Source organism: Akebia trifoliata, chromosome 3 (genome assembly GCF_017979445.1).
Source record: "Akebia trifoliata isolate Shusen 1 chromosome 3, ASM1797944v1, whole genome shotgun sequence".
Classification (NCBI taxonomy): domain Eukaryota; kingdom Viridiplantae; phylum Streptophyta; class Magnoliopsida; order Ranunculales; family Lardizabalaceae; genus Akebia; species Akebia trifoliata.
The window spans coordinates 20,374,447-20,446,535 of NC_141377.1; the positions used below are offsets into that span (position 1 = coordinate 20,374,447).

General features: G+C 37.0%; 2 protein-coding genes across 2 annotated transcripts; both read left to right on the forward strand.

The window, feature by feature from the left end:
• Nucleotides 1-29,156: 29,156 nt before the first annotated feature.
• LOC147406125 (L10-interacting MYB domain-containing protein-like) lies at nucleotides 29,157-30,473 on the forward strand. The gene is made up of 2 exons (XM_086432497.1): nucleotides 29,157-29,751; nucleotides 29,835-30,473. Exons 1-2 carry the CDS (start codon nucleotides 29,428-29,430, stop codon nucleotides 30,471-30,473), a joined length of 963 nt encoding a protein of 320 aa, XP_086288623.1. The 5' UTR covers nucleotides 29,157-29,427.
• Nucleotides 30,474-30,687: 214 nt separating this feature from the next.
• On the forward strand, nucleotides 30,688-32,097 carry LOC147406126 (uncharacterized). The gene is made up of 3 exons (XM_086432498.1): nucleotides 30,688-31,152; nucleotides 31,332-31,560; nucleotides 31,655-32,097. The coding sequence occupies exons 1-3, from the start codon at nucleotides 30,688-30,690 to the stop codon at nucleotides 32,095-32,097; spliced, it is 1,137 nt and encodes a 378-aa protein (XP_086288624.1).
• The last annotated feature ends 39,992 nt before the right edge of the window (nucleotides 32,098-72,089 follow it).

Below are 72,089 nucleotides of genomic sequence, written 5' to 3' on the forward strand. Positions count from 1 at the left end.
TTTATTTTTTCTAGGTTTTAAGCAATGTGATATATTTGGGAAGTTAGTAGAGACCGGCTTTGGCCGGGCGGGGTTAGTGCCTAACACCTTCCAACCCCGTAACATGATCCCCGAATCAGATTTTTTGTGGTAGATTAGTTCTTTTTATCCATGTTAGAGTCAGTTTGGTTCCTAGACCACAATAACTAGGTGGCGACTCCCAAACCTCAAGAGTCAAAAGCGGATCCGCGCACCCCGCGGATCGAGGGCCCTTTCAGTGGCGACTCCGCTGGGGACTATTGAGGATCAAACTTTAAAAACCCCAAGTATGGGAGCATTGCCAAGATGACCTAGATTTTTTTATTATTTAGTTGGATTTATTTTATTTATTTTTTCTGTTTATTTATTTTTTGTCTTGATTGTAGATGATTTTGGGTATGCATTTTTTTTCAATTAAGGATCACTTTTTGATGACCCCTAAATAATGAAATATTCAAATTGACCTATGAAAATGATGGAATGATGAAGGTTGGACAGAAATATTAAAATATTTTTAGAGAATATTCTAGTGAGAATTAAGTCTGGGAGCCTCTTAATAAAACATAGATCTCGTCGAGTAGATTAATTTAGAATCTGAGTTCACTCAATTTCGTTATCGAAAACCTTAGATATCATCGATGCAAGTTCAATTTGTAAATCTGGAATTATTTCTGGATGAAAGTTGGGACAGCAATGTTAAAACTTTTTTAGAGAATATTCTAATGAGAATTAAGTCTGGGGGCCTCTTAATAAAACATAGATCTCGTTGAGTAGATTAATTTAGAATCTGAGTTCACTCAATTACGTTATCGAAAGCCTTAGATATCATCGATGCAAGTTCAATCTGTAAATCTGGAATTATTTCTGAATGAAAGTTGGGACAACAACGTTAAAACGTTTTTACAGAACATTCTGGTGAGAACTAAGTCTGTACACCTATTAATAAAATGTAGATCTCATCGAGTAGATTAATTTAGAACTTGAGTTCACTCGATTTCGTTATCGGGAGCCTTAGATATCATCGATGCAAGTTCAGATTGTATTTTCCTAATTCACAGAAAATCTGAATTTATCTAATGTTGGCACAATTAATGTTCTTGAGAGTGAGCTCATCTCAACCATTGTCATTCTATCATCAATGTAACCTATTGGATCTCGATTTATTTTGATCATCCAAAAGTGATCATTGATTGGACCTTAAAAATTATAAAAATTATGCCTATTGCAATGTCTGTTTGATCATTATCATATGCCATATTTATTGATTAATTTACCATGATCTTGCTTGAAATACATGATTGATGTTGATCGTAATGTTAATGTGCTTATGTGATAGGAATAATGTGATCTTAATTGAATATTTATATGATTTGAATGATTTTGGTTTTGATTAAATGTATGATTGGTTTGATTGGATCCATGGGCCCATTTGTTTGAAAAAGGTCCCGGGCACACCCCACCCTGTTTTGCACACACCACATGCACGTTTATTGTTTTACTCACTTACACGTCCCATTTAGCCAACGTGGCACTAGTGCGTGGCCCGGTCTCTTCGGAGATGCGACGTCATTCATGAAACCCACAACTCCAGTCACGTACCTTAGGGTATATCAAACTGGGGGCATCAATACCATCTGATCAGGTGATTCTGAGAAGTATGTTGATGCACCCAGGCTGGAGCGACCTGAGCCTTTGACCTATTGTAAACCACACAGTCACATGTCTCGATTGCCAACGTAGTACTAGTACGTGGTCGGTCCCCTCGTGGGATGCCAAACCATTTATGAAAGCTACAACTCTTGACTTGTATCCGTAGGTATAAAAGATAGTCTAAGTATATCAATTGCACTTCTTGGTCAAAATCGGTGCCTAAGCAAGATCTTGCCCCGTTGTACCCTACTGTACGAGGGGGATAGACTACGTTTATTCTAGACGAGAGGTATTTAAGTGGGCCCTTGCTCAGCATTGTGCGCCACCTCTCAACTGGAGATCAAACTAGCTGTTTTTAGCTTCAGAGAAGTGAATTGAGGTTTTAGATTATCACCTATACGGTATATCAAACCAAGTCACCACGTATCGAAAGGTATATAGGTGTGCTTGGACAAGGGTGGCCAGATAAAAATGCATTGCACGTAGTAAGCTTAGAGTCTAGAAACCTTCCAAGTAGGTCACGACTCGAACTTATCGTGGGTGTTCCCGGGTTGTTTATTGAATGAATGCATGTGATTGATGAATGTATGTGAGTGATGTGAATGATGAGATCAAGAATGTATGGTTGTCCTCAAGGATAAAAAATTTTCTTTTTGAAAATTAAAATGGGTGCACCGACCCAATAAAGAATCCATTTTTTGCAATAATTTATAATGACCCAGTCCATCTCGATCCAATAATCATGATGGGTCGGGCCATTTAGATCAAAATGAAAATCAAATTCTTTTCTAAATTCGGGTTTCAACCCATTTTTAAAGAAGAGAAATGGTTTACAAAAGGAAAGTATTTTCTAGAAGAAATGTTCTCTAAAAAATATATATATATTTTTCAGAAAAAGTGTTTTCCATAAGAACAAGATTTAAAAAAAAAAATGTTTTCTAGAAGAAAAGAGAATGAAGGAAAAATGATTTAGAAATGATATATTCAATAAAATCTCAGGATTCTTAAAAATATTATCAAGGGGTTAATACCGAAATTGACTAAATCTACCTTTGATGGGGTCATATAGGATTATCATTGCGCCCAAACTCGAGCGTCCACCTCCTAGTTGGAGTCGTAAGTCCAATCGATTAGAAAGAACCACAGTACCAAGTCAACAAGCGGAGATGGCTTCAGAATCTGAGCTCACAGAGATCCGTAAGATTTTGGCAGTCTTTGCCAATGATATCAGCAATATAAAAGGCAAAGTGGAAATGTTAGAACAGACCTCGGAATCAACGGGAATTCTCCTAATGACCTAAAGGGGAAAAAGGTTGAAGAGAAACGTACGTCCACGTGAAGTCTTCGAGCTCGACGGAGATGAAGAGTATGTTGATGAGAATCCGGCATTATCTAATAAAATGTCTCAATTGGAGTCAGCGATGAAAAGTATAAAGGGTATTGATGAAATTGCAGCAGGCATTGAAGCTTTAAATCGCATCCCTAGAATCCATTTGCCAGAGAAGTTTGTGATGCCTGAAATGGACAAGTTCAGTGGGACAGGGTGTGCAAAAACACATCTTAAGGTGTATGTTACCAACATGCGCACTATAGGGCTCAGCGACGAACAAATGACATTGTTGTTCCAAAGAACTCTATCGGGATCAGCACTACATTGGTTAATGTCTCAAGATCCAGTTACTGTGGGTACATGGGAAAACATGTCAAAGGCCTTCTGGCATCAGTATAAATACAGTACTGAGATTGAGACATCAAAAAGGGATTTGGAAGCAACTAAACAGAAAAATGGGGAGACATTCACTGATTTCATTGGTCGCTGGAGGGCCAAGGCTGCACAAATGTGGGATAGACCTTCAGAGAAAGAACAAGTGACTATTATCTTAAAAAACCTCTCGCAAGGGTATGCCCGACATCTAGTTTCCCAATACTTTCCTACATTCGAGTCTCTATTGCAAGCTGGTAGCCAATTGGAAGATGCTTTCGCTTCCGGAATCCTTTCCAATCCTTCTGATAATAAGTTCAAAATGCATTTTACCAATTCTAAGTCTAGTACTGATCACGCCTATGTAGCCAATACGTCTACTACACCCGTCCAATCTACTATCTTGCCTAGTAACCAAGTTAACCATAATCAACCTCGACCGCGTAGGAAATTCACCAATCTTGGGATGCCTTTGAGCATTGTCCTTCAAAAACTATTAAGTAAAGGGCTCATTGCACCTCTCCAACCTCAACCTTTACCAAATCCACTCCCCACTTCTCACAATCCCAACCTATTTTGTGAGTTTCACCAAAATCCCGGTCATCTTACAGATCGTTGTGTCGCTCTTCGTCATGCAGTTTAAGACCTCATCGACGCCAAAAAAATTACTGTCCCTGCCCCTGAGCAACCGAATGTTACTACCAACCCTCTACCCAGTTACCAACCTCCTCAGACTTTGAACATGGTATCCAATACTCAACTCTTGTTTGACCCAATCCTTTTCATCCGATCAGTCAATCATAAACCTCCTAGCCCTCCTTTTACCAAAGTGACGGTCCCTAATGAGGTTTTCCCCACCAAATGCAGTCTTGGCCAAGAGAGAAGAAGTAAGTCTGAAGAATGCAAAGAATCTGAAGAAGAAAACTCAGTCTAACCGCTTGGAAATAGTTTCTCGAATTCTCAGTCTGTAATCAAGCCCGTTGTGGTAATTGTCTTTAGTTGTTTATGAGTCTTGAGTCCGGTTCTTTCTATCAAGTTAGTAATCAAATCTGTCTTTTTATTTCTTATTTTGTTCTAGTCAAGTTAGTTTGTTGAGTCTGCAATGGTGTCAGTTGCCCCATCTAAATTTAATTGAATAAAGAAAATTTTTGAATACCTTGAGCGCATTAATGAGTTAACTAATAACTGGCTTCAAAGAGAAATTCCTCTAATAAGGAACCTCCTTTTGAATGAGAAGATAAATGTCTTGCTCAAGGAACTAAAGGTCATTGACCTCGGAACAAAAATAATTCCCAAGAAATTCATATTGGAACTAACTTATCCCTAGAGGATCACAAAGAGATGATGAATTTATTCAGAAAATTCAAAATACTTGCTTACATGGTCCTATGAGGATATGTCAGTTAAATTTGGAGTGTTGTTCAACATGAAATATATACCCATCCTATGAGAACACCACATATACAAACCAGAATTGACTAACATAGTCGGAGGAGGGATTATAAAATGTATCAGTGCTGGAATTTTAAAATCGATGGAATAGTTGAAGCAGCCAGTAAAAATCTCAAGAAAATCATCGTGAAAATGTGTCAATCACATATCACACCGGGATTGGCCAGAAAAGTTACCATTCGCATTATGGACATATTACACTTCAATACAGTCTTCTACTAGAGTCACTCTAGTATGATATGGAAGCAATCTTACCGGTTAAAAGGGAAAATCCTGTATCTCAAGGTCTTGATAGAAGTTAATTGTTAGAAACAGATTGGGTCTGTCAATGGAGAGGAGTCACTTGCATGTTTGACAAGAAAGTCAAAGTTCATCACTTATAAGTCAAAGATCTAAGCATCAGACTATCCAAAAAAAATTTTAGTATTCTTCTCGATCATAGAAAGTTTGAACTCAATTGGAGAGATTCAATCATCAAGGAAATATTATCTGGAAAAACTGTTAGACTTCAAGATCATGATGGAATCGAATTACCAGAATCAACCAACCTTGACCAAATCAAACGGTACTACATTTAAGGAGGCCATCTTTGGCCGAATCAATTCTTTTATTACCCAGTTCAATATATCCTTTCTCAACCCTTTCGCAGTCTTTTCAAAAATAAAAAAATTATGCCTTCTTCTTTCTTAGCCCGATCACCTAACCTAAGGGAGGGAAAAATATTCGAACTACATTTTGGTCTGATCCCAAAATTTTGGGGTACGTAGGCAACCTGAGAAGTTACTTTAGGCCCGACCATATCAAAAAAATAAAAATAGATTCCCTAAGAAAGAAAAAATCTATAAAAAAAAAATTCAAAAGAAAAAAATTGTCAAAGTGGGGAAGAAAATAATTTAAAAGGAAATGTCACACAAGGAGCATTTGGGTTTTTGAGCCTCAAAATCCCTTTCTTTTTATACCTAGTCCTAAGCTTACCAATGAAAGTCCTCCTAAGTACCGTGCGAGAAGTCAAGGAAGATAGCAAAGCATGATCAGACAGCAACTCCAGAAGTTCAGAAGGGAAGAAGAAGAAAAAAATCTGCTAAGTTGAAAACCCAAAAAGGGCGGCTTAGGCAAAAATTAAGGTAAGCTCGCAAGGTTGAAGATCTGAAAGGATGACCTTGGCAACAATCAAAGCAAGGAAAAAAGAAAAAATTGTAAGCTTGCTAGAGCATGCTCGCTAGATTGAAAACCTGGATAGGCAATCTAGGCAAAACTTAGAGCTATCAAAAAATAAAAGAAAATCTCCGTTTAGTTAAGAAGCTGAAAAGGTAGCCCGAGCCGAAATATCAGAAGTCCGAATGATCAAGTTTCAATACCCAGTTTGAACCAAATATAGACTCAGTGGATACAAGTATCTCGTCTATGATTGATCTGAAGAGTTTCATGTCCCTAAGCGAACCGACGGGGAGAAAGAACAAATTCTATGATGAATTTCAGAAAGAAATATTTTGTTCCAATTTCTTTGAGCCTGACTCAAAATCTTCAATATAAAAAGTCAAAATTAAAAGTTAAACCTTTATTGCGCTTGCGGTAATCAAGGATTTCAAACTTTCATAACAAGGGCACTTCCTTTTTTCTAAAGAGTACAGTTTCCCCCCTTACACTAGGGGCATTTATTTTCAAATTATATTCAATTATCCCTAGTGCAATGTTCCTTGTCAAACTAGGGGTATTTTTGTTCTGATGCCTGGTCAATTTCAACCCCAAAGGATAAGGTTAACTTTGCATTAAAGGTTACCCTCTTGATAGCAATTTTGAAAACTCCTCAGATTCAAAGAGAGTTAAAATATTTACCAGACCTTCATAAAATCCAACTTTTTATTAAAAAAAAAAGTCAAATGCGAGGTTAATCCCCCGTTTGTTCCCTCAAAGCTTAGTTCATTATTCTTGCACCCTAGGCAGGTAGAATAGAAGTTCCTAAAAAAGAAAAAAATTAGTTCATTACTCTTTCACTCCGAGTAGGTAGAATAGAACTTCCTAGAAAAAATTAGTTCATTACTCTTTCACTTCGAGTAGGTAGAGTAGAACTTCCAAAAAGAAAATTAGTTCATTACTCTTTCACTCCGAGTAGGTAGAGTAGAACTTCCAAAAAAAAATTAGTTCATTACTCTTTCACCCTGGGCAGGTAGAGTAGGACTCCCAAAATAATTAGTTCATTACTCTTTCATTCCGAGTAGGTAGAGTAGAACTTCCCAAAACAATTAATTCATTACTCCTTCACCCTGGGCAGGCAGAGTAGGATTCCCAAAACAATTAGTTCATTACTCTTTCACTCCGAGTAGGTAGAGTAGAATTTCCCAAAATAATTAGTTCATTACTCTTTCACCCTGGGCAGGTAGAGTAGGACTCTCAAAAAGCTTGGTTCATTACTCTTTCACTCCGAGTAGGTAGAGTAGAACTTTCCAAATAAAAATTAGTTCATTACTCTTTCACCCTAGGCAGGTAGAGTAGGACTCCTAAAAAATTAGTTCATTACTCTTTCGCTCCGAGTAGGTAGAGTAGAACTTCCCAAAAAAATTAGTTCATTACTCTTTCACCCTGGGCAAGTAGAGTAGGACTTCTAAAAAGCTTAGTTCATTACTCTTTCACTCCGGGTATGAAGAGTAGAACTTCCCAAAAAAAAATTTAGTTCATTACTCTTTCACTCCGAGTAGGTAGAGTAGAGTAGAACTTTCCAAAAAAAAAATTAGTTCATTACTCTTTCACCCTGTCCAGGTAGAATAGGACTCCTAAAAAATTAGTTCATTACTCTTTCACCCTGGACAGGTAGAGTAGGACTTCTAAAAAGCTTAGTTCATTACTCTTTCACTCCGAGTAGGTAGAGTAGAACTTCAAAAAAAAAAAAAAACAAAAATAGTTCATTACTCTTTCACTCCAGGTAGGTAGAGTAGAACTTCCCAAAAAAAAAATTTATTACTCTTTCACCTAGAGTAGGTAGAGTAGGACATTTAACTTTCTCCCAACTTTTGCTCAGATTTGTCTCAAATATCATTCAAATTTTCTCGAGTTTTGTTTTACTCAGATTTTACTCAATTTCTCACAGTGCACACACTTGCACTTTTTAGTCAGGGAGAATTCTCTAAAATTCAAGGATCTGACACTGTCAGTGAGAGCTCTCACTCAAGGACCTGACAATCTTTTAATTCGGGGAGAGTTTTACCCTCAAGGATCCGAACACCCCGACGAATTGCTAAATCAGGCTGCAAAATGAACTGTCACTAGCTTTGGCATTCAGATATCGCACTATCTACCAAAATAGATTTGCTATCTAGTTTGCTTCAACCCTCTGCCAAAGAGGGGCATCTGTAGACTCCCCATTTTTGCACTCGCCTGATTAATCAACTCGTCAATCTGATTGCAATGATTCCCAATGATGGATGTGTATTCCATTGTTTTATTTTGTTACCAGATGTGTTTCAGAAATCCGGATAAGGTATCTCAAATTGACAAAACCTTAGAAACCACGCTACGCTAGGAAAATACGACCCCAAAAACATAGAAATCATCATTTTGCAGACCAAAAAGAAACTTCACGATAAAAATCACTACAAAATTACCAAATTACCAAAATACCCCTAACCTCAAAACAACCCTAGAGCCTACGTTACGCTTAGGAAAACTCTCTCGAACACATAAAATAACAAATCGGAACCAAATAAATCATTTCACCAATTTTAACAGAATTTGAAAAAATTACGAAAATACCCCTCATAAAGATCACAATCATTTCACATAAAAATTTTCATAAATGACACAAACCAACATTCTCATTGAATTTCTTACGAAAAACTGATTCTAAAACATCCTAGAACATTAAAAACTGACTTGAAACGTGAAAAGTCCTCTCCGGGGGTAAAACGGTAATTTCACAATTTTCATAATTAAAAAATTCAAAATTAATAAATAAAATATTAAATAATTAAAGTGAAACATTGATGAAATTAATTTAAAAATTTGAACCTAAAAAATCGATCAATCGGACTTTCGGGTAAAATTGTTGAGGGTTCGTGGGATATTTCTTTAAGTACCCTCCATTTGGGGGTCCAAAGAATTAAAGAAATAATGGAAGGGGGTTCTCCAAAATTTAAAGTCAATCAAGCAAGACTGTAGTCAAAGTATTAAAGTCAATCAAGTGAGACTAAAGTCAAAATTAAAGTCAATTAAGCAAGACTGAAGTCAAAGTATTAAAGTCAATCAATTAAGACTAAAGTGAAAACATTAAAAGTCAATCAAATAAGACCAAAAGTCATAATAGAATTCTAATTAAATAATAACTCTATCTAATAGAGTTCTAACTTAAAAACAATTCTACCTAAAACAATTTTAACTAAAATACAACTCTAATTAAAAGATCTCTAATTAAACACTAACTCTATCCAAATCAACTTTAAAAAAATTCTATAAACAGAGGTGCTCACACCCTATTTTCGTATCAAATCATAAACCCTAAGAAAAGTAGGTCTAGAAGCTCCCCTAGCCCCCCATAAACCCTAGTTTTAGAGCCTCAACTCCTTACCTAACATCCCTCCTTCAATTTTGGTCTAGAAAACACCTAAAATCCCTCCAAAAACACCCCCAAATCCGCAACAAACTTTAAGAGTTCAAATCCAAAAACAAGGAGATACCTTGATCTAGGAGATTCGAAGTCAAATCCGGAGACAGAACGAAGCAAGGGAGTACAATACAAGGAGCTCTTTTTGTCAGATCTGAGGGAACAAAATCCTTGCTATCGGAAAGGTATGTAATTTTTTTATTTTTATCTAGGTTTTTAGCAATGTGATATATTTGGGAAGTTAGTAGAGACCGGCTTTGGCCGGGCGGGGTTGGTGCCTAACACCTTCCAACCCCGTAACATGATCCCCGAATTCAGATTTTTTGTGGTAGATTAGTTCTTTTTATCCATATTAGAGTCAGTTTAATTCCTAGACCACAATAACTAGATGGCGACTCCCAAACCTCAAGAGTCAAAAGCGGATCCGCGCACCCCACGGATCGAGGGCGCTTTCACAAAAACCAAAAAAGAAAAAAAGAGAAAAAGAGAGAGTGAGAGAGAGGAAGGACTAAATTTCTCTTATGTCGTCTCCAAGCAACCATTAAGGAGCCTAACAAGCAGCTACCACCATCTTTCCCTATTTCTTCTCATCACATTCGGTCCAGCACCTTTACCTCTCTCTCTTAACCCCACGAACCAATAGACATGGCCACCTTCCTTCATCTCCTCTCATCCCATTGGGTCCTACACCTCCACCTCTCTTTTTTAATCCTACGAACTAGCAACCACTCTCACAGACCTTTTTTTTAACCATTCTCCTATACACATACCTTTCCTCACCTCTTAGTCTCCCTCGTGCCCAGTCCCTTCTTTACCTTCTCCGCTACACCCCTTACAGCAGCTATACTTCAATAACCTCCAACCCCTATCCCTCCATATTGTTCATCTTTTTTATCACCCAACAACACTACTTCATTGTCGTTCATCTCAATCATAGTCGTATCCTCCCTCAATTCCCTTCTTTCCATCAACTTTTCTTGCCCTCACACTCTATATGAACCTCAACTTTCCCTCACCAACCTCTCCCACAGAAACAATAACCAAAAACAAAAAAGAAATTTAGAAAAGAATAAAGGAAACAAAAAAGGAAGGTCTATCTCACAAACCACTCACTCACGTCCTCTCTTGATGTTTCACTTTCACTTCAGCCTGAAACTGCCCTCGATCCGCGGGGTGCGCGAATCCGCTTTTGACCGTTGAGGTTTGGGAGTCGCCACCTAGTTATTACGGTCTAGGAATCGATAAATGACTCAGAACGGATAAATCAACTAATTTACTAAAATAAATTGGGTCTGGGGATCACGTTACGGGGTTGGAAGGTGTTAAGCACCAACCCCGTCCGACCAATGCCGGTCTCTACTTATCCCAAATAAAACTACATTGCTAACAAAAAGACCTAGATAAAAAAAATAAAAGAATTTTACCTTCGAACGCAACGGTTCTATTCCCTCAGATCTAATAAAACAGCTCCTTGTACGGTACTCTTTGCTACGTTCTATCTCCGGATCTGATCTTTGATCTCCAAGGCAAGGTATATCTTTCTTAGATCTGGATTCTTCGGATTTGTTTGCGAATTTCTAGGTGTTTTTAAAGGGCTTCTAGGTGTTTTTTAAGCTAAAATCGAAGTATGACTATTAGGTAAGGAGTTGGGACTTCAAAATTAGGGTTTATGGGAGGCTAGGGAACCTTTTTGACCTACTTCTCTTAGGGATTTTTCTTGGATACGAAAATAGGGTGTGGAGGCTCCTATTTATAAAGTTTTTTAGAAGAATTAGGGTTTGATTAGGGTTTCTTTTAGGGTTTTAATTAGGGTTTTGACTTTAGTCTTATGAGATTAACTTAGTCTTTAGGGTTTTAATGTAAGGTTTTGACTTTAGTCTTATGAGATTGACTTGATTAGTTTAGATTAGGGTTTTGATTTAGGGTTTTGACTTTAGTTTTATGAGATTGACTTTAATACTTTGACTTTAGTATTTCTTGGTTGACTTTTCATATCTTGACTTTATCCTTACTTGATTGACTTTAAGATTGATTTTAGTCTTACTTAATTGACTTTAATTTTTGGAGAACCTCTTTTTATTACATCTTTAATTCTTTGGGCCCCAGATGGAGGGGTCCTTGAATAAATATCCTAGCAACCATCAACAATTTTGCCTGAAAACCTGATTAATCGATTTTTTGGTTCAAAATTTTAAATTAATTTTATTAATGTTTCACTTTACATTATTTAATGGTTTATTTATTAATTTCAAAATTTTTAATTATTAAAATTATAAAATTACTGTTTTGCCCTCGGAGAGGATTTTTTGTGTTTTAAGTCATTTTCCAATGTTCCAGGATGTTTTAGAATCGATTTTTTGTAAGGAATTTAATGAAAATATTGGTTTGTGTCATTTATGAAAATTTTTGTGTGGAATGGTTGTGAACTTTATGAGGGGCATTTTCGTAATTTTGTCAAATTCTGTGAAAATTGGCTAAATGATTTACTTAGTTTCGATTTGTTATTTTATGTGTTTGAATGGATTTTCCTAAGCGTAACGTAGGCTCTAGGGATATTTTAAGGTTAGGGGTATTTTGGTAATTTGGTCATTTTTTTAGTGATTTTTATCGTGAAGCTTCTTTTTGGTCTACAAGATGATGATTTTTATGTTTCTGGGGTCGTGTTTTCCTAGCGTAGCGTGGTTTCTACAGTTTTATCAGTCCGAGATACTTCATCCGGATTTCTGAAACACATCTGGTAACAAAATAAAGTAATGGAATAAACATCCATCATTGGGAATCATTGCGATCGGGTTAACGAGTTGATTAATCAAGAGAATGCAAAAATGGGGTGTCTACAGATGCCCCTCTTTGGCAGAGGATTGAAGCAAACTAGATAACAAATTTATTTTGGTAGATGGTGCGATATCTGATTGCCAAAGCTAATGACAGTTCATTTTGCAATCTGATTTCGCAATTCGTCGGGTTATTCGGATCCTTGAGGGTAAGGCTCTCCCCGAACTAAAAAATGTCAGGTCTTTGAGCGCGAGCTCTCACTGACAGTGTCAGATCCTTGAATTTTAGAAAATTCTCCTTGACTGATGTAACAACTGTACAAGTGTGTGGACTTAAAATTTGAGCTAAATTTCAAAGTGTTTAAGTTGGAAACTAAATAAAATCTGAGCATAAAATGAATATAAATTGAGCATAAACTGAGCATAATTTGAGCATAGGCTAAGCATAAACTGAGCATGATCTGAGCATAACTGAGCATAATCTGAGTATAATTTTAGCATAAACTGAGCATAATTCCGAGCATAAACTGAGCATAACTGAGCATAAACTGAGCATAATTCTGAACATAAACTGAGCATAATTTGAGTATAGGCTGAGCATAAACTGAGCATGATCTAAGCATAACTGAGCATAATCAGAGTATAATTTTAACATAAACTGAGCATAATTCTGACCATAAACTGAGCATAACTGAGCATAAACTAAGCATAATTTCGAGCATAAACTGAGCAGAATTTGAGTATAGGCTGAGCATAAACTGAGCATGATCTGAGCATAACTGAGCATAATCCGAGTATAATTTTAGCATAAACTGAGCATAATTCCGAGCATAAACTGAGCATAACTGAGCATAAACTGAGCATAATCTGAGTATAATTTGAGCATAAACTAAACATAATTCCGAGAAAATCCTCGGTGGTAACTAAGAAAAATCCAAGATAACCCTTGGCGACAACTGAGCAAAATCCAAGATAACCCTTAGCGGCATCTGAGCAAAATCCAAGTTAACCCTTGGCGGTAACTGAGAAAAATCCGAGATAACCCTCGGCGGCAACTGACTGAGCATAATCCGAACAAACCCTCGGTGGCATCTGGCTTAGCATAATCCGAGCAAACCCTTGGCAGCAACTGGCTGAGCAAAATCCAAGATAACCCTTGGATGCAACTAAGCAAAATCTGAGATAACCCTCAACGGCAACTGGCTGAGCATAATTTGAGCAAACCCTCGGCGGCATCTGGCTGAGCATAATCCGAGCAAACCCTTGGTGGCAACTGGCTGAGCATAATCCGAGCAAATCCTCGGCGGTAACTGGCTGAGCAAAATCCAAGATAACCCTTAGCGGCAACTGAGCAAAATCTGAGATAACCCTCGACGGTAACTGGTTGAGCATAATCCGAGCAAAACCTCGACAGCATCTAGGTGAGCAAAATCCAAGATAACCCTTGGCAGCAACTGAGCAAAAGGCATCTGAGCAAAATCCAAGTTAACCCTTGGCGGCATCTGAGCAAAATCCAAGTTAACCCTCGGCGACAATTGAGTAAAATCCGAGAAAACCCTCGGCGGCAACTGGCTGAGCAAAATCCAAGATAACCCCTGACGGCAACTGAGCAAAATCTGACGAAGGAATGAATGAATTTTGAAAAAGAATGAATGAATCTGGAGAAGAATGATTAAAATGAATCTAGATGAGATTGAAAATGAATCTGGAGAATAATGATTGAATCGGGGAACGAATGAATAAATCTGGAAGAGAATGATCGAATCCAAGAATGAATGGGTCTAGAAAAGGATAAATGAATCTGGGAACGAAAAAAATACCCTAGGTAAATGAGTTATTCTCTGGGCAAAACCCAAAATATGAGATCAGGAATTCTTTTGTTTGACCCTCAAGTTTTGTTCTTTTCAAAAGTTTTATGAATTTAAAACTTGAGTTTTTATTTCTTTTGAATTACAAGGGTTTTCGAAAAATTGTTATCAAGAGGGTAACCTTAAGTTTAAGGTTCCCATTATCTTTTAGGATTAACATTGACAGGAAATATTGTATTGAACACATCTTGTAAAAAATAAAAAAAATGCCCCTAGTATAAGGGGAAAACTACATATCAGAGAAGAAAGAAAATGCCCCTTGTATGAAGGTTTGAAATATTTGACTACCACAAGCACAATAAAGATTCAACTTTTTAATTTCAATATTTTATATTGAAGATTTTGAGTCAAGCTCAAGTAAATAAAATATTTCCTTCCGAGATTCATTGTAGAATCCACCATTTTCCCTCTTGCTTCATTTGGGAAAGTAAAAATTTTCAGATCAATCATAGACAAGATACATGTGGCTTCTGAGCCTATGCCTAATTTAAGCTAAATATTGGACTTGATTATTCAGACTTCAAATGTTTCAGCTCAAACCTCCTGAGATTTTCTTTTGTTTTTCTTTGTTGCTCTAACTTTTGCTTAGATCGCCTTTTCAGGTTTTTGATCTAGCGAGCTCGCTCTAACTTTTGCCTAGATTATCTTTTCAGGCTTTCAATCTAGCGAGCTTTTTTTTTTCTCTTTACTCTGATTGTTGTCAAGACCGTCCTTTCGGATTTTTAACCTTACGAGCTTGCCTTAGTTTTTGCCTAAGTCGCCCTTTTCGAGTTTTCAACCTAGCAGGCTTTTTTTCTTCTTCTTCTCCCCTTCTAAACTTCTGGAGTGACTGTCAGATCATGCTTTCCTACCTTCCTTACCTTTTTCACACGGTACTTAGGAGGACTTTTATAGGTAGGCTTAGGACTGGACATAAAAAGAAAGGAATTTTGAGGCTCAAAAACCCAAATGCCCCTTGTGTGGAATTTTTTTTTTTAATTTTCTTCCCCATTTTGGATGATATTTCTTTTTTTCCTTTGAATTTTTTTCTTTTTAGATTTTTCTTTGTCAAGGAATCTATTTTTTTTTATTTTGATGTGGTCGGTCCTGAAGTAATTTCTCAGGTTGCCTACATACCCCAGAATTTTGGGATCAGACCAAAATGTAGTTCAAATCTTCCCTCCCATAGGTTATGTGATCAGGCCGAGAAAGAAAAAGGCATCATTTTTTTTTGAAAAAACTTCAAAGGGCTGAGAAAAGAGATCTTGAACTGGGTACTAGAAAAATTGATTCGGCCAAAGTTGTCCTCCTTGAATGTAGTACTGCTTGATCTAGTCAAGGTTGGTTGACTCTGGTAATTCGATTCCATCATGATCTTGAAGTCTAACAGTTTTTTCAAATAGTATTTCCTTAATGATTGAATCTCTCCAATTGGATGCAAACTTCCTCCTATGATCGAGGAAGAGTGCTCAATTTTTTTGGTAGTCTGATGGTTAGATCCTTGACTTATAAGTGATGAACTTTGACTTTTTTGTCAAACATGCGAGTGACTCCTCTCCATTGACAGTCCCAATCTGTTTCTAACAATTGACTTCCATCAAGACCTTGAGATATATGATTTCTATTTTAACTGGCAAGACTACTTCCATATCATATATTAGAGAGTAGAGAATAGCTCCAGTGGAAGACTGCATTGAAGTATGATGTGCCCCTAGGGTGAATGAAAGCTTCTCTAACCATTCTCGGTGCAATCAACACATTTTCACGATAATTATTTTGAGACTCTTATTAGCTATTTGCTTCAACCATTCCATTAATCTGAGAACGGTAGGGAGATGATGCCGGATCTAGAAATTTGAACACAAAGTAATCCTTGACTTTGAAGTGTGACTCGTTATCAGATATCAATCCCAAAGGTACCCTGTATTGACTTATGATAGCTGCAGTGAGGATAACATTGAAACGTTTTGTAGCATCTTCTTTGATTTCGTTGGTATTTTCATTTCATCGAGCAAGTATCTATTTGAAAACGTCCTCGATCCGCGGGGTCCGTGGATCCGCTTTTTGACCCTTGAGGTTTGGGAGTCGCCACCTAGTTATTACGGTCTAAGAACCAAACTGACTCTAAAATGGATAAAAAACTAATCTACTACAGAAAAACTGAATCCGGGGATCACATTATGGGGTTGGAAGGTGTTAGGCACCAACCCCGCCCGGCCAATGCCGGTCTCTACTTATCCCAAATAAGACTACATTGCTAATGACAAAACCTAGATAAAAATATAACAGAAACGTTACTTTCAATACGCAAAGGTTCTATTCCCTTAGATCTGGTGAAACTACTCCTTGCTTCGTTCTGTCTCCAGATCTGATTTCTGATCTCCGAGGCAAGGTATCTCCTTCTTGGATCTGGATTCTTTGAATTTGTTATGGATTCTAGGGTGTTTTTGAAAGGCTTTTAGGTATTTTTAAGGCTAAAATCAAAGCATGGGTGTTAGGTAAGGAGTTGGGACTTCAAAATTAGGATTTTCGGGAGGTTGTGGAGGCTTTTTCACCTACTTTTTCTAGGGTTTTTTCTTTGATACGAAAATAGGGTGTGGAGATTCCTATTTATAAAGTTTTTTAGAAGCATTAAGGTTTGATTAGGGTTTCTTTAAGAGTTTTAATTAGATTTTTGACTTTGGTCTTATGAGATTGACTTAGTCTTTAGGATTTTAATTTAGGATTTTGACTTTAGTCTTATGAGATTGACTTGATTAGTTTAGATTAGGGTTTTGATTTAGGGTTTTGACTTTAGTCTTATGAGATTGACTTTAATACTTTGACTTTAGTCTTTCTTCGTTGGCTTTTAATATCTTGACTTTAGTCTTACTTGATTGACTTTAAGGTTGACTTTAGTCTTACTTGATTGACTTTAATTTTTGGAGAACCCCCTTTTATTATATCTTTTATTCTTTGGGCCCCCAGATGGAGGGGTCCTTGAATAAATATCTTTGCAACCCTCAACAATTTTGCCTGAGAGCCTAATTGATCGATTTTTTTATTCAGAATTTTAAATTAATTTTATTAATGTTTCATTTTACATTATTTAATGATTTATTTATTAATTTTAAAATTTTTAATTATTAAAATTATAAAATTACCGTTTTGCCCTCGGAAAGGATTTTTTACGTTTTAAGTCGTTTTTCAATGTTCCAGGATGTTTTGGAATCAATTTTTCATAAGGAATTCAATGGGAATGTTGGATTTTGTCATTTATGAATTTTTTGTATGAAATGGTCGTGAACTTTATGAGGGGCATTTTCGTAATTTTATCAAATTTTGTGAAAATTGACGAAATGATTTATTTGGTTCGATTTGTTATTTTATGTGTTTGAATGAGTTTTCCTAATCGTAACGTAGGCTCTAGAGTTGTTTTGATGTTAGGGGTATTTTGGTAATTTGGTCATTTTTAGTGATTTTTATCGTGAAGCTTCTTTTTGATCTGCAAGATGATGATTTCTATGTTTCTAGGGTCATATTTTCCTAGCATTGCGTGGTTTCTAAAATTTTGTCAGTTCGAGATACCTCATCCGGATTTCTAAAACATATCTGGTAACAAAATAAAGCATTAGAATAAACATCCATCATTGGAAACCGTTGCGATCGGATTGACGAGGTTATTAATCAGGTTAGTGCAAAAATGGGGTGTCTACAGATGTCCCTCTTTGGCAGAGGGTTGAAGCAGACTAGATAGCAAATCTATTTTGGTAGATAGTAAGATATCCGAATGCCAAAGCTAGTGACAGTTCATTTTGCAGCCTAATTTAGCAATTCGTCAAGGCGTTCAGATCCTTGAGGGTTAAACTCTCCTCGAACTAAAAGGTTGTCAGGTCCTCGAGTGAGAGCTCTCACTGACGACGTCAGATCCTTTAATTTTAAAGAATCCTCCCCGACTAAAAGAACAAATGTGCAAGTGTGTGCACTGTGTGAAACTAAGTAAAATCTGAGTAAAACAAAACTCGAGAAAATTTGAATGAGATTTGAGACAAATCTGAACAAAAGTTGAGAAAGAGTTGAATGTTATACTCTACTTACCCTGGGTGAAAGAGTAATGAACTTATTTTTTTGGGAAGTTCTACTCTACTTACTCGAAGTGAAAGAGTAATGAACTAATTTTTTGGGAGTCCTACTCTACCTGCCCAGGGTGAAAGAATAATGAACTAATTTTTTTTTTTGGGAAGTTCTACTCTACCTACTCGGAGTGAAAGAGTAATGAACTAAGCTTTTTGGGAGTCCTTCTCTACCTGCCCAGGGTGAAAGAGTAATGAACTAATTTTTTTTTAGGAAGTTCTACTCTACCTACTCGGAGTGAAAGAGTAATGAACTAAGCTTTTTGGGAGTCCTACTCTACCTGCCCAGGGTGAAAGAGTAATGAACTAATTTTTTTGGGAAGTTCTACTCTACCTACTCGGAGTGAAAGAGTAATAAACTAAGCTTTTTGGGAGTCCTACTCTACCTGCCCAGGGTGAAAGAGTAATAAACTAATTTTTTTGGGAAGTTCTACTTTACCTACTCGGAGTGAAAGAGTAATGAACTAACTTTTTTGGGAAGTTCTACTCTACCTACTCATAGTGAAAGAGTAATAAACTAAGCTTTTTGGGAGTCCTACTCTACCTACCCAGGGTGAAAGAGTAATGAACTAATTTTCTGGGAATGCTACTCTACCTACTCGGGGTGAAAGAGTAATGAACTATTTTTCTGGGAGTTCTACTCTACATGCTCAGGGTAAAAGAGTAATGAACTATCTGAGTAAAATCTGACCAAAATCTAAGAAAACCCTCGGCGGTATCTGCCTAGCATAATTCGAGAAAACCCTTGGTGGGAACTGGCTGAGCATAATCCGAGCAAACCCTCAGCGGCATTTGGCTAAGCATAATTCCAAGAAAACCCTTGGCGGCATCTGAGCATAGTTCCGAGAAAACCCTCGGCGGCATCTGAGCATAATTCCAAGAAAACCCTTGGCGACATCTGAGCATAGTCTGAGAAAACCCTTAGCTGCATCTGAGCATAATTCTAAGAAAACCCTTGGCGGCATCTGAGCATAATTCTGAGAAAGCCCTCGGCGGCAACTGAACATAGTTCCGAGAAAACCCTCGGTGATAACTGACCAAGTTCCAAGAAAACCCTCGGCGCCATCTGTGCATAATTCCAAGAAAATCCTTGGCGACATCTGAGTATAATTCCAAAAAAACCTTTGGCGACATCTGAGCATAATTCCAAGAAAACCCTTGGCGGCATCTGAGCATAGTTCCAAGAAAACCCTCGGCGGCATCTGAGCATAATTCCAAGAAAACCCTTGGCAGCATCTGAGCATAGTTCCGAGAAAACCCTCGGCGGCATCTGAGCATAATTCCAAGAAAACCCTTGGCGGTATCTGAGCATAGTTCCGAGAAAACCGTTGGCGGCATCTGAGCATAATTCCAAGAAAACCCTTGGCGGCATCTGAGCATAGTTTCGAGAAAACCCTCGGCGACATCTGAGTATAATTCCAAGAAAACCCTTGGCGGCATTTGAGCATAATTTCGAGAAAATTATCGGCGGTATCTGAGCATAATTCTGAGAAAGCCTTCGGCGACAACTGAACATAGTTCCGAGAAAGCCCTCGGCGGCAACTGAGCATAATTCTGAGAAAGCCCTCGGCAGCATCTGGTTAAGTAAAACTGAAATGAAGGAATAAATTTGGGAAATAACGATTGAAAATGAAATCTGAAAAAGAGGGGTTGAATCTGGGAATGAATAGATCTGGGACAAAATGAATGCCCTATCTTATGTGAGATCCAAAATGCATTTGTTTGAACCTCAAGGTTTTATCCAAAAGTTTTATGAATTTAAAACCTGAGTTTTTATTTCTTTTGAACCTCAAGGGTTTTTCGAAAAACTGTTATCAAGAGGGTAACCTTAAGTTTGGGGTTTCCGTTATCTTTTAGGATTAACATTGCTCAAAAACAAAATGCCCCTGGTTTTACAATAAACATGGCATTGAAGATAATTGAATGCATCATTAAAAAATGCCCCTGGTATAAGGGGGGAAATTACATATTTAGAAGAAAAAGAAAATGCCCCTTGTATGAAGGTTTAAAATATTTGATTACCACAAGCGCAATAAAGATCCAACTTTTTAGTTTGATTAATTTTATTGAAGAGTCAGGCTCAAGAGAACAAAATATTTCCTTTTGAGATTCATCATAGAATTCATCCTTCTCTCCCTTGGTTCACTTGGGGGAAGAAAGAATTTTTAGATCGATCGTAAACAAGATATTTGTGGCTTCTGAGTCTATGCTTGGTTTAAGCTAAGTATTGAACTTAATTATTCGGACTTCTGATGTTTCAGCTCGGACCGCTCTCAGCTTGGGATTTTCTTCTATTTTTCTTTGTTGCTCTAACTTTTGCCTAGATTGCCTTTTTAGGTTTTCAATCTATCAAGCTTGCTCTAACTTTTGCCTAGATCGCTTTTTCAGGTTTTCAATCTAGCGAGCTTTTTTTTTTTTTTTCTTGGCACTGATTGTTGCCAAAGTTGTCCTTTCAGATTTTCAACCTTGCGAGCTTACCTTAATTTTTGCCTAAGTCATCCTTTTCGGGTTTTCAACTTAGCAGGCTTCATCATTTTTTTTTTCTTCTCTTCTGAACTTCTAGAGTTGCTATCTGATCATGCTTTGCTATCTTCCTTGACTTTTCGTACGGTACTTAGGAGGACTTCTATAGATAAGCTTAGGACTGGATATAAAAAGAAAGGAATTTTGAGGCTCAAAACTCAAATGCCCCTTGTGTGGCATTTCATTTAAAATTTTTTTTTGAATTTTCTTCCCCATTTTGGATGATATTTCTTTTTCTTTTAAGTTTTTTTTTTTTTTAGATTTTTTTCTTTGTCGAGGAATCTATTCTTTTATTTTGATGTGGTCGGGCCTGAAGTAACTTCTCAGGTTGCCTACGTACCTCAAAATTTTGGGATCAGACCAAAACGTAGTTCAAATTTTTCCCTCCCCTGGGTTAGGTGATCGGGCTGAGAAAGAAAAATGTATATATATTTTTTGAAAAAGATTGCAAAGGGCTGAGAAATGAGATATTGAACTGGATAGTAGAAAAATTGATTCGATCAAAGATGGCATCCTTAAATGTAGTACCGCTTGATCTGGTCAAAGTTGGTTGACTCTGATAGTTCGATTTCATGAAGGTCTTGAAGTCTAACAGCTTTTCCAGGAAATATTTTTTTATGATGAACAGATCTCCCCAGTTAGGTTTGAACTTTCCTCTAGGGTCAAAAATAAGTGCCTGATTCTCTTTGAGTACCAAATCTCCGACTTGTAAGTGACGGGCCTTGATCTTTTTGTCAAATGCACGGGCGACTCTTCTTTGATAAGCCTGCACGTGGTACAAAGCTTTTAGGTTATTTTCTTCAGTCAGGTTCAGTTCTTTGTACTAAGGTCGGACTCAGTTTGTTTTTAACAATTAACTTTCCATTAAGTCCTTGATATACGGGATCTCCATTTCAACTGGTGAGACTGCTTCCATATCATACACTAGAGAATAGGGAATGACTCCAGTGGAAGACTGTATTGAAGTGTAATATGTCCCTGACGCGAATGGTAACTTCTTTGGCCAATCCCGGTGTGATCTGTGATTGACACATTTTCACGATGATTGTCTTGAGATTTTTACTGGCTGCTGCAACTATTCCATCGATTTTAAAAGTCCACACCAATACATTTGGTAATCTCTCCTTTGACTATGTGAGTCTATTCTGGTTTGTATATGTGGTGTTCTCACAGGATGGGTATATATTTCATGTTGAACAACACTCCAAATTTAACCGACATATCCTCTAGGACCATGTAAGCAAGTCTTTTGAATTTTCTGAATAAATTTATCATCTCTTTGTGCTCCTCTAGGGATAAGTTAGTTCCAATCTGAATTTCTTGAAAATTATTTTTGTTCCGAGATCATTGACCTTTGCTTCCTCGACCAAGACATTTATCTTCTCATTCAAGAGGGGGTCCCTTATTAGAGGAATTTCTCCTTGAAGCCAGTTATTAGTTAATTCGTTAATGTACTCGAGGTATTCAAAAATTTTCTTTATCCAATCAAATTCAGAAGGGGAGACAGACACTTCTATAAACTCGATAAACTAACTCGACTCAACAGGAAAATAGTAGACTCAATTTAAAGAAGAAATGACCTTGCTGAAAAAAAGGACTCGAGCTAACTCAAATGACTCATGAAAACTCAAGACAACTACCCACAACCTGGCTTGATTAGGATTGAGGACTGAGACATTGCTTACAACCAGCATGACTAAGGCACTGTGATCTTCAAAGAACAACTGGGCGATGTTGAGAAATTTTGAGGTCATTTCTCACTGTTGACTTGATATTGACGTTTACTCTAACTGACCAGATTTACAACCCTAGCTAGACGATGTACGATTGAGCTTAGATATAATGATAACCCTTAAACCTCTTTGAAGGTGAATTTAATCAATTCTAGGATTACCCCCTTAATAACATTTTAAACGAATCCTGAGATTTTATTGAATTTTGTGCACCAATCCATTAAACAATTCATTAATGTATTGATTATTCAGAAAAATAATTTTATTGCACTCTTGACAAATAATGTTTTCATTGAATAACAACTTCCAAAAACATATTTCAATAATTTTTCATGCAAAACTAGATTTTTTGTAAACCATTTTTTTCTGAAAAATAATTTTCTTCCTTTTCTATTTTTTACAAAACATTTTCTTTTAGAAAACTTTTTGGGAAAGTATTTCCTTTTGGAAAATCTTATTCTTTCGGAAAATATACTTTTGAAAAGCATCTCTTCTGGAAAATATTTTTCTTCTGGAAAATATTTTTCTTCTTTTAAAATGGGTTTAAAATCCGAATCAGAAAAAAGTTTGAATTTAATTTTGATTCAAATGGCTCGGCCCATAATGATCGTTGGATCGAGATGGATTGTCTCAAGTTTAAAATGGATTTTTTATTGGGTTGGTGCACCCATTTTAATTTCCAAAAACAACATTTTTGATCCTTGGGGACAATCATACACTCTGATCTCATCATTCACATCATTCACATACATTCATCAATCCAAAGATTCCATTCAATAAACAACCCGGGAACACCCACGATAAGTTCGAGTCGTGACCTACAGAAAAGGTTTCTAGGCTCTAAGCTTACTACGTACAATGCATTTTTATCTGGCCACCCTTGCCCAAACACACCTATATACCTTTCGATACGTGGTGACTTGGTTTGATATACCGTATAGGTGATAATCTAAAACCTCAACCCACTTCTCTGAAGTCAAAAACAACTAGTTTGATCTCCAGTTGAGAGGTGGCGTAAGATGCTGAGCAAGGGCCCACTTAATACCTCTCGTCTAAAATAGACGTAGTCTATCCCCCTCGTACAGTAAGGTACAGCGGGACAAGATCTCGCTTAGGCACTGGTTTTGACCAAGAAGTGCAATTGATATACTTAGATTATCTTTTACATACCTATGGGTACGAGTCAAGAGTTGTAGCTTTAATAAATGGTTTGGCATCCTACGAGGGGACCAACCATGTACTAGTAGTACGTTGGCAATTGGGACATGTGACTGTGTGGCTCACAATAGGTCAAAGGCTCAGGTCGCTCCAGCCTGGGTGCATCAATATATCTCTCAGAATCACCTGATCAGATGGTATTGATGTCTCAGTTTGATATACCCTAAGGTACGTGACTGGAGTTGTGGCTTTCATGAATGAAGTCGCATCTCCGAATAGATCGGGCCACGCACTAATGCCACGTTGGCTATATAGGACGTGTAAGTGTGTAAAACAGTAAACGTGCATGTGGTGTGTGCAAAACAGGGTGGGATGTGCCCGGGGCCTTTTTCAAACACGTGGGCCCATGGGCCAGATTATGTAATCACATATGGATATCAAATGAATATTGATCAAGAAAATAATACAAAACCCATCACATCGAAATTAAGATGAAAGCAAACACATCACAAATATATCTGTAGAGATCATGGCAAATTATATGGGCATATAACACAAATAATAATTAATCTGATCCAACATTAAAAAGACCCACAAATTTGTTGTCTATGGTCCAATCAAGGGTTACTTTTGGGTGATCCAAAATAAATCAAGATTCTAATAGATGTTACATTGATGATAGAATGACAATGGTTGAGATGAGCTCACTCTCAGGAACATTAATTGTGCTAACATTAGATAAATTCGGATTTTCTATGAATTAGAAAAATACAATCCGAACTTGTATAGATGACATCTAAGGCTCCCGATAAAGAAATCGAGTGAACTCAAGTTCTAAATTAATCTACTCGATGAGATCTACATTTTATTAAAGGTGCCCAGACTTAGTTCTCACTAGAATGTTCTGTAAAAACGTTTTAACATTGCTGTCCCAACCTTCATTCAGAAACAATTCCAGATTTACAGATTGAATTTGCATCAATGATATCTAAGGCTTCCGATAACGAAATTGAGTGAACTCAGGTTCTAAATTAATTTACTTGATGAGATCTACGTTTTATTAAAGGTTCCCAGACTTAATTCTCACTAAAATATTCTGTAAAAACGTTTTAACTTTGCTATCCCAACCTTCATTCAGCAACAATTCCAGATTTACAGATTGAACTTGCATCGATGATATCTAAGGCTTCTGATAACGAAATTGAGTGAACTCAGGTTCTAAATTAATCTACTCGATGAGATCTACATTTTATTAAAAGGTTCCCAGATTTAATTCTTACTAGAATGTTTTGTAAAAATGTTTTAACATTGATATCCCAACCTTTATCATTCTATCATTTTCATATGTCAATTTGAATCTTTCATTATTTAGGGGCAATCAAAAAGTGATCCTTAATTGGAAAAAAAAATGCAATACCCAAAATCATCTACAATCAAGTCACAAAAATAAATAAAAAATAAATAAATAAATAAAATAAATCGAACTAAATAATAAAAAACTAGGTCATCTTGGCAATGCTCCCATACTTGGGGTTTTTCAAGTTTGATCCTCGATAATCTCCTGTGGAGTCGCCACTGAAAGTGCCCTCGATCCGCGGGGTGCACGGATCCACTTTTGACCCTTGAGGTTTGGGAGTCGCCACCTAGTTATTACGGTCTAAGAACCAAACTGACTCTAAAACGGATAAAAAATTAATCTACTACAGAAAAATTGAATCCGAGGATCACATTACGGGGTTGGAAGGTGTTAGGCACCAACCCCGCCTTGCCAATGCTGGTCTCTACTTATCCCAAATAAGACTACATTGCTAATGACAAAACCTAGATAAAAATATAACAGAAACGTTACCTTCGATACGCAAAGGTTCTATTCCCTCAGATCTGGTGAAACTACTCTTTGTACCATACTCCTTGCTTCATTCTGTCTCCGGATCTGATTTCTGATCTTCGAAGCAAGGTATCTCATTCTTAGATCTGGATTCTTTAAATTTGTTACGGATTTTGGGGTATTTTTGAAAGGCTTTTAGGTAATTTTTAGGCTAAAATCAAAGCATAGGTGTTAGGTAAGGAGTTGGGGCTTCAAAATTTGGGAGGTTGTGGAGGCTTCTTCACCTATTTTTTCTAGGATTTTTTCTTTGATACAAAAATAAGGTATGGATGCTCCGATTTATAAAGTGTTTTAGAAGCATTAGGGTTTGATTAGGATTTCTTTTAAAGTTTTAATTAGGGTGGTTTCTAAAGTTTTGTCAGTTCGAGATACCTCATCCGAATTTCTGGTAACAAAATAAAGCATTGGAATAAACATCCATCATTGGGAACCGTTGCGATCGGGTTGACGAGTTGATTAATCAGACGAGTGCAAAAATGGGGTGTTTACACTATTCTATGTCAGACATTACCCAAGCTTGCACCTAACATATCCTCACCAGACCACGTGAACAAGTCTTTTAAAATTTCTGAGGAAATTCATTATCCCTTCGTGTTCGTCTAGGGATATGATGGTTTCTACTTGAATTTCTTTAGGAATTATTTTTTATTCCGAGGTCAATGACCTTTGTTTCCTTGATTAAAAGTTGAGCCTAACTCTTATCTTCTTGCTCAGAAAACAAATCTATCCTTGAAACCAGATTAGTAGTTAATTCGTTAATGCGCTCGAGGTATTCAGAAATTTCCTTTATCCAATCAAATTCAGATGGGGTGACAGACACTTCTATGACTCGACAAACTAACTCGATTCAACAGAAAAAAGAGTTGATTCAATCTAAAGAAAACATGTTTTCCAATCAAATTCATGATTGTTGGATCGAGATGGACTGGGTCATTATTGAATTCTTGCAACAAATGGATTCTTTATTGGGTCGGTGCACTCATTTTGATTTCCAAAAATAACATTTTTGATCCTTGAGGACAATCATACACTCTGATCTCATCATTCACATCACTCACATCAATCACAAAGTCTCATAAGGTTCCATTCAGTGAACAACCCGGGAACACCCACGATAAGTTCGAGTCGTGACCTACATGGAAGGTTTCTAGACTCTAAGGGGGCGATTGATTGCGCTTCAAAACGCGGAATTTCCAGCGTTTGCGTTGAAAAATAGCGTTTGACGATATTTTGCGTGTTTGATAACGCTTTTAAATGTTGCGTTTTGACGCGATTTACGAATGTTAACCACTGTTTTGAAAAGCAGACGAGAGACGCTTCGCGCAACCGCGTTTAAACGCAGTCAAGTGAAATGACTACTATACCCTTCGACATATTTAGAAATTACAGCTTCTGTCCGCGATATTAACTTCGTTCATCGAAAGGGTTTTTCTTACCCATCGATTTCCTCAGCAGCAGCAGACTGAACTCATCGACGACGACCACCACCAGCTCCGATCTAACATATCGACGACGCCGACGACGACGCTAACTTCGTTCAAGCGAAACCCATCAACGACGACGGCGGAAAAACGATTTGAAATGCAAAAACCCATATCGATCGACACCCTTCATCGTTGAACTCAACCCCGATCAAGACAGCGACGAAGATCGACGGCATTGACGACCCCGTTTGCTATCCACGGCATTGAAGACGACGACTCGAAATCAATCCCTCCATTTACCCCTTTTTCCGATCGAAACCCATTTTTCCAATCTCTATGAGCTCTCTCTCTCTCTAATTGATTTCAATTTTTGTGAATAATTCTTGTCGAAATTGCATATTGAATAGAAAATCTTCTGTTAGGGTTCTAATTTGTTGGTAGAATTTTATTAAAATAACAAAAATATAAATAATTTCTATAGATTTTTGCACCAAAAGAGCATGTATATCGATCTAAATTTGTGTGAATGATTCGTGATGAAATTGTGTATTAAAGGTTGGATTAACAGAAATTTTTCTGTTAGGGTTCTAATTTCTTGGTAGATTTTTGTTAAAAAATAAATTAATAGAAATTAATAGAAATTTTATTTGTTAGAAATTTTTTCCAACTTATTTTCTTTTCCATTTTAATATTTTTCCATTTTCCATTTCTATATTATGGATAAAAGTGACAAGTTTGATGACTCAAATGTAAGATACCATTATTATCATCGGATATTGTTTCCAACTGCCTTTGCTCCATGTTTAAATTTTTTTGCTTCAAGTATGATATTTTTAATAGACTATGTTTTGAGCTTGTAACTATAATCAATGTGGAGGGAGTTAATAAAATTATTTGTTTAGTATCGAAACTTAAAGAAACTCATCTTACAGTTATTGAGACGTTAGTTGTTAAAAAAAAAATTGATGATTTTAGTTTTTTATTTTTCAGTAAATAATCCAACTATCATTAATCTGAACAATTTTCTACTTTCTAAACTAGGAGTAAAAATTAAGATGATTGTGATTTTTTTATTTGACCATTGATTCCCCATAAGTTTGAGTTGGGTTTTTAATTTTTATCAACCCGTGTTTGTATTTAGGAGAAAAATAGTTTGAGTTGGGTTTTTAATTTTTATCAACCTATGTTTGTATTTTGGAGAAAATAGGATTACTTCAGATTTGGCATTGATCTTTGAATAGTAGGTGGCATGGTCCTCAACATTAGCCATTGCTAGAATTGCAAATAAGTGAGAGACTACCATGATTAATAGGTCTCTAACTGCCTCAATGATGTTGTACAATCTCATCTCTTAATATGTGGCTATATTTTTCTGTTTTTGAATGCTTCAAGTTTGATGCCAATGATCTCAAGATTGTACAATTTGAAATAATTTGAGTGAGCTTCATTCAAAAAGCAAACAAGATGCAGAATTATGGTGGAATTATCTATATGATTTGTTTATTTTCGTTGGGATTAAATAAAAAATTAGTAACCTTGGGTATGATGTTAGTTTAGGAAACTTTTAGGAGTTTGATATTAATTGTCTAAAGTGGTCTTCTTTTTCTGTTCAGCCACTTTAGAAGAATCATAATTGTTGATAATTAAATTGCTTGTAGGTGAATTATCATTACTTTCTATATGATATGTGAAGAGAGTGTCAATCACCTACTCATCCATTGCCTTGGGACTAGAAGTATCTGGTCTCATTTTTTTTTCTCTTTTAGACATTTACTCGACTCTCCCCTTTTCAATTCCATCCTTCTTTATTAGCTGGCTCAGATATTATTTTAATGCTAAATATGGGACTCCTTTGGAGAGTTGTCGTTTGCAATTTTTTTTTCTTTCTATTGTACTAGTATACTCATTTAGAAATATCCAATCCAACTGTTTCCGATTTAATGTGTGTGATGTTTCCGATTTTGACATTAAGAAAACTTGGATTAAGCTTAGGCCACCATTGTATTCATTATAACTTTGAAATACTTACACTAACTAAAGGTTTAAATCGAAAGATACCTTTTCATATGCATAATAATGTCAATATGATTATGTTTCTAATATTACAATCTAGTGGGGGATTATAAGATGTATAATAATATTTGAAAGTGACATGTTTTATTTCAAATGTTGTATGCCATATTGAAGAGTTGCCATAATTACCTTTTGATAAATTGTTAGTTCAATAGTAATTGAAATGAGCAGTCCTAGGTCAATGACTACCGTGAGATTGAGAACACACACACACAAAACACACATACAACAATTACTGTATTTTGTACAGTCAAAGATTGAGAACACAGGGCTCCCTCACCGTGGGACTGAGAACTGTGCGTTCTTCCGGCTATCTATATGATAACCTGACATTGCCTCCTGGTTTCTCTCTTTGATTATACACTATGCACAAATTGTAGGTTGAGATGGTGTAAGTAATCAAATAATTTACATGATTAATTGAAATAGACCATTTAATATTCTGTTCTACTTTCGTCTCTTATTATTACCATTGGCAGATGGAAGATAACAATTCAAAGAATGCAAAAGCAGATTGGACACCCAAACAACATGAAGTTTGGGTCGAGATCTGCTATGAATTAGTTAAGAAGGGGAGGAGACCGCATAAAGTGCTTGACAAGACCGGTTATGATTTCTTAGTTAAAGAGTTTAATAAGAGAACTAATGTTTATTACGATAGAGGGCAAATGAAGAACAAGTGGGATAGACAAAAAGGCATTTGGGGACGTTGGAATAAGATTTGCACGAATACTGGCGTCTCTTATGATGTTGATAATGGCATATTAGATGCAAGTGATGAGTGGTGGGATGGGTGGTTAGAGGTACATTTCTTGTTAATTTTTCATTTTATTTATTTTAAGATTTTTGTCTCTTTATGTAAAATAGGGTTTTTTATTTTTTATAGCATCATCCAAAAGATGCAATATTTCGAAAGCAACCTCTGAAGTTTGCGAAACAATTGGATTTCATCTTTGGAGGCACATATGCCACTGGTAGCCGGATGTGGTCACCTGCATCTGGTACAATGCCATCTGCATCAGTACCTCAGGATGAGAATCTAGATGAGGATGATCTAGATGATGTAATGCCAACCCAGCATCCAGAGTCTCAGACACCTCTACAGGAGACTCCTGATGATGCTGATGAGTTTGAGGATGATGCTACTCCTATTGTACCCTCACCCACAACCCACGTTCGACGCAGAAGTGGAGATACTCTACCACCTCAAAGTCGTAGGCAGAAGACGACCACTGCTAGGCAAATTAGCCAGTCATTGGAGATGCTCGTAAATGCAGTCCACAGTCAGATATCCGCTTCTACCAATCCCACTGTAATTAAGAAAGGCAGTATTCAAGAGTCGATCGAGCTCTTAGACCAGCTACCAAATGTACCTACCAATAGTGATCTCTATCGTTATGCGTTGAAGATATTTATAAAGAACAAACAATTCAGAGAGGTTTTTTGTGCATTACGATCAGCAGATGTTCGTCTTGAGTGGTTGGAGGGCGAGATGTCTGATTTTATGGCTGGAAAAGGCATTTAGACTTGTTTTATATGTAACTAAAATATTTTTTTGGGTTTTATGATGCACTTATAGAGTGCAATATACATTGGTTATTTTTGGCTGTTAGATGGATATTGTACATATTATATTTTTGGCTGTTAGATGGATATTGTGATTAATATTTCTATTAGATGGATATTTTTATTTGTTGTTAGATAGATATATACTACTAATATGAATTCATAAGCAGGTCATGGATTTAGATGTTGATACGATGAATACTATCGATTCAGCTGATACGGCTGATACTATCGATTCAAATGATGATTCCACCAATACTGTCGACTCAAGTGTTTTAAGTATGGCCGCTACAGGAGGCGTCCTAGGTTCTTCATTTTATTGCGAGAATTTTTTATATAGAGAGTCACATAATAATAGTCAGTTAAAGGGGATTGATTTTGTGCGGGAAACACTGGATGATAATCGTGCGACGTGTCATTCATTATTTAGAATGGAACGACACGTATTTCTGAATCTGTGTAGTCTTTTGGAAGTTCGAGGTCTATTGAAGATGGAACGCTACATTACTATTCAAGAACAACTAGCGATGTTTTTATTGATAGTAGGACATAATCAAGGACAAAGATTAGTTGCAAATAGTTTTGATCACTCTGTTCATTCAGTTAGTAAGTATTTCAACAAAGTTCTTTTGGCTATGGTGAACTTATCAATGTCCTTAATTGTACCTCCCGACCTCAATGAAGTCTCTTCGCACATCCGTAACAATCCTCGTTTTTGGCCATATTTTAAGGTAATATATATATATATATATATATATATTTGAAAAATACTTGTTTCATTAATGTTTATATATTAATATACCTTAAAAATATGTAGGATTGTATTGGAGCGATAGATGGGACGCATGTTAGTGCATTTGTACCAATAGCGGAACAAATACGATATCGAGGACATAAGGGACTCACACAAAATGTAATGGCAACATGTTCGTTTGACATGTTGTTCACTCATGTGGTGGTTAGTTGGGAAGGGTCAGCTAATGATTCACGTGTCTTCCTTGAGACATTGAATACTCCCAGTTTAAATTTTTCATATCCTCCACCAGGTCTGTATTTAAAAGTTTTTCAATTATATCTGTTTATATATAATCTTAGAAATTAATATATTTTTTTGGATAATAGGTAAATATTATTTGGTAGATGCTGGGTACCCACTCATGGATGGTTATCTCGCACCTTATCGAGGTGTTCGATACCATCTACAAGACTATAGGAGATCACGGGCAAATGGTCGAAATGAATTATTCAATCATTTACATTCTTCACTTCGGAACGTGATTGAACGAACCTTTGGGGTTTTCAAAGCAAAATGGCCAATCTTGAAGTTGATGCGTTCATATAATTTGAACAAACAACGAAACATTGTTATTGCATGCATGACATTGCACAATTTTATCAGAAAACATGCTATCATCGATGAAGAATTTGCTCGATTCGAAGAAGAAGGATCAACGAGAGTAGAAGAAGAGGGCATCACTAATCAAGAGTATCCAGTTCCCCCATTAGTAGGTCGTCAGAGTCAACAAACAATGAAAATACATAGAGATTTAATAGCTGATGCCATTTTTACTGGCAATCATTGATGTATTTTCATATTCTGTTGGATAATTTTGTATTGTAATTATAAATACTGTTAAACAATGTTGGAATAAAGATTATAATGTTTTTAAGTATATTTCGAAGATTCTATACTTATTTATTTATTGTCTTTGTGTATGATGAATAGCATTGATGGCAAACTATACGTATCCACCATGTTGTTCATGTGGTCGAGTGATGACATTAGTCACAGCTAAAACAAAAGAAAATTATGGGAGGATGTTTTATAGGTGTCCATCTTGGCAGGTAATATAATATTGATATTAATGTTGGGTGCGTATTTATATTTAGTGACATTGATATTAATTCATATGTTATTTTACTTTGTAGAGACATGTAGGGTCTTTTCTGTGGGTAGATGAAGTTGACATTATCAATGATAATGTTCCTCAAGATAAAGTAACAGAGTCAAATAAGAAGAATGAAAAATATATTTTGTATGCATTTGTTGGATGTATATTTTTTATATTTTTATTTATTTCAGTTTTACTTATTATATTAACTATGATTATTATGTTTAAATGATGTCAGAATCTAAATGTGGTGGTTGTGGATGTGTTATGTATATACGATGTAATGTGGATGTGCTATGTAAAATGTGAAATTTGGATTGAATATTATGCAGGTATTTTGTTTATCAGGAAAATTTCATATGTTCAATTTCAAGAGGAGATGCTGTCGAAATTTTTATAGAATTTTATTATATTTATCTATATTTAGTGTAATTATATATTTATAGGGGTATTTTAGTAATTTTTGATGCATTCTGCGTACATTATGTTGGATTGTGTATTATGCAGGTATTTTGTTTATCAGGAAAATTTTATATGTTTATTTTTAAGAGGAGATGCTGCCGAAATTTTTATAGAATTATAAATTTTTCTATAATTTTTTATAGATTTATAAAAATTTTAAAATTAAAATAATTATTTTTTTAATTTTTTATATAATTTTATTATATTTATATATATATTTAGTGTAATTATATATGTATAGGGGTATTCTGGCAATTTTTATGCATTCTGGCTGCATTATCAACCTGAAGGGCATTCTGGTCATTTTACCCTACTACAGCAGATTTTAGAAACTGTATCAAACAGTACACAGTCAGATTCTAGTCAACAGCACAGCAGTTTTAAAAAGCACTATCAAACAAGTTTTTCAGCTTTTCAGATTCTGACAGCAAATTCAGACAGCAGATTCTGACAGCAGAAGCTGACAGCAGTTTTAAGAAGCTGAATCAATCGCCCCCTAAGCTTACTATGTGCAATGCATTTTTATCTGGCCACCCTTGCCCAAGCACACCTATATACTTCTCGATACGTGGTGACTTGGTTTGATATACCGTATAGGTGATAATCTAAAATCTCAACTCACTTCTCTGAAGCCAAAATAGCCAGTTTGATCCCCTGTTGAAAGGTGGAGCACAATGCTGAGCAAGGGCCCACTTAAATACCTCTCGTCTAGAATAGACGTAGTCTATCCCCCTTGTACAGTAGGGTATAGCGGGGTAGGATCTCGCTTAGGCATTGGTTTTGACCAAAAAGTGCAATTGATATACTTGGATTATCTTTTATATACCTACGGGTACAAGTCAAGAGTTGTAACTTTCATAAATGGTTTGGCATCCCACGAGGGGACCGACCACGTACTAGTACTACGTTGGCAATCGGAACATGTGACTGTGTGGCTCACAATAGGTCAAAGGCTCTGGTCGCTCCAGCCTGGGTGCATCAATATACCTCTGAGAATCATCTGATCAGACGGTATTGATGCCCCGGTTTGATATACCCTAAGGTACGTGACTGGAGTTGTGATTTTCATGAATGACGTCGCATCTCTGAAGAGACCGGGCCATGCACTAGTACCACGTTGGCTATATAGGACGTGTAAGTGTGCAAAACAGTAAACGTGCATGTGGTGTGTGCAAAACAAGGTAGGTATGCCTGGGGCCTTTTTCAAACACATGGGTCCATGAGTTTAATTAAACTGTACAAGCAAATGTATTAAACCATACAGATATAGGCATACATCGATCAGAAACATATTCATATGGTCCTATTTAAGATTTAAACATGCACATCGCCTTCATACATAAATCATGGCAAATTAATCAATGAATATGGCATATGATAATCAACTAGATCCGATCATTGCAATAGGCACAATTTTTGTAATTTTTATAGTCCAATCAAGGGTCATTTTGGGGTGACCCTAACCAAATTGATATTTCTGAGGATATTGGATTAAGAATGAAGTGACAATCGTTGGGATGAGAAGTTATGATGATCTTTAAACAAATTGAGAGAGAGAAAAAAAATACAAAAAAAAAATGAGACATTTTAGAAAACAAATCGGTTTTTTTTTTTTTTATTTTATTTTATAAACTAACTTAAAAGAACACATTTTTTTTTAAAACTATTAAAAGGACAACAAGCAAAAACAGTAGAAAAAAAAACTAAAAAATAAAAAATAAAACAAGAGGCAATTTGGTAGGGTGCTAATAGCAACTATCCATCGTGATCAATAAAAGGGGGTCTGTCCTTAGTAAAATGAAGATTTTATTTAACCCTCACACCATCTTCTCCATCAGTTTTCAGCCATGTTCATTGTTTTTTTTTAACAAAAACTAATCTAGACTCTCAATCTGATCGGTTGTGGTCAGTTTGGTCGATTTAAAACTCCTCGTTTATCACCGATCTCCTGCGATTTCAAACCCGGATTAATGAAAAATCGCTGCCATTAATGATTTGTTAAAACTCAAAACCGATTCAGAAAACACAATGGAACCCATGGTTTTCGTTCAATCTCTATCATCGACTACAAGATCCCCCTTCTTCGATCGAAACACGGCAAGGTTTAGATTCAAAACCCACAATCAGATTTTCGATAAGAACCCGAAACAAACGGAAATGATTTTTTTTTATAGATTTCTTAACCTTCATCTGCCATTACCGTTTTGTTGTAGCCCAAAACTGTCTCAGAAAACTCAATAGAACTCACGGTTTTCAATCTCTTTCATCGATTATAAGATCCCCCTTCTTCGATCGAAATATGGCAAGGTTTAGTTTCAAAACCCATAATCAGATTTTCGCTAAAAGCCCGAAACAAACCAAAGGATTTTTTTTTCGGTTGATCTCTTAATCTTCCACTCAAAGTAATAGGAAAAAACTGATCAGATTTAGGGGTGAAAATCAATCGGCTGAAACTTCTCAAATCTCTGTTAGAGACAACAGAAATGTTTGGGAGAGACAAAGTAATCAAATAAAAATTGATTTAAAAAAAAAAGGTTTTAACAATTAAAAAGTCGGTTTTCAGTTGGGACACACCAACCAATAGTTAAAACGAGGAGTTGTTCCTAAGTCCTAATAGAACCTCTAAATAAACTATAAAAAAAAACCTTTTTTTTGTATACTTTCTTTCTTTTCTTCTTGCTATGAATGGACAGCACGGTTTGCATGAGAAAATTTAAAAAAAAAAATATCGAACAACAGATCAAAGTGACACTAAAGCTCTTGAAAAAAAAACAAATCTACCAATGCATTTAAAAAAATTTATTGTCCAACTATCAACATCCCGTCCTCAATAAAATCATCCATATTGAAATATTGCATTATTTAGGATCTTTCCGAATGGCCCTTGATTAAACCATAGAGACTGATATGTTAAATCAAAGTGCTCCAAGTAGAGTCGAACAATTAATGACGTACCAACAAGAATAATAATAATAAACAAACAATAAAAGGAAACTAACTAAAAATTAAATAAAATAAACTAAACAAAGAAAATTATCAATGGCAATGTTCCCATACTTGGGATTTTTCAAGTCTGATCCTCGAAGTTTCCCAGCGGAGTCGCCACTGAAAGTGCCCTCGATCCGCGAGGTGGGTGGATTCGCTTTTGACCTTTGAGGTTTGGGAGTCGCCACCTAGTTATTATGATCTAGGAACCGATCAATGACTCAGAACGGATAAATCAACTAATCTACTAAAATAGATATGGGTCCGGGGATCACGTTACGGGGTTGGAAGGTGTTAGGCACCAACCCTACCCGGCCAATGCCGGTCTCTACTTATCCCAAATAAAACTACATTGCTAACAAAAAAACCTAGATAAAAAAATAAAAGAATTTTACCTTCGAACGCAACTGTTATATTCCCTCAGATCTAATAAAATAGCTCCTTGTACGGTACTCCTTGCTACGTTCTGTCTCTGGTTCTGATTACTGATCTCCGAGGTAAGGTATCACTTTCTTAAATCTGGGTTCTTCGGATTTTTTTACGAATTTCTAGATATATTTAAAGGGCTTCTAGGTGTTTTTCAAGCTAAAATCAAAGTATGGGTGTTAGGTAAGGAGTTGGGGCTTCAAAATTAGGGTTTATGGGAGGCTAGGGAACCTTTTTAACCTACTTCTCTTAGGGTTTTTTCTTAGATACGAAAATAGGGTGTGGAGGCTCCTATTTATAAAGTGTTTTAGAAGATTTAGGGTTTGATTACGGTTTCTTTTAGGGTTTTAATTAGGATTTTGACTTTAGTCTTATGAGATTGACTTAGTCTTTAGGGTTTTAATTTAGGGTTTTGACTTTAGTCTTATGAAATTGACTTGATTAGTTTAAATTAGGGTTTTGATTTAGGATTTTGACTTTAGTCTTATGAGATTGACTTGATTAGTTTAGATTAGGATTTTGACTTTAGTCTTATGAGATTGACTTTAGTCTTTCTTGGTTGACTTTTAATATCTTGACTTTAGCCTTACTTGATTGACTTTAATTTTTGGAGAACCCCTTTTTATTATATCTTTAATTCTTTGGGCCCCCAGATGGAGGGGTCCTTGAATAAATATCCTGGCAACCATCAACAATTTTGCCTGAAAGCCTGATTAATTGATTTTTTAGTTCAAATTTTTAAATTAATTTTGTTAATATTTCACTTTACATTATTTAATGGTTTATTTATTAATTTTAAAATTTTTAAGTATTAAAATTGTAAAATTACCGTTTTGCCCTCAGAGAGGAGTTTTTGCGTTTTAAGTCGTTTTTCAATGTTCCAGGATGTTTTAGAATCGATTTTTTGTAAGGAATTCAATGAAAATATTGGTTTGTATCATTTATGAAATTTTTTGTGTGGAATGGTCGTGAACTTTATGAGGGGCATTTTCGTAATTTTGTCAAATTCTGTGAAAATTGGCGAAATGATTTATTTAGTTTCGATTTGTTGTTTTATGTGTTTGAATGGATTTTTCTAAGCATAACGTAGGCTCTAGGGATGTTTTAAGGTTAGGGGTATTTTAATAATTTGGTCATTTTTTTAGTGATTTTTATCATAAAGCTTCTTTTTGGTCTGCAAGATGATGATTTCTATGTTTCTGGGGTCATGTTTTCCTAGCGTAGTGTGGTTTCTACAATTTTGTCAATTCGAGATACCTCATCCGGATTTCTGAAACACATCTGGTAACAAAATAAAATAATGGAATAAACATCCATCATTGGGACTCGTTGCGATCGGGTTGACGAGTTGATTAATCAAGCGAATGAAAAAATAGGGTGTCTACACTGCCACAGTCATAACCCCTATCTTTTTTTCTCTTTTTTTCCTGGTCCAACACACCCAACAACATCCCTTACTCATTCTCTAGGTCATTCCTCTCTACCTCTCACCCTCATTAACATTGCTCCATCTTCTTCTTCCACACGACTCTAACCTTAACAGTCAAACACAGACTTCTATCTCGGATTTTATTTTATTCAGACATCTCTCTTGGCCTTGGGTCGACTCATCTCTAATCTCTTGCAAGCCCTCAAATCTGAAGGGGACCCAACAACCACTATCATCTAAAGATGAGGTGTCATGTTTTGTTTATTCATTTAGTTATGCTGATTTATCTTGTTATTGTAATAGGCTAGATGAAGGTAAATGGATTATGTATATTTCATGAAAGAATTGAATCCGAGAAGTATAGATGCGATGTTAAGGCATGGACATTCAAAATAAAAAAATGATTTGTAGTTTTTTTATTATTCTAACCTTGATGCGCAAGTTACAAACAGAGTGTCTATGCATTGATAGAAAATCAGGCTTGCTTGTTTCTTTTCTATACAACATAACAGTCAGTTCACACCTTCTCCTAAACCCAACATAACTCACCCGATATCATTGTTAATTTAATTTTTCTCAATTTTGGTTTAAAAGGGGGGTGTGAAAGTTGATTCGACACTATGATTATTCATCCTTGAAGCATAAGTGAGTTAATGCTCTCACATGGATGTAACCCCATCTTGATCAAACTTCCCAAGTGAATCACTAATTTTTTATTATTTTGGGTGCTTTAGACCAATATAATTGAAAAAGAGGTGTTCTTAAAAGTTAATGAGTCGACTCACTGATTTTTTGGGGATATTGGTTCGATTTAATTGGAATTTATTTCTTGAGGTTAGTGAGTTGACTTACTGGTTTTTTGTGGGTATTGGATCAATTAAACTGGATTTTATTTCACAAAAGTCTAGTGGGTGGACCTGTAGACATGAAATGTTCGTCATGAACCTCAATGCTACATTGTTTGGAGTCGCCACCATTCTTTTTTGGAAATGGGTGTGAATGGGCACCTGAATTGATTTTTTGAAAACCATTTTTTTCATACCATTGTAGTGATTCTCATATGTTGGAAAAGGTAAGGTCTACCTAAGATCTAGGTAAGGAGGTCCGGTTAGAGGATGGGGAAGGTGTTAGGCACCCCATCCTCTCCACCAAGGGTGGTTACCTTGCTTGGCCATTTTATTTTGTAAAAACTTGAGAAAACAAATATTAAAAATGCATGAGAATGTATGACAAGAATGGTGTGTGCATTAAAGTGGAATGTTCCCTAAAAAGGGATATTGATTTCAATGTGACATTAGGGACATTATATAAAAAAATGACCCATGTAGCCACATTACTTTTATGAATGTGAATGTTGGTTTGAGTTTTTAGAGAGACTCCATGATGGAGTTCCCTTAAGACTACAACCTTGATGCATAGATGCATAGCTAGAAACTTAGTGTTGTAGCTACGTGGTTTTCGTCGTTATGACGGCCACGACTACTAAATATTGGAGTCGCCACCATTCAAGTTGGAAGTGGGTGTGAATGGTCACCCGTGAGGCATTTTTCAAGAAATGACATTTCGGCATCTTTCAAGAAATGACATTTCGGCATCTTTAGTGACTCACGATGGATAAAGGGGTGGTCAAAACTTGAGATTTGGGTAAGCGGCTCGATTGGAGAAAAGGGAAGGTGTTAGGCACCCTTTTCTCCCCGCCACGTGGCGGTAACCTCTACACAACTCGGCTACTTTGATTTTTTAAAGAAAGTGAAAATTGTACCACGTGGGTGCATTTGTTTCCTAAGTAGGGATTTAATTTTGGCTTGATCATAGGGTCATTTCATTAATGAAAATGACCCTTATGAACCTTAGCCTTGGGGTCCAATCATCAAAAGGGGTAAAATAAAATAGAAGAAGGGGGTGTTAGAAGAGGGAAGAGTAGAAGGTTAGAGAGAGAGAAGGGGGGGGGGTTTAAGACCCACCTTGTAGCTTCAAGGTTCTCCTTTCTTTTCTTCCCTTCCTTCTTCTTCTATGCTTCTTAAACCCTTAGTATAATATGAGAATGGAATTTTCTTTTTTAGAAGATAGTATGAGGGAGTGATAAAGAGGAGTAGAGAAAATATTTTTCTTGTGAGACTTGGTGTAACCATTTTTGGGATGAGAGGAGAGGTATTTATAGGTGTTTGGAGGGGGTTTGGGGGTATAATGGGGTTAAAATATGAGAGAAGGGGTAATGACATAGGATTAAGGAGTGAAAGGTGTGAAATTTAAGGTGAAATGGAGGGTAAATGTGTAATGAGTGAAAATAGGTGAGATTTAGATCTAAATGGGTTGGATCATACCCAAATCCATTTGGGTAGAGTGTTTGATGGGTTGATATGAGTGATGGTTGGTGGTGGAGTGGGGGTGTAAGGGGGTGGTTTTAGAGAATGAGTGTTAGGTTGGTTGATGAGGTGAGGTGTGTAGATTTAGGAGGATGGGTTGTGTAAGAGGTTGTTAAGTTGGTTTTTGGGAGGAGAAAGGAGATGATGCCATGTGGCAATCATGATGAGGGGATGAGGAATGAGATTGGTTGATTGGTTGGTGGGGGTTGTTTGATTAGAGAGAGAGAAATGGGTTAGTTGATTGATGATGAATGAAGTATGGGTTGAGTTGATTTTATTATAGTGTTTTAGGGAAGGTGATGGGTAGAGGTATGGGTGGTGATGTGGGTGGTTGATGATGTTAGATAATGGTGATGGATTAGGGTATGGGTGGAGGTGTGGGTGGTGGTTGATGTTAGAGGATGGTGATAGGTTAGGTTAGGGTAGGGTATGGGTTGAGGTGATTTTGGAGAGAGGTGAGATAGGTTAGATGAGTTGTTTAGAGCATGGTGATGGGAGTGGGTGATTGGATGAGGGAGGTGAAGGATGGTGATGACAAGTGTCATCTTTTGATGTTGAGGGGTTGATTGGTTGATGTGGGTAAGGGTTGATGGGTATGGGTTGGATAGTGAATTGGGTATGGATAGTGGTTTATGGGCTTTTAATGTATTGGGCTTGGGTTAGAAGGGTTGTGGGTTGTTTTGGATTGGATATCGGATTTGGAGATGGAACGGTGAAGGTTGGATGAAGGGGTAGGCATCCCAAGTCTCACATTTTATTATTTTTAATTTTTTTGTTTGAAATAATTGATTTAATCAAAAATGCCACGTGTTGGCAAATCGGGCTTTTGGGCCCGTTGGGGACTTTATCAATATTTGTATGTAAGCGTGGGGATGATGATGTTGAACAGCTGTAGGATGGGTCACAACCCTTCTTGTGGGTCCTCGAGACCACGGGATGGTCTTAGGAGCATTGATTTAACCGAAGTTACCACTTTTGATGTTTTGGGCCCTAGGGGCCTGTTGGCCCCTTTTGTTGGGAAATCGACATTTTGCATGGAACGGGGTAGATGGGAGTGTGCCGAACCCTTTTGGTGGACCTACTAACCCATTGAGAGGTGTTAGTGGCTTGGGTTTTGGTGAAAATATCATTTTCCGATGATTCGGGCCATTGAGGCCCGTTGGTCAAATTTATTGAAACATTATTGTTTTTGGGCCCTTTCAAGTGAGGGCCCGTTCAAATTGAGGTGTCTACAAGTGTTTTACCCCATCAAGAGGGTGACACATTTCTTCATCATTGTCATGCATAAGTGAGTGTGTGCATTGTGTACAATATGATGCATGATTGAGGTGAAAAGGGCTTCAACCCCCATCCTTTCGATCGAACCTTAATCCAATCTACCAAAGATGGGAGAGGGTATGCATTACATCCTAAGACTTTCTAAAAAGAAAATAAAGTAGAGGGTTAGAAGAAGAAAATGCAAACTTTGAAGTAAATAGACTACATGTTAAGCCCCACCTTGTCCCTTGATGAACTTGAACCTTGAAAAGTAAACTTAAGAGTTGAGTGAGATGGTTGAAGGTTGGGTTGAAGTTTAGAAGATGAGAAAATGAGTAGAAATTTTTGAAGAGTTTTAGGTTGAGAGATGGGGGCTTGAGAGCATGAATTGTTCATAGAAAATGAGGGTATTTATAGAGTTTTTGGAAAACTTTTGGGGATAAAGTGGTCCAACCCTAAAAATAAAGAAAATGGACACAAAGTTTAGGTTATTTCTTTTTGAATTTTTCATTTGTATGAGGGCAAAGATGACATTTGTGAAGAAATCCTAAAAGCATTATTTGATCCTTGGTTTTTTGATAAATAGAGGTGAGAGAACAAAAGTACTTTTGGGAGGGTGAATAGGGGAATGACATGTGTAAAGGTGGAGTGGTAAGTAAAAAGTAGATCTTGGTTCATTTGTAAATAACACATAAAGCAAGGGTGGAAGTATATTTTTGAAATGGACCAATGGGAAAACAAAAGTACTTTTAGGAGGGTGAATAGGAGAATGACATGTGTAAAGATGAAGTGGTAGGTGAAAAGTAGACCTTGGTTCATTCGTAAATAACTTATAAAGTAAGGGTAGAAGTATATTTTTGAAATAGACCATTGGGAGAACTCCATGTATGTACTTGAAGATTCCGACCTCTTGAGGGCATAATGGGAAGTTCTCTCACCTTTATGGATTATTACCAAAGACCAAATAACCTTTTTGGTTTAACTAGACCTTTTGAGAAGGGCATTCTTGAGTTTTCACAAAAGGGAAGTTGACCCTCTAATTAGATGATGCATTGGGTATTGGGGGCCTATGAGGTATCAACATGTGTCATCATATGTAGGGGTGAGAGAATGGACTTGAAGTGGGCTTAGTGTTGAGCTTGGGTTTGGGTTAGGACATGGACTTGGACTTGGGTTTGGGCTTAGGATGGACTTGGTTTTGGGTTTGGGATATGGACTTGGGTAAGAATATGGGTGATGGACATAGGTTTAAAGTGGATTAGGGACAAGGTATGGGCATGCAATGATATGAGATGCAATAAGTATGCATGCATACATGAATAATGATGCCAAGTGGAAATGTGGGTCCATTGAGAGGCTGAAGTCTAAATTGAAATCAATTTGAAGAAACATGAATTTTCCTAATGGGTTCGTGCAAATCGGGGTGTCTACAGCTGCCCCTCTTTGCAGGAGTTGCTTGCAAAGAACTGCAAAGAATAGACTAAACCCTTATTTGTGCGAACGTAAAATGATTCATTACAAGATGGTTAAAAACGTCGAATGGATTGAAGATTTTTTGCAGATTGTGGCTACCCAAGCACGGGGTCTGACAGGGTTAGCTTTTTTGAAACCCTTGACTTCGCGACATGGAGCTCGTTTGAAGTCTTGAATTGATTTTTTGAAATTTTTTTTTTAAGTGATTGACGTTTTAAACCATGTAATGCAATTTTGAGATATTCTTCTTTTTCCTTGTTAATTCTAAATTTCGAATTTCCTTCTTCTCTTCTCATGAAAGTTACAGGATCATCTTTAGAGGGCTTAGCGTAGCGTGGCCGTTTTTTAGAAAGGCTTGCTTTGAAGATGCATGACGACCTGATATTTGAGTATTCGGTGAGTCATCTTACCTCGAATGCGTAGAGAATCATCATTGACCAAGCTGCTCAAACCAAAGCCTCAGAGGATAGACTTAATGCCTATTATGCTTTGTATGAAAATGTTTCAGTAGTTCTTCCTCTGTTGTCCCCTTTTGTAGTTTACTTTCGAGAAGAGCTGTGTAGTATTATTTGAAATAAATGAAATGAAAAAATAGGTTTTTTACGTAGTGGCCTCAGATATATCTACTGCTTTCGAAAACTCTTGATTTTAAGAAAAGTCTTAGATTCTTCGTCATAAGCCAAAAATAGTAATTTTGATGATGCATTTTTTTTTCGTTTTAGGTTTTAAAAGATTGCCTTTGTCGAATAATCTGTGACAGACTGTGTTTGAAAACTCTGAAAGTTAACAATCATGGTGTTTTTGCCAAATGCTGAGAATACAAGTGTCAGTTAATCCTTAGCCTCTTTAGAATCATCCCCGAGACTGAGAATTTTTTACTGAGTTATCTTCACTGTATCCGTTGGAACATTGAGGATTTTGAGATTTTTACCTTTCACAGTTTATACTCTTGTGGGCCAGGAGTTGTTTTTTTTTTGTTTTTTTTTTGTTTTTGTTTTTGTTTTTGTTTTTTTTTTTTTTTTTCATTTTTGCCCCTAGCGCCAATTACGAGTTTCACCAGACCCGATTTCCACATTTTTGAGCATCGACACCCTTTTTGGGTTTTCATCGTGCCGGTGGTTTTGATCTTGCCATAGACTGATTTTTTTATTCATATTGCCCTTGCAGGTTTTCACTATGCCCTTTCAGTCTATGCTTACTTTATAGATTTTTTGCTTTGAATACCTTCTCGGTTTCTCTATGCCCCTTGTGGCTTGGTGACTCAAGTTGAGCTGCGAGATCAAACACTCTACTCTTCTAGTGGCGCTCTTTCTTGAGTAACTGATCTAGACTCCCCTTTCGAGTTCCTCCGACGATTTTCATGGTATGGTGACTCAAGTTGAGCTTCAAGATTAATGACTCTACACTTCAAGTCGCTCTTTTTTTTCAAATATTTGACCTGGCCTCCCCTCTCGGGTCTTCCAACGACTTTGGTGACTTGAAATCCGGGTTAAGTAGCAAAATCAACTATACCCTAACGATGCTTTTCATGACATACTTCTACCATGATTGAGTTGCCTTGAGCCATTCCTTGATCTGAGAGGACTTTAAATAGGATGAAACGTAGGCTTAGGCTAGGATTGTGAAAGGATGTAAGGAAGGTTGAGTTTGGATTTATTGAGGGGTAGATTGGACATGGGGTTTGTCTATTTTTATTTCGAAAATATGATCTGTCTCCTCCCATCGTCATACGAACTTGTTTAGGTAAGAGATTTGGGTCGAGCTTGAGATCAGACATTCGAGGTTTTTGACTTTTTGATTTTGTTGTACTTTTAGCCGTTTACAGTTTATCCTTATGCGGGCCAGGAGTATACTTTAGTATTTTTGTTTTGACTTTTGATTGTTTTTTTTTTTTTTTGTTTATTTGATTCTCTTGATAGCGGTGAGTTGCCCCGGTCTTGGGTTAAGAAATGAATGTGATGGCTCAAAAAGGGTTAACTAAGAATAGATAGTTGTTCAGTAGTAAAAAGATGGCCTCTCTTCATTTCAAAGGATGACTTCAGGCGTAATATTTTTTAACGGTGTCAGCATTGATAGGTTGTGGAAAGACTTCCCCGTCCATCTCTGTGAGAATCAGCGCTCCTACAGACAGTACCTTTTGGACGACGAATGGTCCCTCGTAATTTGGACGAAACTTCCCCCTCTCATCTTCTTGTATTGGTAGAATTTTCTTTAGAACTAGGTCTCCTGGTATGAACTCTCGAGGTCGAACCTTCTTGTTATATGCATGTGCTATTCTCCGTTGATAAGTTTGCCCATGACAAATTGCTGAAAGTCGTTTCTCCTCTATTAAGTTCAACTGATCGAATCGGGCTTGGACCCATTCTGCTTCATCCAATTCAACTTCTTTTAATATCCGAAAGGAGGGAATCTCGACCTCAACGGGCAAGACTGCTTCCATTCCGTAGACCAGTGAGTAAGGCGTTGCCCCAGTTGAAGTTCGGATTGATGTTCGTGTAGACACCTCATTTTTGCATCCGCCTGATTAATCAAGTCGTCAACCCGATCGCAAAGGTTTCCAATGATGGATGTCTATTCCAATGCTTTATTTTGTTACCAGATATGTTTCAGAAATCCGGATGAGGTATCTCGAACTGACAAAACTTAGAAACCACGCTACGCTAGGAAAATACGACCCCAGAAACATAGAAATCATCATCTTGCAAATCAAAAAGAAGCTTCACGATAAAAATCACTAAAAATGATTAAATTACCAAAATACCCCTAACCTCAAAACAACCTTAGAGCCTACATTACGCTTAGGAAAATCTGTTCAAACACATAAAACAACAAATCGAAACCAAGTAAACCACATCGCCAATTTTCACAAAATTTGACAAAATTACGAAAATACCCCTCATAAAGTTCACGATCATTTCATACAAAAAACTTCATAAATGACAAAAACCAACATTCCCATTGAATTCCTTACGAAAAACTGATTCCAAAACATCCTGGAACATTTAAAAACGACTTAAAACGTAAAAAATCCTCTCCGAGGGCAAAACGGTAATTTCACAATTTTCATAATTAAAAAAATTCGAAATTAATAAATAAAACATTAAATAATTAAAGTGAAACATCAATGAAAAGTTGAACCTAAAAAATCGATTAATTGGAGGGATATTTCTTTAAGGACCCCTCCATTTGGGGGTCCAAAGAATTAAAGATATAATAGAAGGGGGTTCTCCAAAAATTAAAAGTAAATCAAGCAAGACTGAAGTCAAGGTATTAAATTCAATCAAGTGAGACTGAAGTCAAAATTAAAGTCAATCAAGCAAGACTGAAGTCAAGGTACTAATCGAGTCAATCTCATAAGATTAAGGTCAAAACCCTAAATCAAAACCCTAATCTAAAACTAATCAAGTCAATCTCATAAGACTAAAGTCAAAACCCTAAAACCCTAAAGACTAAGTCAAAACCCTAATTGAAACCCTAAAAGAAACCCTAATCAAACCCTAAATGCTTCTAAAAACTTTATAAATAGGAGCCTCCACACCCTATTTTCGTATCAAAGAAAAAACCCTAGGAAAAGTAGGTGAAGAAGCCTCCATAACCTCCCCAAAACCCTAATTTTGGAGCCCCAACTCCTTCCCTAAGACCCTTACTCCGATTTTAGCCTAAAAAACACCCAAAAACCTCTCAAAAATACCCCAAAAATCCATCACAAATTCAAAGCATCTAGATCCAAGTAAGAGACACCTTGCCTCGGAGATCAGGAATCAGATCCGGAGACAAAACGAAGCAAGGAGTACGGTACAAGGAACTGTTTATTTTCAGATCTGAGGGAATAGCACCTTTGCAGATCAAAGGTAAATTTTTATTATTTTTAAATCTAGTTTATCATTAGCGATGTAGATTTATTTGGGATAAGTAGAGACCGGCATTGGCCGGGCGGGGTTGGTGCCTAACACCTTCCAACCCCGTAACATGATCCCCGGATTCAGATTTCTATGTAGATTAGTTCTTTTTTATCCATTGTAGAGTCATTTATGGTTCCTAGACCGTAATAACTAGGTGGCGACTCCCAAACCTCAAGGGTCAAAAGCGGATCCGCGCACCCCGCGGATCAAGGGCGCTTTCAGTTCGATAAGCATGTAGAGCGAATGGTAACATTTCGTGCCAATCTTTATAAGTAACGGCCATTTTATCGATGATTTTCTTGACGTTTTTGTTGGCGGCTTCGACTGCTCCATTCATCTTTGGTCTGTAAATGACTGAGTTGTGATGGGTGATCTGAAAATCTTTGCACATCTTAGACATGTCTTTGTTCTTGAGATTTTTGGCGTTATCAATTACTATTCTTGCTTGGAGGCCGTTGGAACATTGGCGTATGATGCTGCTTCTACCCATTTCGTAAAGTAGTCGATGGCGACTAAGATGAAGCGATGCCCATTGGAAGCTTGAGGATTGATCTGCCCAATGACATCCATGCCCCAGAGTGAGAAAGGCTAGGAAGAAGTCATATTGTGCAATTCAGAAGGTGGCGTATTGATCTTGTTGGCATAGATTTGACACAAGTGACATTTTCGAACATGTTGGTACCCATCGTTCTCCATGGTCATCCAGTAGTAACCCATTCTCATAATCTTCTTTGCGAGCATATGTCCATTCATGTGAGGTCCACAGACTCCTCCATGCACGGTCTCGATTAAGCGTTGAGCTTCTGTTTGTGTTACATACCTGAGGAGAACCTCGTGATGCGACTTTTTGTATAAGACTCCACTACTCAAGAAGAACTGTCCTGCCAATCTCTGAATAGTCTTTCGGTCCGTCGTCGTGGCATCGGGTGGAAAAGTTTGATCCTCTAAGAATACCTTGATATCTGCATACCATGGTTTTTGCTCAGGTTCTTCGACCTCCACAGGTAAGTAGTACGCAGGCTCGTGTTGAATACCAATCTCAAGAGGGTCGACTATGGTGTCTTCGGAGATGCTGATCATTGAGGCCAGCATAGCCAGTGCGTCTGCAAACTGATTCTTAGCCTCGGCATATAAGTAAATGAGATTTGGGTAAAGTTTAAACTTAGATCTTCGAGATACTCGTGATACAAAACCAGTCTCTGCTCTCGGGTCTTCCATTCTTCCGTTGTCTGGTAGACTACCAGACTTGAGTCTCCAAATACATCTATTTCATCCACTTCAAGGTCGATCGTTGTTTTGAACCCCATAATGCATGTTTCATACTCGGCTTCGTTGTTCGAACACTGAAACCTTAATTTGACTGCAATGGGGATATGAGTTCCGTCTGGCTTGACCAAGACTGCCCCAATTCCGTTTCCCTTTTGATTTACTGCTCCATAGAAGTACATTTTTCAAGTAGATTCTTCATCGTCGCTCTCGACTTTAGCATATAAGATGGCTTCATCAGGAAAATTTGTCTTTAGTGGCTCATAGTCGGGCAAAGGGTGTTCCGTTAAGTGGTCAACAATGGCTTGTCCTTTGATGACTTTTTGAGTGACATAGGTGATGTCGAACTCAAATAATAGTAGCTGCCATTTTGCGGTGCTTCCCGTTAGTGCCGGCTTCTCGAAGAGATACTTCAAGGGGTCCATCCGAGCAATGAGCATAGTCGAGTAACTGAGTAGGTAATGGCGTAACCGTTGTGATGCCCAGACAAGGGCACAACACGTCTTTTCGAGAGTCGAATAGTTTGCCTCGTAATTTGTAAACTTCTTGTTAAGGTAATAGATGGCTTGCTCTTTTCGACCAATTTTATCATGTTGCCCCAGTACACAACCCATGGAGTTTTCTTGCACGGACAGATACATCAGCAGAGGTCGACCTGGTGTAGGTGGAACTAAGACTGGTGGATTAAGCAAGTACCTCTTAATCCTGTCGAAAGTTTCTTGACAGTCTTCATTCCATTCTTTCAGCTCATTCTTCTTCAGTAGTTTGAATACTGGCTCGTAGATCGGAGTTAATTGTGCGATGAACCGACTAATGTACTGAATTTTCCCTAGGAATCCCCTGATCTCTTTCTCTGACTTGGGTGGTTCCATATTTATAATGTACTTTGTTTTAGCTGGATCGATTTTCATGCCTCTTATACTGACAATGAACCCCAACAGCTTCCCTGATGTTGCCCCAAATACACACTTTACCGGATTAAGTCTTAAGTTGTACTTCCTTAATCGGTCAAACAGTTTCTTCAAGTTTACCAGCTGATACTCATCGAGATTTGATTTAGCAATGATGTCGTCCACATATACCTCTATCTCCTTGTGGATCATGTCATGAAACAAAAAAGTCATAGCTCGTTGATACGTTGCCCCGGCGTTTTTGAGACCAAATGGCATGACCTTGTAGTGAAAGGTACCCCAAGGTGTAATGAACGCAGTCTTCTCTTGGTCCTCTTCTGCCATTTTTATTTGATTATAACCCGAGAAGCCATCCATGAAGGAGAACATACCGTGCCCAGCTGTATTATCAACTAGAGTGTCGATGTGCGGTAATGGAAAGTCATCTTTAGGACTGGCTCTATTCAGATCTCGGTAGTCTATACACATGCGTACCTTTTCGTCTTTCTTTGGTATAGGAACGACATTTGTGATCCATTCAGGGTAGGTGGATACTGCGAGAAATCCTGCTTGGAACTACTTCATTACTTCGTCCTTGACTTTAAGTGTCCACTCTGGTTTCAACCTTCGTAATTTTTGCTTGACTAGCTTGCTTCCTGATTTGATAGGTAACTTGTGGACGACTAGATCTGTGTCTAATCCGGGCATGTCTTGATAGGACCATGCGAAGACATCTTGGTACTGTTGTAAAAACTTTGTCATCTCTTCTTTCTGTTCAATCGCCAATAGGGCCCCGATCTTAACGATGCGTGGGTTATCTTCGGTGCTTAAGTTCATTGAGTTTGTATCCTCTATATTTGGCTGAACATCTTTCTCGTGTCGTTCTATGAGTTCTTTGATTTCTCTTGGAGGATACTCAACTTCTTCTTCTGACTCTTCTTCGATCCCCATGAGATCAAAGTCGAGCTCAAGGTCAAAGTCATATTCATCTCTTTCATACTCTGTTCTGTCACAGGATTCGTTCAACTGAAGAAATTCTTTGAAAACGTTTGGTATTTTCAAGATTTCTGATTTTTTTGAATTTTTGAAGATATTTGATTTTTTTGAATTTTGCAGAGTTTTAGATTTTTTTGAATTTTGAAAGACTTTTTGTTTTTTTGAGTTTTGTAAGAATTTTTATTTTTTTAGATTTTGCGGACTATCCGTATGCCTGAAACAATAAAAATCATACAAATTCATTAGCAACGACGGTGAGCCCCCAAAACAATCTTACTCTAAGGACGAGAGCTCATTACGGTCCTCGGGCAAACGAGATTTTGCTAATGGCATTTTTTTTGGAGGCCGTAGGGATTTTGGACCCCATGGTGGCCTCATAAGTAATTGGGTATTCCTCACAATTTTTGAGGACTTGCCCTTCCTCTACAGGGTAGATAGGTCGGGAAAGTGGCTCCCTTGATGGTTCAGATATGACCATCACTTCCGGGTGATTGTAGTCAAATCCGGGAGTAGGCATTTGTAGGGTGGGTGGAATTAGTACAGATCCCCAATCGATTTGAAAGGGGAACAATGATTTTCCTTCTTCACATATTGCGATTTTCGCCTTAGCTGGCTCTTCTTCTTCTTTTTGACTTCCTTCGAAATCCCCTCCGAAACAAGATGTCCATGCCATCTGTAAAGGAATGTGGGGACTCAACGAATGAGTCTTCTTGCAATTGAACGGGCTCGATACTTACAACATTTGGTTCTCCTGTGCGATTTGTTGACAATGGCTCTGATAGATTATCCAGCCCTTTTTGTGATTGTGGAAAGCTGATGCTGATGTGTGGTACTTTGCCTAAGTTCCACGCATTAGGCTCGCGGTTCTGTCTTCGTGCAAGTTGAAGCTCTCTCTTCTTATCATTCATGCCAAGGATGTCCTTCTTTGTAGGCCTAAACCCGAAGACGAAGTAGGGAGTATGTTTTTGGGTACTGATCAGAGTGGCCCTACCTTTTCCTTTAGGCCCTAAACCTTGTTTTGGACAATATCCCGCCTTCTTCATCACTCATCCGATCATCAGATTTGTTTTTGACAACTCCGCCCTTATTTTCTCCTTCCCCCTTGGGATATGATTGATAGATGTGAACTGGAAGGCGTGAAACCCTTCTTTATCCCCGGTCATCTCTACATCGATATAAGGCACATCCGGTGATCGATCGACTGGTATGAGATTTTCTGCGAGAACCGATATCACCCTCTGTCCCATAATGAATTTGACCCATTGATGTAAGGAAGAAGGAACTGCTCCAGCAATGTGAATCCAAGGTCTTCCTATGAGGAGATTGAATGCCGAGGGTATGTCCAAGATCTTGAATGTCACTTCGAATGTACATGATCCGATGGTGGCAAGGAGATCCAGTTCTCCTAACGACTCAGTTTTCCTACTATCAAAAGCCTTTCCGATCCTTCGAGTTGGCCTGAGGTAACATAAATCTGCGTTTAACTTGTGCAAAGTTTGTAGAGGATAGACATTAAGAGTCGAACCATTGTCGATCTGCACCCTTGCTACCATCATACCTTTGCACATTACCATAATGTGCAATGGTTCAATGTGTCCACACCCCTCGCTAATAAGTTCATCATCGGTGAAGGTGATCGGATTGGGGGCCATGATCTGACCCACTGTCTTTTCCAACTCTTCTGGCGATGTGGTCTCAGGTACATGTGCACTACTAAGGACTTTGAGTAGTGCTTCCCGATGATGTTCTGAGTTTAAAAGTAGGTCAAAGATACTGATTTGAGTTGGCATTCTGTTCAACTGCTCTACTATGTTGTACTCACTCTTTCGAATGAGTTTGAGAAGGTCAGCTGCCTCATTGTCAGTCACTCTGCTCTTCTTCCTCTCTGTTTCCCCTTGTAGTACTTGTTCCTCCTCTACAAGTTTTTCTTTTTTCTTTTCTTTCCTTCTTTCTTCCTCCTCGTTCTGCTTCTTCTGTTCCTTTTCTGGTATTTTGTAGCATCTTCCTGATCTAGTCATATGACCAATGTCCGTTACCATGGCCTCCTTCGATTTCTAAACCCCCGCGGATGTTACAATCATCATCTCATAACTTCATGGAACGGTTTAGTTTGAGCGGTATGGGAATGGTTTAGGGGATATGATGGTCATGGGTCGAGGGTCCGGTTTTAGATGAAGGACAAGAGGTGGTGGATTGGGTTTGACGGTTGGTGTAGTGATATTTGGGATTTGTGGATTGGTATAAGATAGAATGAGGGGTGGTCGGGAGGAGAAGCTTGAAGTTTGAGGGGTCGGTGCAGTGCAGGGTATGAGAAGAGGTGGTCAGGAAGGAGGGCCTGAAGTTGGTATGGAGCAAGGTATAATAAGAGGTGGCCGAGAGGAAGAGCTTGAAGTTGGTATGGTGCAAGGTATAATGAGAGGTGGCCGAAAGGAAGAGCTTGAAGTTGGTAATGTGTAAGGTATGATGAGAGGCAATCGTGAAGGATTTGAGGTTTGGGAGTAGGAGTGAATGGTAAGATTGGCCAAATTGATTGGAAGTTGGGATGATGATTGGTTAGTTGTATCTGATGGTAATGCATTGATGCTTGATGATGTTGGTTCTTTCCTCAGATTGACTCTAACCTTAGAGCCAATTGGTGCTATCAGAACTAAAGGGTTGAAGCTTGGTTCATCCCTCTCTATGGCATTGATTGTCGGCCCATTGCCTCCCCCATTATGTGTCGGTAATGGGTTCTAATTGATATTCTGTTGTGGTACTTGGACTGCCGAACCATCCAAGATGATCGCTTTCCTATCGATTAGATTCTGAACTTGGTGCTTGAGTTGCCAATATTGGTCGGTGGCATGCCCCGGTGCACCCATATGAAATTCGTAGAATTGATTGGGATTGTACCCTGGTCCCTTTATCGCCTCTGGGTTTGACGGCATCTTAGTGAGATATTCTCCCTGAGTAGTGTTGGGAGTAGTTCAGATAGAGTCATAGGCAGACGAGTGAAGACTCGAGGGATTCTGTTGGGTCTACGCTGCTCGGTTTGATGATTCTGGGCAAATTGTGGGTTCTGAACAAATACTAGATTTATACCAAATTGGAAGGCTTGCGGAATAGGTGCTGCTTGAGGCACGTTAAACTGGGGTGTTTGCGACTTCTGGTTTGGTGCTGAGATGAAGAAAGGACGAACGAGTTGTACATTATTCACTTGGGCTTCATCATTTTTCTTGTTCAAGACTACCGGTTTTCGTTGAGTAGACCCCCCTGTTGGTGCTCCTAGATTAGACAAGTCGTAGATCAGTCCTGATCGAATACCGTCTTCAACTCGATCTGCCACTTGAACCAATAACGAGAAGCTTACAATTGTATGACCCACTAAATGTGTGTAGAATGAGTGGCCCAAAGTTGAGATGAATATGGTGTTTATCTCTTGTTCAGTCATTGGTGACTTAACCTTAGAAGTCGATTCTTGCCACCTTTGGGCATATTCTTTCACACTTTCCTTTGGCTTCCGAGTCATCTTGGCCATGTCATTTCGGTCCAATCCCATGTCTATATTGAACCTGTATTCCTCCAAGAAATTGTGGCCAGATCCTGTCAGCTTTTAATCCGAGAATGATTTAATTGAGAGAACCATGAGAGAGCCGCCCCTGTTAGACTCCTTTGGAAGAGCTGAACCAACAACCTGTCATCGTCACCAAACTGGCACATAGACCCACAATAGAGCTTCAAGTGGGACAGAGGACACCCAATGCCATTGTATTTTTTGAAGTCGGGACACTTGAACTTTGGCAGCAATGATGCATTAGGATAGAGGCATAGATTTCTGAACTTCATTCCATTTGTGGAATCTTTGCCTTTCTTCCTTCTGATCTCTTCCTCGACTGCCTCGAGCTTGCTTGCAAGTCTCTCCTCTGTGGTACTCCTTACCTTAGTTGTCCTGAATTCACATTCTTCCTCTTGAACGACCTCATGTTGTGGTGGATTGCAGTGAATGTGAATTGGAGGTCCTTGATTGGCAGGAGCGGTGGATGGTGAGGTATTCTGTGCTTACGGAGGTTGTTGTTGTGGTTGCTCTGGCATGGCCTGATTTGAGCTAGAAACTTGATGTTGGATAGCCTAGATGATACTTGGGTTGGCCATTAGCAAATCAAGAATCTTATCGTGTTTTTTTAGTGCCTTCACTACCAAATCTAGGTTTGAGGCGATATCCGTTACTACTTCTGACACTGTCTGCTGAGATTGCTCTGAAGTGCTCATGGTTGGTTGTGAGCGTAGAAAATACGGAGGATTGTCGGGTGGTAAGTACTTCTTTCTGGGTCGTTTGGCCACCTGTGGATAAGAGGTTAAGCATTAATATATCATTTACATAATGAAGATGCATGATGATTTATTATGTCAGATTGGATTAATTGGTAATGTTGTATTAAGAAAATCCTGAATTTCGTTGAGGTTGGATTTTTTGTTAGCACGGAGCTGGAGTTCGTCAGTACAGAGCCAGATATTGATTAGCACGGAACTGGGGTTTGTCAGCACGGAGCTGAAGGTTTATTGGCACGGAATCGAAAGGTTATCGGCACGGAGCCGAAGGTTCATCAACATGGAACTGGAGATTTATCGACACGGAGCCAAAAGTTCATCAGCACGGAACCGGAGGTTTGTCAACACGTAGTTGGAGGTTTATTAGCACGAGCCGAAGGTTCATCAGCACGGAGTCGAAGGTTTGTCAGCACGAAGCCCGAGGTTTATCGGCATAGAGCCGAAGGTTTGTCAGTACGAAGCTGGAGGTTTATCAAGATGGAGCCGAAGGTTCATCAGCACGGAGCTGGAGGTTTGTCAGCACGGAGCTGGAGGTTTATCGGCATGGAGCCGAATATTGATTAGCACGGAACAGGGGTTTGTCAGCACGGAGCCGAATATTGATTAGCACGGAGCTGGAGGTTTGTCAGCACGGAGCGGAAGGTTCATCAGCACGGAACCGGAGGTTTGTTAGCACGGAGTTGGAGGTTTATCGGCACGGAGCTGAAGGTTTATCAGCACGGAGTCGGAGATTTTTTAGCACGGAGCTGGAGGTTTATCGGCACGGAGCCGAAGGTTCATCAGCACGGAGCCGGAGGTTTATCGGCACGGAGCTGAAGGTTCATCAGTACGGAGCCGAAGGTTTGTCAACATGGAGAAAAAACATTTTGTAAAGACGGATTATTGCAAAAAGATTGAGTCAAAAAATCATTTTGTTAGCCCCTCAATTTAATTCTCTGAAATCAAGATCGGCCAGTCAAATCCCTAAGGAAAAGGTTGCGCACAATGGCACTCTTGAATCACCTTATTTCCTTAAATAGACGTAGTCTATCCCCCTCGTATCAACAGGGTAAGATCGTTCTTAAGCACCGACTTTGATCAAGAATTGTAATTGGTGCTTTAAAATTTCTTTATTAAAATTTTTTTTTTCAAATCTAGTATGTTGGAAAATGATTGGATTTATTTGAATTGATCGACCGATTGTTGATCTTGATGGTTCACACATAGATTATGGACATGGTTGAGATTAAAGGATAGATATTGTTCGGGTTGGGTACGGGTTGTGGATCTGACTCGAAATGGATATGGATCGTGGACTCATTTTGGAAATGAATATGGGTCGAAGATCCATTATGGGTTGTGGATCCATTTGGAGTGGATATGGGACGTGGACCCATTTGGAAGTGGGTATGGGTCATTGACCTATTTGGAAATGGATATGGGTCGTAGACCCATTTAGAAGTGGATATGGGTCGTGGACCCATTTGGAAATGCATATGGGTTGTAGACCCATTTGAAAGTGGGTATGGGTCGTGGACTCACTTGGAAATGGATATGGGTCGTGAACCCATTTGAAAGTGGATATGGGTCGTGGACCCATTTGGAAATAGATATCGGTCGTGGACCCATTTTGGTGTGGATACGGGTCACGAACCCGATTCGGAGTGGTTATAAGTTGTGGACCCGATTAAAGTTAATACCTCAATGATAGATGATGGTAAGGTTGATAGTACGCCACATTGGGTCGGGATCAATTTCAATAGGTAGAGTGTAGGCGACCTCCGTTTGGATCAAACACAAAGTAGCGAGTGGTAGGCCCTAAGTTTAACGAGAGAAATGGTATATTTAATCATTTTCAAGCCTTAAAACTCAACAAAAAAAATAAAGTCCAAGAGAAAAGTTGTCAGGACTGATGTAAATGACAAAATGAGAAAATAATTTTTTTTTTTTAAGGGTCCGTTTTTAATGAACGGACCGAAGAGGTATTGTACTGGTCCGCTCTTTAAAAACGGACCAGAACCTTAATTTTCGCAAAATTTTTTTTATTTTTTTTTTTTTTTTCTTTTTTTTTAGATTTTGAGGCACATAACCTCTAGTTTTTGACTTGGGGTAAAAAAAATTTTTTTTTTTTTTTTTTAATGATGCATAGCATAAAAAAAATAGATTTCCCCCTTTACCTAGGGGGACATGTAAGGAAACAAAGGAGAATAAAAATAAAAAAAAATAAAAAATCTATACAACTTTGCCTTCAAGGGCTTAAAAAAAAAGAAGATTACATGATACCCAAGGATTGATATATCTAGACATTTGTGTCCTATGCCTCTAATCGTATTTTGATGCATGCGGCTATAGGTGGTTTGTGCAATGAGCTATGAATCGAATGTGCACAAGTGCATTACAAATGTGTATCAACCCTTACAACTTTGAATCACAATAAGATAATAAAATAAATATTACATGCATTCCCACAAAGAAGAGAAAATCATAAACATAACAAAGTGAATCAACCAACAAATATGTTAGTAACAAAAAATAAAACTAAGAAATAAAGTTGAATATTTTTTTTATTTTTTATTTAAAGAAAAATGAAAGAAAAGAAAATGGCCAAGTCAAATCGGTTTGGACTCACTAGTGTCCCCAGTAGAGTCGCCAAGTTGTAAACATGAAATGTTCGTCATGAACCTCAATGCTACATTGTTTGGAGTCGCCACCATTCTTTTTTGGAAATGGATGTTAATGGGCACCCGAATTGATTTTTTGAAAACTTATTTTTTCATGGCATTGTAGTGACTCTCATATGTTGGAAAAAGTAAGGTCTACCTAAGATCTAGGTAAGGAGGTCCAGTTAGAGGATGGGGAAGGTGTTAGCCACCCCATCCTCTCCACCAAGGGTGGTTACCATGCTTGGCCATTTTATTTTGTGAAAACTTGAGAAAACAAATATTAAAAATGCATGAGAATGTATGACAAGGGTGATGTGTGCATTAAAGTGGAATGTTCCCTAAAAAGGGATATTGATTTCAATGTGACATTAGCGACATTTTATAAAAAATGACCCATGTAGCCACATTACTTTTATGAATGTGAATGTTGGTTTGAGCTTGTAGAGAGACTCCATGATGGAGTTCCCTTGAGGCTACAACCTTGATGCATGGATGCATAGCTAGAAACTTAGTATTTCACCCCATCAAGAGGGTGACACATTTCTTCATCATTGCCATGCATAAGTGAGTGTGTACATTGTGTACAATATGATGCATGATTGAGGTGAAAAGGGTTTCAACCCCCATCCTTTCGATCGAACCTTAGTCCAATCTACCGGGGATAGGAGAAGGTATGCATTACATCCTAAGGCTTTCTAAAAAGAAAATAAAGTAGAGGGTTAGAAAAAGAAGATGCAAGCTTTGAAGTAAATAGACTACATGTTAAGCCCCACCTTGTCCCTTGATGAACTTGAACCTTGAAAAGTAACTTGAGAGTTGAGTGAGATTGTTGAAGGTTGGGTTGAAATTTAGAAGATGAGAGAATGAATAGAAATTTTTGTAGAGTTTTAGGTTGAGAGATGGGGGCTTGAGAGCATGAATTATTCATAGAAAATGAGGGTATTTATAGAATTTTTGAAAAACTTTTGGGGATAAAGTGGTCCAACCCTAAAAATAAAGAAAATAGACACAAAGTTTAGGTTATTTCTTTTTGAATTTTTCTTTTGTATGAGGGTAAAGATGACATTTGTGCAGAAACCCTAAAAGCATTCTTTGATCCTTGGTTTTTTGGTAAATAGAGGTAAGAGAACAAAAATACTTTTGGAAGGGTGAATACGGGAATGACATGTGTAAAGGTGGAGTGGTAGGTAAAAAGTAGATCTTGGTTCATTTGTAAATAACACATAAAGCAAAGGTGGAAGTATATTTTTGAAATGGACCAATGGGAGAACAAAAGTACTTTTGGGAGGGTGAATAGGAGAATGACATGTGTAAAGGTGAAGTGGTAGGTGAAAAGTAGACCTTGGTTCATTCGTAAATAACTCATAAAGTAAGGGTGGAAGTATATTTTTAAAATGGACTAATGGGAGAACTCCATGTATGTACTTGAAGATTCCGACCTCTTGAAGGCATAATGGGAAGTTCTCTCACCTTTATGGATTATTACCAAAGACCAAATAATCTTTTTGGTTTGACTAGACCTTTTGAGAAGGGCATTCTTGAGTTTTCACAAAAGGGAAGTTGACCCTCCAATTAGATTATGCATTGGGTATTGGGGGCCTATGAGGTATCAACATGTGTCATCATATGAAGGGGTGAGAGAATGGACTTGGAGTGGGCTTGGTGTTGGGCTTGGATTTGGGTTAGGATATGGACTTGGATTTGGGTTAGGACATGGACTTGGCGTTGGGCTTAGGATGGACTTGGTTTTGGGTTTGGGATATGGACTTGGGTAAGGATATGGGTGATGGACATAGGTTTAAAGTAGATTAGGGACAAGGTATGGGCATGCAATGATATGAGATGCAATAAGTATGCATGCATGCATGAATAATGATGTCATGTGGCAATGTGGGTCCATTGAGAGGCTTAAGTCTAAATTGAAATCAATTTGAAGAAACATGAATTTTCCTAATGGGTTCGTGCAAATCGGGGTGTCTACAGGACCCACTAATTTTCGTGCTTGTGAAGAGTTAAAAAATAATTTATTTTTTTATAAGGATATGCATGAGTTGACTCTCCGATTTTGTGAACATAAGAAGAATTAAAAGTTGATTTATTTTAGGCTCATTGATTTTACAAACCTATAAGGTTAAAAATCATGTTCCTTTTTTACAACATTTGGCTGAGGAAATTAATTATTTTTAGAAAGGATGCACATTAGTTCACTACGTAAGTGTTAACACATTGGATGTGAATTATGTTTTTCAAAATTGTACCCTTTGGTGCGAAGTTCAAGGAAAGTATGGGTTTCTTTACGGAATCATAGCCATAGGATTCCATTTGCCAATTCGACATGAAAGAATGATAATATATGGACCATAGTTTGACCCTAATCATCTTTCCTTGACCTTAGGAAAATTTTGGGTCGTAGTAGAGATAGATCACCTTGATTGGGCGGGCTTGGCATCTAATACCTTCCAAAACTCGTAACTCGACCCCTTGCCCATTTCTCTTACCCATGGACCAATCTAGATCCAATTGGAGTTATTTTAGTTCCTAGACCTAAACTAGTGGCGACTACCAATTCTTAGAAAATCCCTCAATTTAATACTTTTATATTTTTTCAAAAAGTGGTGAGACGCTTTCACTTTTAAATATAAGTTTTTACTTTCAATATTTTTACTTCAAAATCACTTGAATTTTGTGACTATATTCTCTAAAAACCATCATGAGTCAAACTCGTCCACTAGGGATAACTTAGGGGTTTAATGGCTTGTTGCATTCACTAAATACAGACAAGGTGCCTGTAAAAATGGTAAGTTATTCTTTAGGGACTAGAAAAATTGAAGTATGTGGGTGTGACCAATTACTAATTTATATGCACTTTTCGTAGACATTTATCATGGTTTAGGCCCTAATTTTACCTTTCTTATCAAATAATCATGTTTATGCCTCATATTATCTCATTACATGCTCTATCATGATAATTAAGCATAATTGCATGAAATTATACATTTGTTGGAAAATTGAATGCGCATGTGTTCAAATATGTATGTCAAAGATAGAAAGACAAAAATAGAACACATAATCAGTGTTTCAACTTTGCTTTGCAAATAATAAGAGAAGGAAGAGTTACCAGTCAAAGCCCAACCATTTATGAGATAGCTTTACAACGGGGCATGTAATACCCTGAATTTTTAATTCTTATCTTGAGGAAATCGAATAGTAAAATTGTGAGAAAATTCTAACAAAAGACTTAAGGTAAAATACTCGGATCTTGTTAGGTTCATTTTTAATGAAAACCAACTTCACCGTTAGATTTAAAATGATCAAAATATATACTTTAGCCTGTAAGCAAGCTCGAATTTGAGTTCAAATGAAAAAATTATAAAATCCTCAAATTTCATGTTGAGTGGGACCCAAAATAGCAAAATTTTGTTAGAACGAGAATCAAGAAAATTCGACATCACCATTAAGTCCGTAACGAAAAAATATTCAAAATAAAATACTCATTTATCATTTTTTGAGTTTGAATGGTCAAGTTATAGCCACAAATATAAACAAATAAAAAATACAAAAATACCCTCTAGCTTTTTATAAAAAGAACTAAGTCATTATTTTATTTCACTTTTTCTTCTTTAACTCACAAAGAACCAACTCTTTGTAACCCAAGGGTTTCGACTCATAATCTTCAAGAACCGTTGAGAACGAGGTCGAGTTGAACCTTGATGAAGAAGGCAAAGTTGTCAGCTACGACGAGAGCTACAACCTCACCATCTTTGTTTACCAATTCTTGTTCTTATTCCCTATTCTCCATAAAAAACCAGTCATGTAGTTCGAATGAACTTCAAATCATTCCATCTGAAGGCTTCATCGACTTAGGAGTTAGATCTATCTTTCATTGTAGAAGAGAATGAGAGCGTCGTCATTGAATTCTTTACAAACCCTCGCTCATTTTTCACCCTACTCAGCCCAACCTCCACTCTCGTGCCATCCAACCTTGAGTTTCGTGCTATGTCATCACCTTTGATATCCACGATCTTCGATAGGGAACTTTCGATTCCTAGTGGTAATCGTAGATTTCAAAACATGCACTTAGGAACTTTTATTGAAATATGTGTCGTATTTGTAAATTATAGAAATTTTTTGTTTGATTTTCAATTCATATTAGAATTAGATATTTAATGTGTTTTTATCAAGTTTTAACATTCATTTCATGGGTGGGTCGAGGGATTCGGAGAACGGAAGAGAAAATCCAAAATATTGTCAAAAAACTTGAAAGTTCCAGCAAGTTGAAGCTTACTGACGGTGCTACCGTCAGAAATTTTTTTGGCCAAAACTAAACTCTGGCTTTTGGGTTGCTCTCCTCATGGCTTATACATGATTTATCACCCTTTATTTCATTAAAAATATTTAAGCAAATGTCCATTTACTTTAAGTTTTTTAATGAAATTAAGGTTTTACCCCCCATTTTGGAACAATGGGAATGGTTTCAAGATTCAAATCTCAAAGGATTAAAATCTGAATTTTGGCATCAAGAATAAAATATAAATTTTGACATTTTCGACAAATTTTCAAAAGTTAATATCTTTCGTGTTATTTTGAATTAGGCTATAAAAATTACATGGTGTTGAATCTTGTGTTCAAGGCTTTCATTTCCAAAAATCCTTTTTCAATTTTGAGAATTTTGAAAATTTGAGTTTCCGACATTAAGTCAAATTTTCACCAGCTTTTTCAATTTTAACAGTTTGACTTTACGCAAACATTGGAACACTGTTTTAACTAAAATTTCATAGTTATTCGATTAGATGATCAAAGTGAATTTGAAGACTTGAAAAAGAAATGATTGATTTGCAAAGTTGAAAGGTGAAAACACCAAAAAATGGAAAAAATGATGAAATGATAAAATGTCAGAATTACACCCTAGGAGTGATGTCTGCATTTTACATTAATGTACTGTGTGTTGGTTAGTAATTGGATATCTAGTGATAATGATTATGGTTGCATGTTTATTTAAATTATGTTAACGCAATGCGCTGAGTTCTAATATTTATTCTATGTCGTGTGGCCACAGTTGCATGGTAGGAAACTGGATATCCATTCTCAACTTTATTATATTAATTTTTATTTTTATTTTTAAATAAAAATAATATATATTGTGAATTGTTAAAGAGTCTGTGAATGCCTGAAGGGATAGTACATCATATCATCTGGAGTGATGTACTATCCTAGGATGTACGGAAGGGACAACCAAGTTCATACATGATATGGGACGCGTATGAGAGTGAAGTCACAATTAGAATCCGGGTCCATTCCTCTTTATCTTTACCAGTAAACTTGTATTATAAAGGTTGTCGTATATGAATGGTGGTGTACATTTTGGGAATCATATGCACGCTTTATAGGCATAGACGAAGATGACTAGTCAGTGATCACTAACAATCTAGAAGTAATCAAACACTCTAACACATCGAAAAGAGAAACATAGCTTACAGTCACGTCAAACAGCCTGCCTGAGCTGGATAAATGGTCATCCAATGTGGTAAGTACAGCGACTGACCACAAAATCAAGAACTAAAAGCTAGTGAAATGTTGTAACATTATGTCCCGACTGTGAGCGATTCAGTCGTGAATCCCAACTCTCTAATTCCATTACTCTACCTTTGTGTAATATGAAGCTGTTGTTCTATTTTGAATTATAAACTGGAAAGCATGTCTACTATTTTAATGTTGTCAATTACATTTGTATACGAATGAAAATGTATAATGAGTACGGATGCTGATGTTATGTGAAACTTTAAATTGTTTAGTTGCTCATCCTTGGCTATATGTACCAATTAATCGTAGTTTAATTTGTAAAACTTGCATGTTTTGAAATGATTCAGTATGATTACTCGAACACATTAGGTGAGGTTATTGAAATTTTTTTTTGTGGACCTACTGGGTAACTATTGTTTCTCACCCTTTACTTTATAATTTTTTAGCTTTAGAGCCTGCAACCAGAGAGGCAGTCGTAAAGCCATCTAGCGAGGATCATGTGGTGTGTCATACTGACGACCAAAGTCTATTACCTGGTGAGCATTGGGACTACTTCCCCTAGGAGCCTGTTCATCCCAAGAAGAGTATCTAGTTTTTGGGTTGAGAGATTAGGTCCATGTTAGAGTGAGAGTACTTTTGTAACCCTGTATATTTGTTACCTTTTGTGCTACTCTGATCTGACTTTATGTTGTTCGTAATTTACTATCTTCCACATCTTGTATACTTTTGGTACATTGCTATATATAGGATTTGTAGGATATTAGCTAATCAGTTCTATTTGAGTTCCGTGAAATGCTAACATAAACGGAGGAAATCATGTCCAAACTTTGAGGTGACCTTGGGATTTGTGCTAGCATTTTGTGGGGCGTTACAGGGCAGTGAGATCTATCCGTGGCACAATAAAACTAAGATGGATCATCCTAAATCCCACAAAGCAATTATGTATGCATAAAATAATTAATTTGTGGTGGCATCATGAAAAACATTTTTCCAGAACCTCATTTCTTCTATAAATAGGATTATTTCCTATTGTAGAAAGAGATGCCATCCCCATCCATGCTTTGAGCCTTGGAACTCATTTGTTTTTTTCCCAATTTAGATGAGGTTTTATCCTTCTTGTAATATCTTTAAATAGTGAGAGTGCAAGAGAAAAGGGAGTAACCTTTATTCATGCATACAAGTCTTCTTCTTTTTTATCTTTTTTTTTTCTTGCTAAGACCTTAGGCTAAATCTTCCTCTATTTGAGAGTAGAGAAGTTTTGAGCAAATTTACTTTTGTTGTATTTAGTTTCATTTCCTCTCAATTGATTTAATATTTTAATGGATTCTCTTTATGGCTTGTCCAACTCTAATGGATCAAAGCTAGAAATGAAGCCTTACATCCTTTTATGTTAGAGTTTGATGAATCAATCTTATATACATTTAAGTTGTTTCATGCTTGTTTTAGATATTGGGTAAAAAGGACTTCACACATTAGTGAGTGGAAGAGCCCTAAGTTTAGATCCCCATTAATGGCTCTCAATGCTTACCTTCCAATCCAAGAAACAATACCAAGCTCCTTAGTGTAGACACCCCATTTTTGCACTCACCTGATTAATCAACTCGTCAACCTGATCGTGACGATTCCCAATGATGGATGATTATTCCAATGCTTTATTTGTTATTAGACATGTTTCAGAAATTCGGATGAGGTATCTCAAAGTAACAAAATTGTAGAAACCACGCTATGCTAGGAAAATATGACCCAAAAAAAATATAGAAATCATCATTTTCCAGACAAAAAGAAGTTTTACGATACAAATTACTAAAAAAATGATCAAAACCAAAATACCCCTAACATTAAAACATCCTTAGAGCCCCCTTATGCTTAGAAAAGCCCTTTTGAACACATAAAACAACAAAATGAAATCAAATAAACCATTTCGCCAATTTTCACCAAATTCGACAAAATTATGAAAATGCCCTTCATAGGGTCCATGATCATTTCACACCAAAAATTCATAAATGACACAAACCGATAATTCCATCGAATTCTTTATGAAAAAATTGATTCCAAAACATCCCAAAACATCAAAAAATGACTTGAAACGCAAAAGTTCTCTTCAGAGGTAAAACGATAATTTTTTAATTTTAAAAGTTTTAAATTTCAAAATTAAAAAGTAAAACATTAATTAACGTAAAGTGAACCCTTAATAAAATTAATTTAAAAATATGAACCAAGAAAATTAATCAATCAAGCTCTCAAGTAAGATTATTGATGGTTGCCCAGTTATTTAAGTGGAGTCCCATGATATTTATTAAAAGACCCTTCCATCTGGGGGTCCAAATAATTAGAGATATAATTAGGGGGTTCTTTACAAGACTTAAAAATATATTCTATATTCTTTCATTGTACGTAAGATTAAAAAACCTAATTTCAAAAAAATAAGTCAATCACATAAGACTTAAGTCAAAACCCTAATTACCTCATATAAAAGGAGACCTAGTCAAACCATAATTCTTTCAAAAAACTCTATAAATATAGAGCCTCCACAACCTAATTTCGCAGGTAAAAAATAAATTCTATAAAAAATAGGTCAAAAAGTCCCCCTAACTTCCCCAAACCCTGATTTTGAAACCTTAATTCCCTACTTATCATCCAAACCCTATGTTTTACAGAAAAACTTTCAAAAAATCTCCAAAAGATACCCAGAAATCCCTTAAAAAAATTTAGGAAATACTTAAATCTAAGAAGGAGGTACTTCATCTTGGAGTTCTGAAGCAAATCGAGTGACAGAAACAAAGTGAGAAGTATTTTACGAGGAGTCATTCTAACAATTCTGAGGGAACAAATCGTTGCGATTGTCGTATAGGTATATTTTTTTTATTCTATTTGTTTTATTTATTTATTTTAAGTCTGTTAGCAATGTAACCCATTTTTGGAAAATAGTAGAGACCGACGTTTGCCAGGCAGGGTTGGTACCTAACACCTTCCAATCCCGTAATGTGATCCCCGGACCATAATTTGTAGATTAGTTGTTTTTATCTATTAGAGTCAATACTCGGTGCCTAGACCATAATAACTAGGTAGCGACTCCCAAACCTCAAAAATCAAAAGTTGATCCGCACACCCCGCGGATCGAGGGCGCTTTCACTTAGATTAAGATAAAAAATGATATTAACTAGGTTAGGTTAAGGTAAATGGCTTTAGGTGGTTTTAATTTCACAATCATACATTTAAATTCTAATAATCATTTCTAAAGGAATATACGATTACAACACATTTTGATCACCCTCACCATGAATCCCATTCAATTTTACAAGTAATGAGTGAGCCAAGAACAATGTGTATGCTATGTGACTATAATGACCATTTGGTTAAATGTTGTCTAAGATTTCTAATAATCAAGGTTGAGTAGGCCAATGCGATCAATGCCGACAACACATACAGGAAACATAAACTTAATTCTTTTAGACAGACATACCATCCTGACAATAGGTAGCATCCCAATTTCTCTTATCATCAAAATGAACATATTCAACAGAGTGGTCCTCTAGGTTTTAATAAAAATTTTACTAGGCAAAATGCTCCTCAGTTGAACAAAGCTTTGGTTCCTCAAAATTCATATGCACCTCAATAATCACATCGGCCTACGAAATGCAGAGATTTGACCCCAGACCCTACGATCAATTATGCTCCTATCCAACAACAATCATCTTCATCTTTAGAGTCTATGATGCTTGAACTATTGAAACAACAATAGCTCATCCAAGAAAAATTATAAACCTATCAAGCACAAAGTCAAATCAGTCACGTCACTATTCAAGCCATAACAACGATGGAAGTTGAAATTAGATAATTAGTCTTATCCCTAAGAGTGACAAAGAAGGGTTAGTTTCTTAGTAAGACAGTTCCGAACCTTAGAGGTCAGGCAACGATTCTGAACGGACCGAAAAGTTAATATAAGATAAACACCCATTTAAGAGTTTAACAAGACTCCATCCAAATTATCCATACCTTAAGTTCAAGAAAGAAAGTGGACAACAAATCCCAACCTATTAATGAAATTCTAAATATGCTCTCAAAAGAAAAAAAGAAATGTTGAATTATAAAAGAAAGTACAACTTCCTTAGAGGAAATAAAAAGAGTTAGAAAGTCTTCCCATCATTCCATAAATTTCACAAGCACAATTTCCTCAACGCTTGAAAGATAATAAAAGAGTAAGCAATTCAAGGGTATTTTAGAAGTGTTTTTTAGAATGTTCACATTAACATTTCGTTCATCGATGTTATCAAGTAGATACCTTCTTAGGTCAAATTCTTGACAGACTTGACCATTATTAAAAGGACAACTTCATTTCCTCAGGAAACCTTTATGGCCGACCAAGATTCTTCCCTCATCCAACAAACCAAATTTAAGGATCTTGGATGTCTGACGATTTTAGTTCACATTGGTTACCAAGGCTTCGTTTGATAACGCTGCCAAAATTTGCTATCAGATTCTATTGTAAGAAGCTGCTATCATAAACAGCTGTAAAATGCTGGAACATTGAAAAACTTGTGTAAAATCCCGAGTTTTCGATTTGTATCTCAAGAAAAAATAAATAATTGAATTTTAAAAAAAATCTTGAAAGTAGGACTTAGGGGTAAAACTTTAGGATGTTTCTAATCATTTTTAATGGAATCTGACCTCACCATTAGATTCAAAATTATTGAAAAATATACTTTAGCCTATAAGCACGCTCAAATGTGAGTCCCAAAAAAAAAGTTACAAAATCCTCGATTACCGAGTCGGAACAGGCTATGTGGCGCCCCGCCGGACGCTAATACAAATCCCCATGTCAGATTTCAAGGTACGAGGTGGCACCTCAAAATTTCGGCATGGTCTCCTCTGTTTATGTTAGCATTCCAAGGCGATTCAACCTGCACCTGATAAACGACATACAATCCTGCATATAACAAACAAAATATAATACTAGCGGAAGCCTATATATGTCTAATAATGTTCGATAGATCAGAGTGCGGAAGAAGAAAAATTATATACAGGATTATACAAAATTCCTCACTCTAACAGAATTCCTAACACTCAAGACAAATCCATAAGACTACTTGGAGAAACTGACACCACTAGGGGGTATAGCCCTAATATTTACCAGGTGACGGACTCTGGTTGTCTATTTGACCAACCAGATGATCCTCGCTCTTGTTCTACACTTGTTTCGCCAAGCTTCAGATCTGAAACTAAAAAAAATGGAGAAGGAAAGGGTGAGTAATAATGGTTACCCAGTAAGGAAGCAACAATTTCTGCCAATAACCTCTCCTAACATGAACGAATAAACATACTGAATCATTTTAAAATAAACAAAATTTTACAGAAGAAACCTACGATTAACTGGTATATATAGCCAGGGATGAGCAACTAAACATTTTAAAACTCACATTACATCGATCAGCAGTACTCACTATAACATTCTCTTTTTATACAAATCTAATTGATCAAATGGAAATAATAAACATGCATTTCATTTTATATATCAAAATAAGCAACAGATACATAATACACAATGGTGGAGTATTGGAATTAGAGTGTTGGGATTCACGACTGGATCGCTCCCAGTCGGGACATGATGTTACAATTTCTCTCTGGCTTTTAGTTCCTGATTTTGTGGCCGGTCGCTGCACTTACCACGTTTGGTTCACCATTTATCCGGCTCAGGCTGGCCGTTTGACGTGACCGTAAGCAATGGGTCTCTTTTCGATGTGTCAGAACGTTCGACTACTATAGATTGTTAGTGATCACTGAATCATCTTCGTCTATGCCTATCAGGCGTACATGTGATTCCCAAAGATACAAACCATTCGTATACGACCACCTTTACATTACAAGTTCACTGGTAAAGATAGAGAGGAATAAACCCGGATTCCAGTTGTGACTCCACTCTCATACGCGTCCCATACCACGTATGAGTTTGGTGGTCCCTACCGTACCTCCCAAGATAGTACACCACTCCGGATGATATGATGCACTATCCCTTCAGGCATTCACAAACTCTTTAACAGCTCACAAAATAGCTACTTATATATATTATTTTCATTTGAAAACAAAAGAGAAATTAACAATACAAGGTTGAGAATAGATATCCAGTTTCCTACCATGCAAGTGTGGCCACCCGGCCTAAAATAAATAACATAACAGAGCGCCTCGCGCTAATAGAAAGTAAATAAACATGCAACCAGTAACATTATCCCTGGATATCCGTTCACCAACCTGCATACAACACAACAACGTAAAATGCAGACATCACCCCTTGGGTGTGACTCTGACATTTTACCGTTTCATACCATTTTTCCCTTTTTTTGACTTTTACAGTTTTCAATCTCTTCATAAAATATCCATTTTCTGATATTCATCAACTCAATATGAGTTCATTGAATATTAAATCACATTTTTCAACTATAGAATTTATTTCTATCAATAATATTGAAAAAAAAATACAAATTTCATATCAAAACGGGGTCCGAGCAGTGCACAAGACCCAATTTATGGCAATAACCCGTTAAAACACCCTACCCACGTATAATTTATTAAAAATACAATTAAACATATCAAACATGCAATTTTGGCGTGAATTTTTGAAATAACAAAATAATTCTATATTTTAAAAATACATCCAAATTTTTCGATAAAATCCTAAATGCAATTTTCACAATCTAGATTACTAATAGAAATTGAGAGTTCCTTACAATCACTAGGCGACGGATTTGAAGCACGTGCGCGGAAATCGAGACGATTGGCGCAAAAATCGAGGCGATCGGCGCGGAAATCGAGACGGACCGAACTTCGAAGCGGCTGATTTTTGAAATCGACCTGGTGGTTTTGAAGATCTCGATGTGCTCGTCTCTTCTCCCTTCTACGACGAAAGGCGGTTTGACCCCGAAACCGATGAAAATCGAGGTCGAAGTTACGAAAATCTCCGTATAAAAATACGGCTGATTTTTGACTATACGGGGTGAAAAATACGAAAAAACGGAAGGAATTTGGTTGGGTTATGTAGAGAATGAGGCTGCGGGCGTTTCTCCCTTCTGCGTCGAAAGACGGTTTGACCCCGAAACGGACGAAATCCGAGGTCAAAGTTTTGAAATTTCCGTATCCAAATACGGCTGATTTTTGACGATATTGGATGAAATAGAAAGTGAAACGAAGAAAGGTTGGGTGGGTTTTGTAGAGAACGTAGCTGCGGACCTTTTTCTCTTCTGCGGCGATCGTCGAAAATGGACCGTTTGCGAGAGATCTGAAGTGGAAAAATCAGAGGAAAAACAAATTTCTTTTTTTTTTTTGTTTTTTTTTTTTTTTTTTTTCGCACTGTTTGGACGAGTGGGGAAGATGAGAGAAAAAAAAAAATTTTAAATGTTATTTAAATAAAATGTGGGACGAATTCGGCATTTTGTCAATTGTTTCGATCGATGATAATTTGATCATCCGGGTTCCAAAACTGACAAATGAATACTCTATTTCATCTAATTTTTCGTTCCGGATCTAATGGTATAGTCAATTTCTACAAATTATGTCTCCATCAAAAGTTTACATTTTTTGGCCTGATGTGACCCCTAAACTTGATGTCGTTTTCGTTTTTGGCGATAATTCGACTTCTTGATCTCCAAAAATGACAAATAAATAGTCTATGTTGAATAATTTTTCGTTATGAACCCAATGGTATGATCGAATTTTAAAAATTATTCCTCTAACAAAAAGTCACTGTTTTAGCCTGGTCCGACCCAGTAATCGAGGATTTTGCAACTTTTATATTCGGACTCGCATTTGAGCGTGCTTACAGGCTAAACTATGTTTTTCGATCATTTTGAATCCAATGGTGAGGTCAAATTCCATTAAAAATGATCAGAACAAGGTCATACAGTTTTACCCTAAGTCCCACTTTCAAGATTTTCTTAAAATTCCACTATTTATTTTTTCCTCGACATACGAATTAAAATTTTGGGGTTTTACAGGCTAAAATAATGATTTTTTGCTAGAGTAAGAATTATTAAGATTTGATCATATCATTGGGTTTATAACGAAAAATTATTTAACATGGACTATTTACTTGTCAATTTCAGAGCCCAAAAGTCGAATTATCATCAAAAACGAAAACGATGTCAATTTTAGGGTCCCATTGGACTAAAAATGTAAATTTTTCTTAGAGACAAAATTTATAGAAATTAATCACACCATTAGATCCGAAATAAAAAATTATATGAAATAAAATATTCATACGTCACTTTTGGAGTCTGAATGGTCAAGTTATAGTCAATCGAAACAATAGGCAAAATACCGATTTCGTCCCAAGACTTTATATAAATAATTTTTTTTTTATTCTTTATCATCCTCACGCATCCAAAACAAGTGAAGGTTTTTTAAAAATATATTTTTTTTATTTTCTTCTGATTTTTCAACTTTGATTCGTCGCAAACGGTTCGTTTTTTACTTCGACGTAGAAGAAAAAATTGTCTGTAGCCTCGTTCTCTACAAATCTCACTCAAGTTCCTTCTATTTTCTATTATTTTTTCCCCATATCATCAAAAAATAGCCATATACATACGGGAGTTTCGTAACTTCGACCTCGGATTTCTTCCGTTTCGAGATCAAACTGTCCTCCATCGTAGAAGGGAGAAAGGACGATGGCGTCGAGATCTTCGAAACCACTGGGTTAGATTCGAAAATAAGCCATCTCGAAGTTTAAACCACCCCAATTTTCATGTCAATTATCTCGATTTCCGCTCATGTGCTTCAATTTCGTCATCTAGAGATTGTAAGAAACTCTCAATTTCTATTAGTAATCGTAGATTGTGAAAATTTCGTTTAGGATTTTTTTAAAAATTTGTGATGCATTTTTCAAGAATATAGAATTCAATTAGTTATTTCAAATTCATGCCAGAACTTGTATATTTGATATGTTTAATTATATTTTATAACAAATTATAAGTGGGCAGGATATTTTATCGGGTTATTTCCGTTAGTTGGGTGCTGTGCACCGCTAGGACCCCGTTTTGATCTAAGTTTATTACTTTTTTAATTTTATTGATAAAAATAAATTTTATAGTTGAAAAAAATAATTTAATATTGAATGAACTCATATTGAGTTAATAAATATCAGAAAGTGGATATTTTGTTTGAGAGATTGAAAATTGTAAAAATTGAAAAAAAGAAAAAATGCTATGAAATGGTAAAATGTTAATGTAACACCCAAGGGGTGATGTCTGCATTTTATATTTTTGTATTCTGTGTAGGTTGGTGAATGGATATCTAGGGATAATGTTACTGATTGTATGTTTATTTACTTTTTGTTAGCACGAGGCGCTATTTACATTTCTGTTCAGTTATTTATTTTAGCTGGGTGGCCACAGTTACATGATAGGAAACTGGATATCCATTCTCAATCTTGTATTGTTAATTTCTTTTTTGTTTGCAAATTAAAATAATATAAATATGTAGCTATTTTGTGAGTTGTTAAAGAGTCTGTGAATGCTTGAAAGGATAATGCGTCATATCATCCGAAGTGGTGTACTATCCTAGGATGTTTGGTAGGGACCACCAAGCTCATACGTGGTACGGGATGCGTATGAGAGTGGAGTCACAACTAGAATCCGGACTTATTTCTCTCTATCTTTACCAGTGAACTTGTAATGTAAAGGTGGTCGTATATGAATGATTTGTATATTTGGGAATCACATGCATGCCTGATAGGCATAGAAGAAGATGATTAATCAGTGATCACTAACAATCTA

Bases quoted from the DNA above. Each gene is read 5' to 3' on its own strand.
- LOC147406126 (XM_086432498.1), top strand. From the start codon at position 30,688: ATGGATTTAGATGTTGATACGATGAATACTATCGATTCAGCTGATACG. The intron at 31,153-31,331 runs GTGAACTTATCA...AAAAATATGTAG, and splicing joins ACAAAGTTCTTTTGGCTATG to GATTGTATTGGAGCGATAGA. The intron at 31,561-31,654 runs GTCTGTATTTAA...ATTATTTGGTAG, and splicing joins TTTTTCATATCCTCCACCAG to ATGCTGGGTACCCACTCATG.
- LOC147406125 (XM_086432497.1), top strand. From the start codon at position 29,428: ATGGAAGATAACAATTCAAAGAATGCAAAAGCAGATTGGACACCCAAA. The intron at 29,752-29,834 runs GTACATTTCTTG...TATTTTTTATAG, and splicing joins GGTGGGATGGGTGGTTAGAG to CATCATCCAAAAGATGCAAT.